General features: G+C 32.2%; 1 protein-coding gene across 3 annotated transcripts; it reads left to right on the top strand.

Moving 5' to 3' along the window:
• Positions 1-43,103: 43,103 nt before the first annotated feature.
• Positions 43,104-66,841, top strand: LOC124359079 (protein TFG-like). 3 transcript variants are annotated; one of them, XM_046811503.1, is made up of 8 exons: positions 43,105-43,348; positions 48,775-48,888; positions 51,714-51,855; positions 53,317-53,550; positions 56,395-56,496; positions 56,614-56,706; positions 60,084-60,412; positions 65,141-66,841. In XM_046811503.1, the coding sequence occupies exons 2-8, from the start codon at positions 48,790-48,792 to the stop codon at positions 65,252-65,254; spliced, it is 1,113 nt and encodes a 370-aa protein (XP_046667459.1). In that variant the 5' UTR covers positions 43,105-43,348; positions 48,775-48,789; the 3' UTR covers positions 65,255-66,841. The 3 variants fall into 3 exon arrangements, with proteins under 3 accessions (XP_046667461.1, XP_046667459.1, XP_046667460.1); XM_046811504.1 differs by lacking the exon at positions 56,395-56,496; XM_046811505.1 differs by lacking the exons at positions 56,395-56,496; positions 56,614-56,706 and having other exon boundaries at positions 43,104-43,348.
• Positions 66,842-72,089: the final 5,248 nt, after the last annotated feature.

Raw genomic sequence — 72,089 nt, 5'->3', positions numbered from 1 at the left:
TTATTTTTCAGAGTATTATTATCATGCTATAAGAGTTCTACTCAAAGAGATACGTTGCTTTTATAGAAACTGAACTATAGTAAATTTATTATTCCTTTAACACATAAGAAACACTTATTTAAAACCCTATTAAAGAAATAAAAAAAACTAGTGCGATAGGATGAACAGAAAGGCCCTTTTAAATTATATGTAGTTAACTAAGAATTTTAGCACAGTTTGTAGCATTAGACATTGTTTGTCAACCTGTTTCTAACAATATAGCACCAGTAGTGTTTGCGAGTGTCTCTAAATTGACGTCAAGTGAGGGTAAAATTGATTTATACCAGTCATAAAACGTGTAAGGATTATCACCTTTTCAGGAGCACCTCGTGGAAGGAAGCTTCACTTTTATAGGAGCCAGATTTGGCCTCTTATTCATGAGGCTTAGTTGGAGCAGACATTTACAAATGAATACTTTGCATTCTTGAATTAGGTTATTTGTAATTCGTAAGTATTTTGCGTAAAATCTCGACTTTCCTTACCTTTTTTTTAATTCCATCAAATGTATATTCTTGTAATACTATCGTTTAACAAAAGTAGACTGCCATTATTATATGATGCAAAAATAGAGCACTAAGTTTCAGGGAATAGACTCTATCCTTTTCCTACCATACTTAAATAGATTTATGTAAGAAGAAATACGTTTTGAGAAATGAGTTCCCGTCTGAGGTGGTCGGAAGCGATCAGTAAACAAATTTAAGAGTACTAAGCCAGTTTAATCCTTTCTCTGGAAGCCTCGTAAATTAAAATACCACAACAGCTGCTACCGGTACTACTACATTGTCTGTAGGAAGATTTAATCAGAGGAATAAGGTTACTATTTATTTGTATTATATGACAGGTAACAGTTTTAAATTTTATTTCTCACCTGCATATATGGCTTTAGAAGATGGATTAAGTAGAGTTTTACCAGTGTGTATGAATTGCATTTTCACGATATTGTTTACAATCACAATAATTTTAAGCTTCAACAAATTAAACGATGTTGGTTCAGTATATTATAAAATTTTACATAAATTTGTAAGCGATTGCTTTATATTATTTTCTGTTTGTCAACAATATTATGAGAACGCTGTACACTTTCTAAAACCTTACATGTATTCACTTTAATCTAAAGTTTTATTTCAATGAATAAAAAAAGTAATCATATTAAACCAAAGAACTTATTGTACAGGTATAATAATAGTTTATTACGTGATTAGGAAATTACAGTAATAACAATGAAAAAAGTAATCATATTAAACCAAAGAACTTATTGTACAGGTATAATAATAGTTTATTACGTGATTAGGAAATTACAATAATAACAATGAAAAAGTAATCATATTAAACCAAAGAACTTATTGTACAGGTATAATAATAGTTTATTACGTGATTAGGAAATTACAATAATAACAATGAAAAAGTAATCATATTAAACCAAAGAACTTATTGTACAGGTATAATAATAGTTTATTACGTGATTAGGAAATTACAGTAATAACAATGAAAAAGTAATCATATTAAACCAAAGAACTTATTGTACAGGTATAATAATAGTTTATTACGTGATTAGGAAATTACAATAATAACAATGAAAAAGTAATCATATTAAACCAAAGAACTTATTGTACAGGTATAATAATAGTTTATTACGTGATTAGGAAATTACAATAATAACAATGAAAAAGTAATCATATTAAACCAAAGAACTTATTGTACAGGTATAATAATAGTTTATTACGTGATTAGGAAATTACAGTAATAACAATGAAAAAGTAATGCGCTAATTTAAACATTGATATACAGTGATTTAAGCTTTTAAAGTAATCAAAACACTACACGAGTAAATAGCCTAATGCGGATTTATAGACAAACATATTGCCTATGTACCACTGAGTACGTGGTAATTATTGCGTAGATTGAACAATTTGCAGGATTCAGATTTCTCTGTTTAGTTCTACTAACAGTAATTGTCAATTCTGAAATGTTCTTGTGATTTACTTGTAACTACTTATTTTGAATGTGCGTTAAAATTTGGTAGGGTAATTCCATACGTACCAAGACTTATACATCACGCTGTTAATGGTAACGTCATAATTAGCAATTGAAATAAATAACTTACAATAATGTGGCAAAGTTAACAGAGAATTTGTTACAGTATATAGAATAATAATAACCTATACAGATGATAACAGATATACAGTGAAGTGAAGATTAAACATTGAAATATTTACATTATGTTGGTGATGGGACCCTACCGCGACAACCGCAGAGCCAGTATAGCTAGCTAGCTGTTATAGCTAGCAGTAACCGAATGCAACAACCGCCTCTATGACATCACTTCCGACTTCCATCAGCCAATTCGACACCTTGTTATAGGCAACTAATTTGCAGTCGCGGAAGTTTTTAAGATATGGAAGAAGACTTCCGAAAATATTTGGTGAAATTTAATGGGAATTTGTAACAGAATCGGTTGTAAAAAATGTATATTATACTCTAATTCTTAAGCTTATTAAAAATGTAATTTGATAATAAAATTATGTTTAAAAGTTAAAAAAATGTCCTCATAACGTTTAAATGTGTAAATTAATAGAGTTTTAACATGCAATAATGAAATTCATTAAACACGAGAATAATTATGTCCTTTACTCAAAGAAGCTTTGATTTTGGTTTTTTAAACACAAATTAATGGCTCCAATTTCAATCAATAACCAAACCCCAAGCGATAATACTTCCCACAAAGAATGACTGGCAACAAGCAAAGTAGTACAGTTTTAACTCAGATAAATTTATAATCTCATGATATCAAAAAACAAAAATATGTTTCCTAATTTTATTTTATTAATTAATCAAAATGTGCTGACCATTTTATACTGCTATTAAAAACGACCACTAAACATTTATCATTCTTTATAAGAGTTATTTTATTGTTGATAAATAAAGTCGTTCTGACCCTCATTTAGTGTTTTATTAAAATTTGTAGCTGTTTGTAATCATATTGGTGGTAAGAAGAATTACGTACAATTAGTGCTATGTTCAACTCTTTAGACGTAACTATTTATATTACCAGATTTTTAGGGTTTTCAGCTGGCGCAAACTCTAGTGCCTGTATTTTGTCCAAAAAGTAAATGTAAAAGTTCTATTTGTTTGTTTGTAATACAAGTAAGTGTCGTTATTTTTTACATTTTACTTTTTTATTTTAGTCCTTTTAGAAAAGTATTACGCTGTGCTGTTTTATTGACCAAACGTAAGCTATAGAAAGATCGAAGACTCTTATTAATTTCACACTCTAACTCCCACGTATCTCAGTTTAAAACTATGGGGTGTTACATTTGCTTTTAAACATTTTTCTTTTATACTTCGTTGTATTGTTTTATGTCAATGTTTTTATTTTTTTCCAAAAATCCTTATAGGGGTCTTATAGGAGCTATGGTCTTTTTTATTTATTTATTTCACTTCCAACGGTAAACACATTATACAATAATAGTAAAAAGATATATTAATATAAAGACATTTAGCATGTATTAATATATAGTTTTATATTTTAAAGCTCATTTAAATTGTAACCTTATAGTGGATTGGATTTCGACATGGTATTTGAAAACATTTTGGGTTCATCAAAACTGAATGATTAGTCATCGTATTGACACTGTTAACAGGAAATCTGAAGAGGAAAGTAAAACTCAATCAACTTTCATATATTTTAACGTTGCTCGCTGAGTTCTCATATCCGGTACTGAGCACACATAAACTGCCCGGTATCATGACGGATGTTCCTCGAGGCATTGTAATCTAGAAACATAGGAGGGGTAGGAGTTGATTCTTGGCAGGCTATTTACTACACAATATTACAGTTTTGTTTGCAAGAGAAAAAAAGTTTACGATTTACAATAAAAAAACAAGGCTCCCGTAAAAATATTAATAAAACTAAAAAATAACAAAAAATATTTATAATGCAACCGACTCAAGTGATTCGTGTGAGTTATGGAAGAAGAGGATGAGCTCTTTCTCGCTCGCAATAGATAGCCGATGCTATGGGATGATGCAATAATTGATATATACATGATACTGGATCACATTTGAAAAAAAAAATCATTCTTTATTCTGTTTCATCTGTCCTTCCGTCATGATTAACATAACGAAACTATTTAAAGGGAGATTAACCTTTTTTCAATATTTATTAACTTTATTTTCTTATGTCTACTTAGTCCACTTTAAACTTACCATGCATTAAAGTTTTGCCTACTATACGTGGTATGATACTATATAAGTAGTATATATAAATCAAACCTAAACTGACAAATATGTTCTGGATTCTGCTGTAATATAAGAGTAAGCTGTAGCCCTCTTGTTTAACCCGGATGTATTAAAAAACGTGTTCATGTCCGTAAGTAATCGTAAATGAAAATTTGAACTCTGAACTCAGGCCTACGGCTGCTTAGATTAAGTGTTGGCCCTTAAAACCTTCGAATTTGGAGCTCTATTACGCACATTAATAGAAATATAGGAAGATTATTGATCCTAACTGCCTGAAAACGCTACATAATACCAATAACATTCTTATTATTAAAGCTGTAAAAAGTTACCAATTTTTGAGACATTCATTACAGATTTCTTAAGATAAAATCATGGATTCGTGTAGAATAATTGTGTAGTAATCAGGTAGGATAATTTAATGTAGTATACGACTATGATCTTAAAATATTTCAAAATGTAAGTAACTTGCTATTTGTTGCTATTTTGCCTCCTATTTACGACAGTCCAGTCAACGAGTGGGTTGAGGATGATCCAACCCAAGTATGTTACCGCTTATTGACTTTCCTCCCAGAATATTTCGTTGAATGGCTAATGGAAGTTTATACTACAAGAATGTGTAAAATGTTAGCATGTTACAAACAATTCTGTCTTGTATTTATTTTAACTTTTGAAACTGCTAAGATGTATCTAAAATTTGGTTCATAAATTATGGTTAATGTTAACTATTTCCTGACATAATAGAGCATCAACTATACCAAAGTTGTGGTGCGGATGTAGTAACAAATTAATTAAAACATAGTGGGTACATTCACACTTATATTTCCCATTAGTAGTACACAAAAAGTGTAAATTTTCTTCGAGCAATCGTCTCTTCTACCTGTTTCAAAATATTCATATTCTAAACAAGTAAAATTTAGTAAATTTAAGAGACCTACCATTATACAAAATTCGAATGGTTTATCTCTGTGTGTTTTGTGTATGTATATACACAATAACGTAAACAATACTGGACCGATTGTACTGAAATATTACATTCCTAGGGTCCAGGTTAATGTATAGACCTATTTCTATTTATAAATTCCCCGGACTACGACTAAACTGGTCTTCAAAGTTCCCGTATCACTCCATTATTCATTATACTTATTGACTTGGCTTGATCAGCGGATAGTAAATGTGTTTTTAATTAGTTCTCATAGTCAAAAATAATAAGTACAGTAATTTATATACATTTAAACGGGTGATAGTAAATGATTGCTGTTATTTATCTGTCAAAGGCAGTTAAACTTTACAAATAACACGAAGGAAATAAACATGACAAACAAACAAACGCAATGATGCTTTTTTGTCATCATTTATTACATCATAAGTACGTTAATTGAGAAGCTAAGGATTTTGGCTTTAGTCTCCCTTTACACAGAATTTTCTACGCTGTTCTAAAATAGTCCAACTGCTACTGAAATCATTGGAGCTACCCAATAAAATATTTGGAGTCTTTAAACGAAAATATAAAATGGATCAAGAGACAGTTTATCTATAGTTTTTCTCATGGTTGTTTGAATGCCGTTTAAAAATAATATGCTCATGTTGTCCCTGTTTTTCGAAATGAAATTGTGTGCGAAGCCGCTGCTAACTCCTAGTTCTCAATATGAAACGTGTTATAAAATATGTAAAACCACTAATTTAATTTAAGGACAGCACCTATGATTTAGAACTTGCCAATTGGGTCGATAAGGAAGTGAATAATTACCATGCACTTCTCTCCTGCACATAATTCTATTAAATCTGACATCTGTGGTAAAATCAGATTTTGTCTTTAATTTTACCCTTCTATCTGATCAATTATGATTTAAATAAATTGCAGTAATTTTGTTTTATATTTTTAAATATTATGCAATAGTTCACTAATGTTTGAATTTTTGTAAATATTCTACAGATTATATTTTATATTTGTTTATTGATGCATAAAAGCTAAAGTAATATCTAATGTCTAGTTTATTGAAAAGTGTTATAGCGTGCATTTTAATATTAGAAAATAAAATAAATAATGGATTTCAATTTCTGTATATTTGTGGTACAGATTGACCTGACTTATTAAAGGATCTCTAGGTAAGTTGTCATATTGAATACATTATATGACACTGTTCGATAACATGTAAATTTTTGCTAGTATATTTTCGTCCAATTGATCTTTCACACATTTACATAAAATTTAAGCATACGATCAAAATTCACAGTTATCTGTTACAAACTAATTTCTCATTGAGACCATGTCTTAAGCCTCGCGATGATGCAATTCAGATTTCACTTAATGGTTTTGAAAACGAAGATATCTTTAGTCAGAAATTTCAAGATCGTGTGATTAACAATATGCAATCGAGATATATTACAGACTTGTATGCAAAAACTGAAAGTTAAATTAAAGTGTAATGTCCAACTTCATTTATCCAAGCGGTAATACTATCTATCACCGTGTACATCAAACTACTCAATTCGCATGTGGAAGTTTATGCTAAATATGGAGCCTTAGTTAATTACAATACTTAACTATTGACGAACTGCAGAATGAGGTAGTCCACAAGCCTTTCCCAGATCAACTCTGTCGGCTCTGTATAATATATTGCAAGACTCGTCGTACAACATTTGTACAATAAATTTCCATATTTGCCTTTTTCTTATAGTACCATTATAAAAAACGCACGATATAATGAAATAGATATTGGGTACAACAACACGACGTGTATTCATAATAATTGTTATTCTGTTAAATGAGAAAAGTAAAGGCATAAGCTACATGGTTATATCATAATATTTAGGTAATATTAGTGATGATTAAATTGATAAAAATAATAAGAATATTTGACAATCATAAAACCTCTTTAGTTTTTTGAATTTCTAACGAATTGTTGCACCTTTATGTGACATTTACAACTTTAACAACAACCCGGTCAAATTTCATGCAGTTTCTAGACTTATGGATTTTATAGTAATATAAAAATTAGCCTTACATATTTATGTTGGTAATTTTGGTAGTCACTGGGGTTATTTTTAATGAAAACATTTATTGATTTTCTAACAAATTTTTGGTCATTCATACTCACTTTTAAAATACTGCACAAACCTTTATAACTATACAATACAATGATAACTTTTGTTGTAAATTCAATTAAATCTTTCAGCATTATCATTAAAACTACACTCTTAAGATTGGATTTTTTGGAAGCATTTGGAATTTTTGCTTTTGAAGAAACTATGAAAACTCAATCTGAAAAATTACAAAAATTTATATTTACGATAGTACCTTTCCTTCAACGAATTCCTCAGGTTGCAGAATGTGTTAAAGATAATTCAGAAGGAAGGTGCTTGCGAATTTTGAAGAAAACTACTGAAAAACGCAGGGTGTACACTGCCCAAAAATATACTCTGGAACAACATTGTTGGAGTTCTAGTGTTTGCGATCTACATTAGGTTTCTGTACTCCTCGTAATAAGCTAGATTCATTATTTAGACCACATCATCTCCCAGTTCGATTAAAATATTCGTTTGCTTCTTCCGTCTTCTTTTTTTAGTAACTTACTTTTCACAGGTTCTTCTCCTCTGTAAACATATCATCATGGACCATTTACAATGCGTTAAAATATAGGTTACGTCATGTAATATTCCAAAAATATTTCTTGTTCACGTATTTCTCATTATTACCAACAATATTGAAACATTATGATCATAAAACTATTTAAATCTGTCATCGCAACGACGATAAGATTAAAGTTTGAGTTGGTGATGGTTAAAAATATTACAAACATTATCGTCATTCGTTCTCTATAATATTTCACATTACGTATGTTGGTTGAAGCTTCCTGTACCTTTCTGTGACAGTCACAGCTTAACAATATGATGGCCAAATCTAATGCAATACGCATTCAAGGATTTCATAGTAAAATAAAAATAACCATTACATATTTAGGCTGATTGTTTTTTTCAATTAGAACGACACAAACTATTTTAATTAATATTTAAAAAAATGCGATATAAAGGTAAGTTCTAAGCATATACACAAAACCCAAGCAAGTATTTAAAATTAAATATAAAGCATGTTTTTTAAAGAACTTTAAAAAGCGATAACTTACTAAATCCGGTCAACTTTTTATTTTCAAGACAATGTACAACATTATTAACATATTAAACTGATAAATTGCTAAATAAGTAGTATTAATCAATATACTATAATTTATTACAAACGAATCTCTCATAATTTATTTGTATCAGCCATTCGAAGTAAAAGTTCGAAGTTTTCTTTCCTGTGTCAAAAATCACTATCATCCACTATGTATAACTTAAATAACTTTTTGTCGGTATCATGTTCTCATAAGTATAATCAGAGAACTACCGGTACTTACAAACCACTCTGTGGTAGAAAGTATTTCGTAGTAGAAAGTTGGTTTAAGTTGTCGTCAGTCAGAAGCCTTACTTAGTTTCATACATTAAAACATTACCAACAAGATTATTAAAATAATTACGTAGTTATTTATAAAAACGAGGACGTCTTTATGACTAATTAACGTTCTCTCTGTGATATTTTTTACGATATCAGTGTTTATCAGTATTATTATTACCTGCATTGTTAACAATTATGATTCTGTAAACGTAGCAGTAGATCCTGACCATTCCTATTTATCTTATGAGGTTGTTTAAAATAATAAAATACGATCCGATCAAAAGTATGAGTAACAAGAAGAGTAAGCCACAGGTGTCTACAGTTTGAACTTTGTGCCATGAAGGATATGACCGCCATATCTCTAGCAGTACCAGATATATCAGGCTGTCACATTTTGATCCGTGAGGAGGAATCGCCTAGATCATCGAAATAGTTACAGTTTCTGGAAAGTCTAAATGAAAATATATATAAAATGCATGAAAATTGTGATGGATAAGATATTGGACTCTGAGTTATATACGCTACTTTTATTACTAACTAACGCGGTACTATTTATTTACAGGGTATTCTATTTGATTAATTTGAGGATAAAGTTACCTGTAAGGCCTGGACTGGCAGAGGGGTGCCACCAGAAGCGCGGTGAGGCAGACAATAGTGAAATATTTCAAGAACATCACGTCGCGGCGCCCGGTCTACACAACAGAAAACACCGAAAGAAAACAAAAACTCGGGTGCGTGTGTAGCGAGAGCGGGATCGACGGGAGGCGGGCGGCTGGTCTGCGTCAGGACGCCGGGCGCTGAGTGCGTGCTCCGCGGCGGCGTCGCCTTATATACCTGCGCGCCTTATCGCCCAACCGCGTTTATGTCTTTATTGTCTCATATTGCGTCCGTATCACCTGGACAGCACAGGAAACCCATTACAGGCTGCAGCCAATCCCAGCTGTAAATGTGTGGGAGTCTCACCCGGCCGCGGGGATTATTGTAGGGGGGAGGGGGGGGATTATGCCATGAATAGCTTCTGGGAAGGTTTAGTTGCTGAACAACGTTTTATAATAACTTTCCAGTTGTTCACTTGTCTATACATGGTATAAGTCAATTTTGATATTTATATTGCATCTGTTTTAAAGATTTTTTATTATTCCTTAAATAATGTCAAATTAAGTTTAGTTTTTGATTAGAGAGGAAAATATAAAAAGTCGATAAGCTCAGTATTGTATATTAAATAAAGCCACACTGTAGCCTGTTTTAAATGCTTTCAGAATAAAATAAGCATTCCATAAAATAAATATAATTGTATAGAAACGTTCCAAATTAACATTAGGAAAAGCGACAAGACCTGTGATAAAGAAACAAAATACAACCCCCTAAATCACATTTCTATTTAGATTATTTTTACCAAATTAAGGAACAAGGTGTCTCTAAACTGGAGGTCTCAAATTTGAATCTCAAAAGTAAACCTATTATATTTGGCGGATTATTTTAAAATTCAGATAGTCAACAGAAACATTTTGGCGATTTTTGTTTTCAACAATATTGTACTGTTTTAAAATGCAGGAAAACAATATAACAAAATTGGGGATTTACATAAAACCAGGTATTTTATACAAATTAAAAAGAAAAATATTGAAAGCAGAGAATTCTTAATCTGAAGTAAACTCCTTTATAATGATACCTTACTTAGACATACTTATTAAAATTTACCTATCATAAAAATGACAAATATTTTGAAAAAGTTAAAATGAGCATGACTTATAAACGTAAATGGAAGGGTACATCATGTTGTACCTCTGTCTTTAAAAATAAATGAGTTTTAAACCATGTGTCTCAAAAACACAATAACAAAAAACTGTTTTTATTGTAGAGAAAACGTATATAGTATTTTGCTGTATGCCATAATTTCCACAGTAACTAAGTGCCACATGGTACGTATGCTTGACACTATTTTAATAACAAATATTTTTGGGCATTATATTTAATAAATAAAAAATAATTAAAGAATAACAATTTATGAGTAGATTGTTTGAAATGTCTCATCATTTTATAGTTTTACAGTGCCTATATACTAAGAGACGGGTGTTTAAATCTATGCTACAGTTATTGCAGCATTTTTATGTTCAAGTACACTATGTACATTAATAACAATAACAATAGCTTACATTAACTAAGGTGTAGCCTACTATGAATAAGTTGAAGTTTGATTTCAGCTATTCACAATAAAAAATCAACTAAATTACTGATGGATTTATACATTTATTTGCGTTCATTTTTACTTCTGTTTCATGGTTCCATGTTTTAACAAGATCAATAAAAAATTATATTAAATTTTTAATATTTTATTGGAAAAATAAAGATTATAGGATTCATTTATGAACAGTAGGAAATAGCTTTTCACAACCAAATACAAAATCACAACAAGAATACAATACCAACATTACCCGAAAGTCAACATCTTTAAAAACGTGTTGTCGATTGATACTTGCTACTTGTTAATAACAGAATAACATATTTGCAGCTAATTATTATAGTGTAAATAAAAATATTTTTATCAACAGTGCTTTATCTTCCCCCAAGATGAGAGAAGTGCAGACAATTTATAATTACTGTAAAAATATTGCTATTTTTAAATTCCGATTCTTTTCAACCACTCGACGCCAATTGGTGCTTCATTTGTTAGTATTCTCTAGTTATATACAGGCCATAAGAGCAACAAAACTTTAGTTCTGCACCTTTGGGGAGAGAACATAACTGATTTGCTTTGACGACGAATGTCCTGAAAATGTCAGAGTATCAAGCGAAGCGCTAACTTACGTTGCATCTCAAAGTAGTTTGACAGCCTGTGTCATCCTGCTATTTTCCAGCTTTTGGCAAAGAGCCACCAATTAGAGGGCTCTTTGCTTGGGAGAGCCAGTGCCGAGTGGTCTAAGGCGTCATACTTTGGATCTGAGTTACAGAGTCGGTGGCCGGTGCACATTTTCATTACTGCTACCCTGTACTGCACCGACATTCCTTCTTATTCTGTTGGATCCTAACATAGGCCAGTGGCACAATTAGGCTAAAAAATATATTTAGAGAGTAAGTGTCATTTACCTGAGAGCGGATCGATGTTGTTTGAAGTGGTAGAGGGGAGGCAACTTCACTGTGTGGGCTTGATGTAATGCTGGACGATTCGCTGACGTCAAATATCTTTTTCGTTTTGGTGGATATTATTTTCTGAGCCTTACCTCAAGATGGTCTTTTGAGACTAACAACCAGATATTGAATTATTTTTTCATTGTTGATGATATTCTTGAGTATTCAAGGAATTCTTGTTTAAGGAATTGAAGTTGTCTTCAACAATTATTAATGTGGTGTAAGATATTTTTAAAGTGCCGTTTTTCGCTCCAAGAAAGATGCACCTTTCAACTTAGGAGTTGAAAGGTTTCTCTAGATGCCTGTCTGGAGGCGCAATTGAGGCTGTGCATAGAGAATTCCTATTGACGATTGTAAGATTATTGAACTGGTTACACTATATGTTCCTCTTCTTTCTTTCTTTCGTATTGAGGTAGACTCGTTTTCTATTAAAGTTTTATTACAAATTAATTCACCAGTCCCTATTTGCATGTGGTTCTGTAGGTAAATGTACTGGAATCGCGATGTACTGAAGCTGTTAAAATGCTTTAAACAAGAAAAAAACTACATTTACAGGTCATTTACTTTGTTGAAAAAAGCACAGATATTATGTCCAGACAAAGATAAATTGAAAGGAAAATTTTAAATTTTGATTCGGATTTTGTAAAAAGTTAACGCCTGTGATAGATTTAAGATTTGTTCTGACTTCTTCTAGGCCATCCACTGACATGATGAAAAATAACATATTTGCATAAATAAATTGATACTTACATATACTATTGATTTGTAAAGTTTGTAGTTCAATAGTTCAATTCAATAGTTTATTAAATATAAAGCCGTCTCTTATGAACAGCAATGGTGGGTATAGTGGTAATTATTTTGGAATTCCAAAATCATATTTATAATTTCAACTAAAACTTTTGTGAAGTGCGCCATTTAAAATGTTCTGTGAATTTGTAGGATTTTGTGATACCAATGGTGGCACAGATAAAATGAATACCATGTAAAATATTGACCAATATTAATAGTTCTACATGTGAGACTAATTGTTTGGAATATTTAAATAACTCCTCCACTAGTTATAAAGTATAATCAATGTCAGATATAGTATATGAGTTAGATTGTATGCAGATAAAGGATATAAATCTTATTCTTTATTAGGTAATACTAGATTAAAAACACCATTGACTGAGGGCCAGCGTGGGGATCTTCGCGTTCGACTCATCATGGGCGGCGAGCGATTATCAATCAATGGCTGGGTCACTTCATAGGCAAGCATATGTCACGACTCACAATGGACCGAAGTTTACCATTATCAATACCCACGTAAAGGTTTAAGAGGTAAACGATTCTCGCGTAATCTCAACACTTTAGGCCAACTTGTTCGACAGCTAGCGTACAGCGTACAGACATACAGAAATCAGACTACGTTTATCAGCTACTGTCGGAAGAGTCTTCGCTAAAATATCAGCCAGAAATTACTAAATTTTTACCATTATCATTGTTAGATAATAAAGTGCAATAAATTAGAATTGTGTTAGGAGAGACAATAGCTGAATCAAATTAGTAAAAACTTCCATTAAACGAAGTTTCGACGAAATATCACTGCTCTAAATCACTCCTTTATAATATTCTTTAAATAATAGTTAATTCACATAACATTTAATGTGAACTAAAACTATCTTGACACAGGAATCCTATTTACAGGGATCGCTTCAATAATCACAGTATTAAAACAATTATTTACCTAAATGGTTTTAAATTAGCAAGTTGGAACAACTCTTTCTTTTTTTTTTAGTTGTGGCTTAGAGAAAGATTGTTATAGCATTATACCTATCCAACTCAAATTTTCATTCTTGTATATCTGTATAGCTTTTGGAAAACAGCACAGAATAATAATAATCTCACCGATACATTTGTGGTCAAATGTGGAACTATAAAGGTCAAAATTGGTACAAAACTTAGCCGTTAAACGATCCTTTAGGATTTAATTGCGTCGTTCCTGCAAAGCCGTCGCAAGTGACTTGACAGTCTCGTTTTGTCATTCTATGTATTTTATTAAAACTGGCCTCTGATCACTACAATACAGACATCCTTCCATAACATACCCTAAAACTTGTGTTTTCAAGAATTTTCATCTAAAAGATGAGGTGCTCCATAATTATTCATACATACAGATCCAAGATAAGCTAAAGAGAAAAAGGCTGCTGAAAAAAGCTCAAACAACATGCCGACAAGATCTTAATAATGCTTTCTTATTTGGTTAGTCAGTCCTTACTACCCTCAGGATGAGTTATTTGTCCTTTTTCCATTAATTTTCTTATGGTCTTGTAGGAGTCCATTACTGTACCTAGAGTTCGACATGTTTCCAAACATTCTATAGGACGGTGATGATGAAATCATCATTACAATTCACCTTCCTATTAAAATGGGCTCGTAGCTTTCAATAGGTACCCATTCAGGAACTCTTTCCTGGATCGTGAGAATTTGAAAAGTCTCAAATATTCTATAGACAGTGATTAAGAGAAATTCCAATCGTCACACCCCATCACGCACTGTTAAAATTGGGAAACTTTGCCGAAACCACACTGCACAAACGGTTTTGAATGCAAACTGGTCGGCATCAAAATGCTCGGAAACTCTAAATGGTTACTACTTAAGCTTGGCCGTAATGGAGGGCGAGTTAAAAGCGATTCTTGCAATAATAAGGCCCAGCTTTGATGTCCCAGCTGACCAATCATTCGTTCCCTCTTCCATCATTAATTTAATGTTCATAAATTAAATCCATTGACCGACCCTCATCGTAGATCATCGTCTTCATCCTTTGATTTAACTTTGATTTAAAATGAATTGGAACGAAACATAACGGCAGAACATTAGTTTTGCATTATCTAACGTTACACTATGACTAAGCTAAGCTTTTAGGTTCGTGATATTTATATTGTTATGAAGTTTAAGGTTACTAACGTTTAAGTAACAATATTATGGAATGTTAAATATTATTTCTATTATAATTTATAAATAAGTTATACCGATGGCACAAAGTGTCCCATTTCTATTAATATTCATAAATAAGTTACGCCGATGGCACAAAGTGGCCCAATTTTACCCCCTAATAACAGACCGCAACATGCTGATAAACCTGATACGTTTACGGGATGCTGATCAATTATGTGTGGTTTTGCGCCAGTCCAGTAAATCAAGTTATCGGTTATATCTATTACTTTCACAGATGTAGCTTGATTTTCCGAAACAAATCAGTTAGTAAACATATTTTTACATTATATTTATTTCATAAGCTATCGACGTCATAGTGTATATACGAGTTTCCTCTTAGCTTAAAAATTCCTATAAAAGCTATCTTTATCAAATATACTCGTAATGAATATCATTGTAATATTTCATTAGGGAACATAATTTTCGGTATCTTTTGAATCTTTTCTTTGCCCACAGCACGTTCGTTTGTTCATGTTTGTTACCTTTTCTTGCTCTTAAAACTGGTCATATATGCTTGCTAGTGTTTGGAAATTGAAACAGTTATCGTGTTACAAACTTATTCCGATTGCTTACTTCTTTAAACATATTCAGATTCCCATTAGCAACAAGAGGCGGCTGAACTTCTACACAGTAAGGTAGTAGTAACAAAACGGCCTGTCAGTGTTAACCACAAAGGACGCACAAGAGTTACCCAGCGTTCAGGGCTGTGTTAGCACGTCCTAAGGGGGGCTTTATACTCTCAATCGGTCGTTCTATTCAAAAAGACGAATATTGATATAATTTCTCAGAAGTTTGGGTGTCCACACCAACTTTTTCTTCTTTAAATTCAACCTTACCCAATTTCATTCATATCTCCGTAAATAATGACGAGTGTCGTCAAGTTGAATAAAGCAATCAACATCGCGGCATAAGCTATTTGGGTTCAAGATATCTATGGATAAATCCCTGAGCTGAGTTAGCAGAGTTGACTCAATTTAAAAAGTGATCAGTATTGTGGGATCATGGGCCTTTCTAATCATAATTTTCGTATTCTACTTGCACATTTTTCAACATTGGGTGTTATTATCAATTACCAAAGAAGTATTAAAAGTGTATTCAATAAAGAAAGATAAAGAGATCAGTTACAATTTTATACTTTATTGTTTGATTTAAGGTGGTTTGACGTTTGAAAAAATTCAAAAAAGCATGCACAATCCGTAGTCACAAGTTGTTGCGATTATCCCGCTTTGAGTCAATCGATACACTAATCACTCAGGCTTCAATTTCTCTTACTCGCGACAGTGGATGAGCTAGAGCACATGGTTTGAATTTAGGTCAATCCACATGCTCCCAAGTGAATGGAGGAACTAGTTCTACGTATATTTGAATTCTGGCTATGATATTTTTCAATTTATTCGCGTTATGATCAAAAGCCTGCCAGGTTTAAATATAAATAAATCTATTTATATTTGTATCGGTATATGCCATGGAATGTCGCTCATTGGTTTCATGGTAGCCAAAGTAGGTTCTAAAACTAAAACAATGCCATAAATGGCTTTTTATAGAGTAAAAATATTACAGTTTCAAAACAATACTCTCATAAGGAAATGCATATAAATAAAGTATGCCACATGAAGGAGTTTAGTCTCATTTATTTAGAAACTAGGATTTCTCCCACAAAATTCTTTTTGTATATAAAATTTATTTCATTATAAATTTTATAATATTTTCCTAATTTTGAACTTTTAAATTGTTTCACTACATTGCACTGGCAAATTAAATAAAAGCAAATAAAAACATCAGTCGGTGTTTTAAATATGATAAAAGTAGGCATTGACTAATAAAGTTCTTATGAAAATTCTAATAACTACTAGCAAAAGTAGTATTACATGTTTTATAGCTTTAAAAATTGATAGTTAGTAAGCCTTCAACATTTTAATTGAAAAGATTTTTCTTACTAGAGAACCTAATCTTGTTTCTTATGAACCTCGCCTAACTAAGATAGCAGTTAGCTCTCTCTACTGTAATTGATTGTAGACTAATCAACATCTTGTTAACACAGAAGAGACGGTTGGTTCAGACAGTTTATCAAGTTCAATATCATGATTATATTCCTCATCAGAGATGTTTTATTTCGTGTTTCGCGAATAAATCTTAATTTTAAATTTTAGCTATTCAGCTGAAAAAGCAACTTTACAACGTCATTAACTTAAGGAGCGTTTATTAATTTTAATAAAATCCATCGCAATTAACGAATAGAAGTTTTTTGGGTTGGATCAATTTTGATTTATTTAGGTGGGTTTTCCTGTAATACTTAGTCAAGAAGATCTTACAGCTGAACTTTGACGTCATCACGTCTTTCACATAAATTAATATTGGAACCTGCGCGTCATCAGTTATTACAGTATATTTAATCATTATCGATACGTTTCAGCTTCTGGTTTTTGTAATGAAATATTTTAAATCTTAACACTAATGAATTTAATGCTAACCTACCTGACATGTTTAATGCTTACCCAAAGTCAGCATTTTCTTTTATCACTATATCATCATTTCCTGCAACCCAATAAATAGTATCATTATTGAATCATTTATGTTACCTACTATTATAGAATACTAGCAGAATACTATTATAGAATACCAGCAGTTACCGGCTTCGCATGCAATTTTAATAACCCAAAGGGCGTTCCCTTCTTAGCTCTTTTATAGTAGTCAAACAGAATTAAGCATAAATCTGGTACTTATAATTTCATTGTCCATGGTTAAGAGATTCAAAAGTTAAAACACATTTTTACTGGTTAATATTGTAGGTTTGGCGCGTGCAGGGACATACATTACTGGTATGAATCAATTACATTTCTGACGCCACAGTTGAGTTTGCCTGCCAAAATGCTCCAATTAAGAAAATATATCTATTTCTGGTGAATAATTTGAAGATGAAAGATTTTTAACCCGTTCAAGGAAATTTATGCATAAGTTAACTTAGGTTACTAGTTTAGTAAGACTACTTCAGCCAAAAAGCATCTACTTCCCTCGCTTGTCTTCTGCTTCCCGTATAAAAGGGACAGTGGAAAATCCTTTCACCAGAAACGTTTCAAAATAACGAAAAGTTAGATAGAAGTCTTGCTTTTTGGTGTAGAGTCTGGGTTCGAGCTCGTTCAGTCATGTATGTGTTAATCCCTAATCCGCAGTAAAACTCCATGCACAATACCAATGTCAGCCAGTTTCGAGTACCTTTTGTGCAAACATTCAAATCTTTGTTTATTAAAGTCGGTTTTATAAAATCGTCTAAATAGTACTTGTAATGGATTAGGTGGTTTGAATTTGTCACTGATGCATTTGTAGTAAAATTTAGATAGAGATTTCGTCTTATAATCTGCATTACACTACTAATCAAGCACTGTGTGTGTAATACTTTCTCAAATTTAAATGTAAACAAACATTTCTACCTCTTTGGCGATATCAATGGAATGTTTGAACAGTTGTTTACTATAGGTTAATTTAGACTTGAAACATTATGATTATTTCCAAAACTTAGAATATTTCGGGAAACAATTTTTCTATCCATAAAAACCTTCCTATTACTTCAGCGAACACTAAAAGATTCGATTAGTTGAGTTGGTACAGCCGTTCCCTAGATCAGTACTCAGCGGTTTAATGTATTTAAACGAGATTTTATTTGCGAGTAGACCAAATCCGCAAAACTCTTTTTTGTAAAATATTCATATAAATATATTCTTGAAGCTCTTTTCTTATTGGAAATTAGATATTAATTTAAAACAAACTCTCCAATAATATAAGTTTTTTTAATACAATAATATTATATAAAATAATATAAAAACTTATATTATTGAAGAGTTTGTTTTAAATTAATACATTCTTTTAAATTCGAGGAAGGTTTATAAGAAGAGAAAGATTAGAAAGTTACCATTAATATATTGAAAAAATGAAAAATATCTATATTTATGTTTCATAATCAAAATTTATTCGAAATTAAGCAGTTGTTGACATAATGACGTCAAGTTCCGCAAAGATACTGAAATATGTGTTTACATTTAAATGTTATAAGATCAGTAATGTAATGCAGCTAGTAAATATAAATTTACTATCTAACTTTTACTCCATATTGCACAAGTGACGAATGTAAGAAATGGTGCTTTGCAAATATCATTTAAACACTGTTATAAAACTAACTAACGAAAAAATTCAGTGAATGTTTTCATATACGGTACTCCACACTGGTGGTCTTCCTTGCCATTGTGTTATGGTACTTTAAGGATATGTGGATATGTGGTTAAAGGAAAAACAAAGAAATGAAGACTAACACGCTTCAACGATTTATTCTTTCCCCTATAATCCAAGAATTTACCTATCATGCCGGAAGTACATACGAAGTACGCAGGATTCCCCCCGTAACAGGCTTCTCAGTACTATATATGTATTTATATTTTCTTCATCCGGACAACAAGGCAAACTCAACTATGACACTGGAAATACTTAGATAAAAAGTAAATTATAAGAACCGGAAGTGGTCGCTTGCCGAAGTATGTTCCGAAAGGTACATGCATGCATATTTTCTTATCGAGGCAATAACACAAACTCAACCGTGGCACCTTAACAGGATTTAAGCGGTACGAAGTGGTTACTATTTGACTGTAGTAAGCTTTTTAGTCCTAGGTGTGTGTGTATATATTCTGTGCTATGGAATGTTTGCGCGGTGATATTAAGTGGGGTATCAACATATGTTTGAATATCAGTTTTTAACAACACAACTTCCCACTCCGGTTGTTTGCTGTGCGATGAGATGTTTGCGCGGCGACATTAAGCGGGGAAACAACGGGTGGCTTGAACAACATCAAGCCGCAAACACTTTGTCAACAATGCATGCAATTGTGGCAACGGCAGAGATATGTGTATTCTCCTTTCTTCCGCGTTCTTATAATTTCTGTACTATCACTTACCTATTATGACATGAATTGTCTGGATCAAATGCTATTAACAGAAGTGACGAGCAACAGGCTGTATTGGGATATGTTTAAATCGTAAAATATGTTTCAAGAAACTGATTTTCCATAATTTGTTCCTTGCTGCAAATGTTTAAGCCGGGAGTGGTTACCCTTTTTTGTATCTGCAGATCTTCCACGGAGATAGGCTTTTGACTATTATGACGATAGGCCATAGTACTTTTTACCTGAACTTCCAGTTGTTTCCAAATACTCCATGATCAATGATGCTTATCGTAAGAAGTAAATTTCGTGATGGAATATTGTCAATAAATATATAATTAATTTTTAACTCATTATTTTTACATGCAAAGTTAGGACAATTACGTAATTTCTACACTTAACCCAGTATATACAAAGTAATTTAAATAAAAAAATAATAATACAAATTGTAAATACAAAATTAAAGGCGATAAAAAAATTTTCATACATTGGAAAGGATTAAAAACTGATAAAACGTGGTAGTAAAATAACTACATACTTATTATAGCAATAAAATTCAGTATATTGATGATTTTAGGTAAAGCTGGGAAGAAGACGTTTTCTACGGTATGTACAAGTGTAGATTTTTTCTAATGGTGAGTCTTAGTATACACTAATATTAGTGTAGACTAATAATAGAGATGTGTCTCATACTCATAATAGAGATATTATAATTTTATTTGTGTGAAGCTTGATGGTAAAATAAAGTACGTCTATTAACTTGGGTAATTTTATATTTTAAGCAGTGCCAACAAGAAGCATTCAGCTATCTTCATCAATGTAATCTATTTATCGTTTTTTTAATTATAGAAATATACTAAAATTTATAATGAATTAGTCAACTGAAAGTTTAATCCTACAAACTTTATAGCATACATCCTATTAATATTATGTGCAAAAGTTTGTGAAGAATGATGTTTTGATTGAATAGCCTACTTGTATGTTTGCGTGTTACGGGTTTAATACTCAAACCCAAAAATTTGGTATGGACATTGTTTACAAATCAATAATACATAAACATATTTTTACCCCGAAATACTAATCATTATTAAATAATTATTTCAGATCCTGTGTTTTGTAACAACAAACACAAAACCTTTCAGTTTTGTTGTCAAAGTGTTCTACAAATAGTTATGAGTTGTGGCAGCAGTATTATCTGACGTTTACTATTGATAGTACCAAAGAGGATTTCAAACCATTTAATGTGTTTTAAACACTCGAAATTAAAATTGTGAGAAGGTATATTTACAGTGGTTGAAGAATCAGAAAACGGAGGGACTGGACACTAATATTACTCTAACTAACCATTCGCTCTGGGACCAAAATTAGAGGAAACAGACGAGCGTGTAGAGCCCGTGAACATTGCAAATTGAATCACAAAGCAATATAACCGGACACAAAGTGTAGTATTAAATGGCAGATAACATGAGAGGGAGCAGTGTGGTTTATTATGTACTGAAGAGATATTAAATACAACTACAAACCATACTGATTAGGTATATACCAATTTAAATAATTCCTAGACTGAACCAAAAAGAGGAGGATATAACGAACATGCAAGGTACTATATCAAGTTTACTCATGTTCATGCCTTTGAAGAACCAATAAAGTAGGTACAAGGAATTATAGCTAACTTGAGTGCTTCATTTCATTTTAAGGAAATAAATTAATCATGAATATTATTTTAGCCCTTGGGGACGATTGTAAAAGTTCTTGGTGTATGTGTGCGTATGCCTGCTAATTATCTCAAGAGCCATTTACGTGGAGAGATTGTGCACAGTATTGGCCAATCGAGGAGTTGGTACATCCAGTAATTATGTTTTTCACTCTATCCCTTATACTGATGTAGATTACAAGTGGTGGCAGTAGACGCTTTTTGGCAGAAGTAAGCTTTTCGGAGCTTATTATATTTTGTGAACGTCCGCTGGACTGTGCATTTGAACTAATGTACCAATTTCAGCTCTAAACGTTAAAAAATACAAACAATATTTTTAAGTTTATAAAGAAACAAACACGTAAATAGTGCCATTGTTGATTTACTTTTAACTGCACATTTTGGAAATTATTAAGTATTATTAGATATAAAAGACAATGATACTATCTAACTTTTACTATTCATTAAAAGCTGTTATAACAATCCATCTTATTTGTCTTTTGAAAGAAGTAGGCTTCTCTGATCTGTGATGTATATTTTCTCGATCGGAAAAAAAAGCAAAATCATCTATGAAACAAAAAAATACTAAAAGACAATTACAATGGCCATAAATTTAATTTTTGACGTATTTTCTTTATCTTGGCAACAAGGCAAACTCAACATCTGCGTCAGAAATATAATTCACTCGAAACAGGAGTAAAACTTACAAAATTTCGTGCGAAGTCGCCATTTAGCTATGAAATAAAACATTAGTTTATATAATGAAAAGTTTAATGATACCTATCAACTATGAACGATGCTGCTTCTTAGATGGATGACCGTAGTGAGATTTTGTTCTTGCAGAGAGCCATCTTGCACGGCCGTTGGTAGTGGTTAAAATAATATACTGTATGAGCCTTCAGCCCCTAAGTTGAGTTACAGAATGGCTTACTATATTGTACATTATAATGTGGTAGAAGTTTGAAATGAGATGTTTAGCGTGTAAGAGAGGTCGCCGGAACCCGGCTCCATCAGGGATCTTCTTTATAAAAACAAATAATATATGTAATTTATCCTAGCAAAAAAAAATTATGGTTGCCTGTAAAGTCGGTTTTACGGGCGAAGATTTTACGTGACAACGTCTTTTTCTCGGTAGAATATTTATTGATATGAATATTATTAAATTGCACAATAGGAACAAGGAATTGAATGAAAATAAGAATTGCACAAATTTTAACTATAGAAATATATTTTGTTTACTAAAACATTGTACATAATTTGAAATTAATTAAAATTTGTTATTGTAAATGGTAAAGTTGAAAAAAACATTTACTAAAATTGGAATTTGAAATTCTTGCTAAACACAGTTAAATTCTAACTCCGCGCGTGGTGATTGGTCGGTTTAGTTCGTTTGTTTGGTCGCACTGTTATGGCAGGTTAGAGGTTATAATTTGTTATTTTAAATGTTTGACTAGCAATACGCGCTGTTTCTTCTCAATCGACTGAATTACGATTGATTGCAGAGTGATTTAAACTAATAATTTACTTAACACTATCAACATTTGTCAATAGTATGACATAACCTATAAACTCAGTTTCTCAACTTTTGTGTCAATCTAACAATTAATCAATCAATCATAGTTTACGATAATGAAATATCAGTGTACAATTATTTACCTTTATTGTTGTAGTTGTTGTAAATGACGAATCTAAGCACTCCACATTTTCACGAATAAACATAGTTATCTGCTTTATCCCGTGCGGCGGACCCACAGTTATCTGCTTTATCCCGTGCGGATCCCGTGCGGCGGACCCACTGGACGGGCATCGTAACGTTACCGGGCGTTACACTTTTTCATGAGTGACTCCGAGCCGCAACCTAATTTAAGACGTTGTCACGTCAAAAAGTATTTTAACCTTCTTGAATTCGTTTCTGTTAACTGCTATAAAGTATTTGCTATCTAACTAATTATAGACAACTGGTTTTGTTAGTAACTTGATTAATGTAAGGGTATTTACTTTTAGTTAATAGTCAACAATGATCAATCATGATCATGACATAATCATGAACATAACGTACTCAGGTTGCTTGCTTAAACGATGTATAAAATGTCAATTTTATGTATTTAAAATACTATGTTCATTTTATCTATACAGCATTAATATTCTCTAATCCAGTTATTAGAAAAACATTTTCTTCTACATTACAAAACATGTTGTGCCTATAACGAACTTTAACAATAATATTGTCTGTGTTCTATGTGTTTAAAATGTCTATCTCTTGCTTTATTTGTTGGCGTTCATCCATTTTATTATTTAACGTGTTATTTATTTACTGTATTGTAATAAACATTGTGATTCTTTCATCAAACTGACCATCAAGCTTGATAAAATGCCTTCTTTACTCTCCTTCTTTCCATATTTTACAAATGGATATTAGTTATCTTTATTAGTTTTTTACGCTTTGAATATTTTTACGGGCAGTTTAATTTTCCTCGGTGGAGATCCACTTCATAATAGAATCCATACATCTTATACAACTACACATTAGTCAATCTTGTCTATTACGATCAAGTGACTCTGATTTTATTTGTCTTCCCAACTACTTGTCAGCAGTTTCTTTTACACGAATCTAGTACATTTTACTGGTGTACAACGAGTAGTTTTAATCTATTCTTAAATGTATTGATTCAATAATTAAACTGCCTGTATCCACTGTTTCATTGTATCTGTAAACTTGTTATAACATACCATTTGTTACTTGCTGAGTAGCATAATTGAAGGATATGATAAATTTCAACGTATATAATATATTATATTTTATAAATATAATGAATTGAAAATATTAAGTGCTTGTGGTGTAATGGTAGCATACTCGCCCGGCAATTGACAGATCCGGGTTCGTGTCCCACCGGTGCAAGTATTTATTGCGATTCAATCTTTATTGAAATTAAATTTGGCTATTGTTGTTTATATGAACGTAATGCATGTTAAATGAATGTTTACAGTATTTGGTCTTCCAATTATATATTAATTTGGTTAAATGTAACAGGAACTGAAGGCTAACTATATATTACAAATCTTGTCACGGTCAGCAAATAAAAGCGTAGATACATGGACATTAATAAAAGAAATACACAACAAAAGTAATGTCCATAATATTATTTCTTTAGATATAGATTGTAAAAAAGTAAAGAATATGATGATCAATTCTTAGAATTTTGATGTACATTGTACGAAATAAAAAATATATCAAGTGTTAAAAAGGTTTATTATTATATATCTGTAAAGAATACATAGCATGCTTATCAAAATTACAAGAAAGATATAGCTTTCAAATTAAATTTATAAATATCCCCTACAGTTTGTGTGCTACAGTCATTTGATGATTTTTTAAATAGAATTTTTTTCATTAAAAAATAGGTAACGAAGTATGTATAGACATTTGTTTAACATGTTCTGAAAGTTTCTAAATACATTAGAATTGTTTGATTTTATAATGTTTATAGTTTATTTGAATAGGGAAAATTTGTAAGTTTTAAAAAAAGTAAGTATTGTTTTACTATAGAATTTTGTAATATATATCAAGATTCGAAGGAGTTTTGTTGAGTTAATTGAGAATAATTTAACATCGACTTTTTGAAAATTGACTTTTAAAATTTCGTGAAATTTCGTAACTCATTAGTAATTTTCCATTCTTTAATTTAAAGAAGAAAATTAAGAAGAGATTTTCTGTTGTACTCCAACGATAAATTTTATAGATTTTGGAATGGTCCTGAAACGTTTTTGTTTAGTTTTTAATATTCACTTTTTAGTAGATTTATATATAGATTTTTCATAAGTTTTATGCCTCCTAAAAGTCGTAGGAACATTTACTGTATGATTTTATAGATCTGTTCATGGTGTTTTAGAAAGTATTAACGTTTAAATTTGGAATGCTCGAAATTGAACTAGGAGTTCACTATATATATATAGGTGTGTGTGTGTGTGCGTCGGTGGCTGTCTGCCAGTCTGTTCAGACAACTTTTGATAGAAATGTCTTATAGATTTTAAAACTGGTACATACTTAGTATATTCCACTTTCTACAAGGAAGTACTTTTTTATTTTGGGGTCAAAAGGTCAAAGAACAACTAAAAAAAACTAAAGTGCTAATAGATCTGTAAGGAACTGTGCAATGAAATATTTTCGATAGCTATGAGGTCTTCGATACGCTGCTGTGTCGATTTGCTTGGTTTGTGAATTTCAGGTAACCTTATTTCTTGTAATTTGCAGATTAAAATTTCATCTCTTAGATTTTGGAAGCCATATGCTGATTAAATGCATTAACATCTCCTAAATGTGGCCTTTTAATGGCTAATTCTAACTGAGCAAGGGGTTTTAAAACGGTTCGTAAGTACGTTTTAAATTATTATTTGACAATAATACTATTTATACAGGGTGTCCAAAAAGTCCCGGGTCGGTTAAATATTTTTCAAAATATTTAAAATAGATCTACAAAACCTTACACAAAGTTACTGGATACAAAAAATCTATTCTATCACATATTCAGTGATCCGCGACTTCCTCAGGGGGACGGCCCGCTAGGAGTCAGAAAAAATCTTAAATGTAAGCATAGGTTGGTATGCATATCAAATAGAAGGTCTTTATTAGTAGAGTACAGAGCCGTAAACCCGACCTCAAACGGATAACCGAGTCAAAAATGACAGCCGTTCAAAGATGGCTTGAGTTTCCAACTTAGGTTAATGTAAAAAATAAACAGATGAGCTTTTTGATTTTAACTTTACTAACCCAAAACTCCGATCCCTCTCAGAAATAACGAAACTTATTATTCTACAACAACAATTAATTGTAAACAGTTTTGGGTTAGTTAAGTTAAAATCAAAAAGCTCATCAGTTTATTTTTACATTAACCTAAGTTGGAAACTCAAGCCATCTTTGAACGGCTGTCATTTTTGACTCGGTTATCCGTTTGAGGTCGGGTTTACGGCTCTATACTCTACTAATAAAGACCTTCTATTTGATATGCATATCAACCTATGCTTACATTTAGGATTTTCTTCTGACCCCTAGCGGGCCACCCTCCTGAGGAAGTAGCGGATCACTGAATATGTGATAAAATAGATTTTTATGTCTAGTAACTTTGTGCAAGGTTTTGTAGATCTATTTTAAATATTTTGAAAAATATTTTAAATGACCCGGAACTTTTTGGACACCGTGTATATATATAGGAAGTCTTGCGGCTCTAATGAGAGTGATAATCTGTCGTATTATCTGGCCGCTGGTCATTTATTACAGTTTGGCGTGTGTTACGTCACAGGGTATTACGCTCCAGAACCAATCACCACTTTGTTTGATGGATTAGGAGGGATAGATGAAGTTCCTTAACCGGTGGAGCTTATTCTAAATTTATTACGATGCTAGAAATTCTATTGCTATTATTTGCACCTTAGGTGAAATAATTAAAATTTTAACTTTACTCCGTTGCCAATGTTTTACTACAGTAAAATACATAACTGTTCTGTTTGATTTTATGGCACTTTTAGAGTAGGTTGTTCTTCTAGGGTTAGGTTAGCAATAGCTTAGTTAACTTAAGAACTTAAAATGAATGTTCTTGGATGTACTATTACAATAGATTAATGTACTTTCATGAATATACTGTTCATAGAGTAACGTTACCGTTTTTATTAATTAAATACACTTTCACTAAGTTATTAGCGCATTTTAATGAAGGTAATAACTAAGTAGCGTAGCAGGCCTACTATAACATTACCGAATATTACAGACATGGAGCTAAACTCTTTTGCATTACAGAAACCCTTTTATTTATTAATTTAAGAAACCTACATAAAGCACGGCATGACTTTCCATCGTAATAAGCAAAACAAGGATTTTGGTACTAGTCCCCAAAATATCCGACCGATTCACATTTGTCCTAAAACTTATGTACTTAAATAACAGAACAAATACGGGGAGAATCGAATACATCTGCAAGGTTCGGAATCAAACGCACGGACAGAGATGGTACCTTTGACAAGAGGTTATATGGTACGTGACAATTGTACATGAGCAACTCCTGTCTGCACAAGAGGCAGGCTACAACCCTATACTTTCACTATTGATTTATGTATGTGATAACCAAACTTTACTGTATACACTACAGAAGTCCTCTCAGCAAGAACCACGTATTTGTTTGTTTGACTAATTGCTTTAAAGTAGCACATGCATTTCAAAGACTTACTCCTTATATAAATGGTTGTGTGTCACAGCTTTTCCATGTTCACAATGGATGAACTCTAGGTTGCAGTATTTTGTAAACTTTTGGAGTAAATCTTGCATTTTCGATCCAACCTACTTTACTGTCATGAAACCTGAATTAAAAGAACATTGTTATTTGAAATTTTAGTGTTTATATTACCATTTCAGTTTTCTCTAATTAGATTATCCATATTATTTTCACACAATAAAAATGGTTTAATGTGAATTTTTAATAACATACTGGGTTTTTTGTTTAAGGGGTATAAAAAGTGCAGTTTTATTTTATTTAGTTTAAAGAGGCCCGTTTCACCAATCAAGTTTGTTATAGACACCGTCAATATTGAGCTTATTGGCGCTCTCATTTCCAGGCCGCTGGCTCTACAACTCGCTCTTCAGGAATAATTGTTAACTAATCGACGCTTTATTGCAACCTCACGCTTATCAAGTTTAAACTTTCCGCTCTTCTGTTCTTCTTCTTAGCTCAAGGTAACTTCTTCTTTTATAAAACTTTATTTGAATGCGTAGGTAAATCTGTAATTTATAAAGTCCTCTTTGAAATTAAAGTTTTTATATATTTTACTGGTAGGCTGCATGGGCCTCTTTTACAGTTGAGCTTCTGAATTAAATACTCGTGTTTAGTCTGTCCTCAGTTAGGTTCAAATAATATCTCAAAATATACATTCTGTTAGCAAATATATGCCTTTTAATAACCGGACAATCATGACGTCGGTCGCATAAGCACCGGAACTAAGATAAAAAAAATAATTAGGAAAACATACCACTGTATTGAAATGAAGCATACCTTCACATTTAAGTTCCAGTTTCGAAGGTGAGACGCGGCCCGTTTCATCGGTACGGTGGCTTGCTCCGAGGTGAGTTAATGAGTTAATGCTGTTTAAAGGGTTGCGATAAGTAGTCTATAAGAGAACACGTATTAATCCTAAGTATAACAAAGATAAAAATTAAACTAAATCTATAATTAATTACAGCATCGATCAATTGTAGTACCGGTATCAACATAAATATACGCTACCAGCAGAATTATAAATTGAAATTATATTTCATACAGATAAAATATATCTTTGATTAAAATAATCATTAATCCCTAATAATCTATTTGAGAATACCCATTCTTTAATCTGACAAAGTGCACAAACTGGCATCCGCCAGTGCCACACTTGATAAGTTTAAAACTTTTGAATATGCTTAACCTTATGCCTTAATATTTATGCATTAATAGTATAAATTCCATTCCCTGAAACGTACTATTCATTGCTTTAACATATAACAATGGAAAATGGCCAAATATCTGATATCCTTTCAAACTATCCCTCGCCAATAATATATTCTGTATAATATTAACGTTCTAACTTGTAATATATAAATGTTGTACTTCTGTGTCATAACTATAAACTAAATCATCTGTACGAAAACCTGTTATCCTATAAATAATTCATTAATAATCAACTTTAAAAACAGTTTTATACGATTTAGTAATACCACGGAGTGACGTGTTTCTCTCGCCTCACATGTCAAACGATAACTTCGCAACAATGAATAATTTAGAGTCCTTTGAAGCTTCTCACTACGTAACACTGCCATATCACTGGGAAGATTGAGTTCTATTTTACTCAACTGATAAACGACTTATGTAGCCAACAAACAGGTAGCTAGAGTGTAAATCGTTGTAATGGATTGCATGAACATATGAGCAATTTTGATACATGTTTTCATAACTAATTTATTTTAAATTAAGGCGGGTTTGCGGAAAAATTAAGATCTTTCCTATTTTTTTTAGGCTTAGCTTTAGCAAATAGGACAGACAATGGAGTTTTGGTTAGCTTTAGTTTTAGACCAACAGTGTGTCATCTTCTTATAAATAAAAATGAATCGCAAAATGTGTTGGTAAGCGCAAATCTCTAGAACGCCTGGACCACTTCAGTCAATTATTTTTGTAAAATGTCCATTGAAATCCAAGGAAGGTTTTTATGAAGAAAAAGTTAAGAAAAGATACCTGGAATATTTTGGAATTAAAAAAAAATTGTAGTTTTTACGTTTCATAATTCAAATTAAACTGGTACTAAACAGCAGTTGACAACTATAGTTCGACAAACTTTCTGAAACATCTGTTTACATTTAAATTTTATCAATAATAAGTAAACAGTTCTTGATCGGGAGTGTAATGCAGATAGTAAATAAAACATTTATATATAAATTTTACTCCAGATTGCGCCAGTGACAAATTAAAATCATCTAACGCATTAAATACTGTTATAAAACTAACCATAATGAACAAAGTTATGAATGTTTTCACATAAGTTACTTTTAACTGGTGGGCTTCCTTGACATTATGATATTACATTTTAACAATGGCTTATGGAAAACAGAGAAATGAATACTAACATGCCTCAACGATTCATTCTTTCTCTGGCTACAGTCCAAAAGTCCAAAAAACAAGTGTAACGCAAAACTTTAATTAAGATTATTTTGGAATGTTGTATAACCTTAATAAGGATTTTTCTCTTATACCGAAAGTTCGTAAGAAGTAGGTAGGACTTCCCCATAAGGTCGTAATAGGCTTTTCTATCCTACTTATGTGTGTATTTTCTTCATCAGGACAAGGCAAACTCAACTATGTTAACACGATTTTGACCAAAATAGATTTCCGAGAACTAGCTAATCGAATGTATATAGTATTTTGATCGAGGCAATATGGCAAGCTAAACTGTGACATAGTAGGTAAGTGAATTTAAACGGTCTTAAGTAGGCACTTTTTACCCGATGTAGGCACCTCGGTCCTACGTAAGTATTTTTTTTCATCGTCAGAACAACAAGGCAAACTCTATTATGGTACTGGAAATATCTTAGACCTGAAATATATGACAAGGACTGGGAAATATACGCTTTTTGACCTAAGTAAGTTTCCGAGACCTGTGTGATCCGACATTTGTGTTTTCTAAATCGGGATGACAAGGCAGATTCAGCTGTGACGTTATGTATATAATTAATTAGAACCAGAAATGCTCCTACACGTGCCAAACATGATAGAATAATTAAGTTAAACTCTGATACTATTTACCATGAAGTTAAATAATATCTACCTGATGTATGCCTACTTACGTTTTAAAATATGTAGGACTTCCATTATATTACATCATAATTGCTTTTACCAAGTAATATAAGGACTTCGGTTTAAAAGACTGCTTGCACAGCCGCGGGTAACATCTAGTAATAGTATAGTAATAAAAATCAAAGCTGGCCGTTAATAGTGGAATGTCGTCTGGGCGATCGGTACTTGGATGAAAGCAGACAATCTGGGCATCAGCTTAGCACACTCATGAGACCATCGTACGTACGTATCAACATCATAATTAATCGTAACAATACAGTTACTAATGAAACAATGAAAACAGTCTACTTCGAAGAGTGTGGAACTTGCAGATCAAATTAGGTATGTTTATACGCAATGTTCTAGTACCTAGTCATTCTAGTATAGCAAGCAATGACTAGACGCTGTGGCATCTCGCAAGTAACATTTAAGTTCGTAGCACACGTCACGTATGTGAAAGATAACGTCTTATCTGATTAATTAATAGCTGTCTGCACTGGTGCAAAATTTACTATTTCCCCCATAATATCAAAGCCGATTAACTTCTTTATGTTTGGTCATAGAATATATTAAATTATGTAATCCATATCAAAGATATAATTTACACTCTTTAGTTTCTCAGATGTAATAAATGGGTTTGCAGTAAAATATTGACTGATTTTTTTACCAAAATGCTCAGTTATTTGAAAACACAGGCTAGGTTAGCTAAGAAAATCACTCAAAACTAAGAGGTACTTGCGTATCTTCTAGTTAAACACAGCTAATTGGTTCATTACTAAAATTGGATGCAATAAAATAAAAATTAAGTTTGCCAATGATAATTTATCAAGAATAAATAAAAATTTCGAAAATCGAAAACATGGTAATTTTAGCTAGCACTAGTCTCTGCTTTACGATTTCAAAAGCTTTCGAATTCAAAGATAGTGAGATAGTCTTAGTATGTATACACCCAACTGCATGTCCTAATACATCAATTATCTGTGTCCGTGCATTCCATTTAGGTAATATAGCCAAGCAACAACCAGTTCAATAACAACTTAAAATTAAAGTACCGGTATTTAACGTTCCACAATCTGAATATAAACCTGGTTCAGTTTAAAAAGGATAGAAAAGAGAAGACTTCCGTAGTAACAAAACGAAAGTAGTTATCAGAAAACAGTGTTAGAGTGTATATGGAGACTATAGTATACAAAAGCACTGCTATAGTTATGAGCAATATTGTCAACATGTAACCAATCTCTATCGATTAAGGAAAAATAAATTAAAAATATTCTCATGTGTAATCAAGATTTTAAAATTATGAATTACTTATCCACTTGATATTGGTGAACATAAATTAATTATAGGACGTGATACACGTGTTTAACTCTTTCAGGGAGTAATTGACTGGTTACAAAATGTCATCCCGCATCGAGATTTAATTCAAAATATTCCTTACATTTTTTAAGAGACGGCTATAGGGAAACAAGCCTGGGTTCCCCCTTAAGAACAATCTTAAACCTCATGGACTTTTAGACCTTTATCACAGCGTTATGGGTGTCTCATTAATGATAAAAATAATACACATTCTCTCGCTTATTATTTTTTTGAAAGTATAATATCTATTTAAATTCAATCGACGAAGTACAAAAATGTTTTTTGTGAATAATTTATAAAAATTACTAGCGGGCCCGGCGCGCTTTGCTGCGCATTTCAATAATTTTTTGCAAAAGTTGCCCGCGGCTTCGCACGCAATTTCCCGTTGAAAACAGTACACTATATTCACTTATTCTTTTTCTATCACATTCTAAACATTGCTGAGATAATTGATAGTCGTTCCATCGTGAGCCTCTTGGGCGTATTATGAAGGTATGTACCATATTCCTGCCTCTATCTAGCTGTTACCCACGGTTTCGCACGCAAATCTTAAGAACCGAAGTCCTTATATTACTTAGTAAATTTTTTTTTTTACTATAATAAATTTTAGATTAAATTAGTTATATCTCCGATGCCACGATTGAGCTTGCTTTGTTGTCTCGATCGAGAGAATATGTACACACGGAGTTTTGAGAACCATACTTCTGTCAAAAAAAACAACTAAGGTTGATTTTATAACATTATTTATATTTGTAGCCAACGTAAGATAGTAATTATGATATCTGCATTGCTCTTCTGATCAATCATGAGCATGGTTTATATTAAATAAATATTGCAGTTAAAGGTGAATTTTTACGTCAAATTTGAATTGTATTATCTGGATAGTAAAGTCTATGTTTAACAGTGATTGCAGAAACAGTTTAAACAAAATTTGTCGTTTCTCTTAAGCTTACTCTATGCTTTAAAACTATAAGTGTAATATATGTTTACAAAGAACAGCTGATTAAAAATTTGAAAAGACGTTAACATATGTTTGCTGCAATGCATTTCTTATGGGTATTTCTGTAACCAGTGGGGCGGAATCCTGAATCGGGAAAGGGATGGGCATAGCTTATAAACCTTCTCCGTGGAAAAATACATATACGTACAAATTTTCATCATGATCGGTCCAATAGTTCACGATTCCATAAAGGACAAACATACAAACATTCATTTTTATATATATAGATAAACAATTTTAAAGAGTTTAGTTAAGATTGATTACATCTTTAAATGAGACAGTTCCCATAATTTTTATGACTAGACAGGTCATAAAAGTTCTGAAGGGACGAAGGAACTACAATCAATATGGCTGCCAGTACATGCGTCTCCTAACTAGTGTTATCCACTCCCAAAACTATTACGAGTATTACTAAATCTGAAATTAAGCAGAAGATTTTTAACCTTGTTTCTAATTTAATTATATTGGACAATGTGCATTGCCTCGGTATAGTGTACGAGTATTGTCTCTTCTGTGTATATCATCAAGATGGACCATCAGGCTGAGAATATCATTTGTAATACACATCAGTGGGCGTCTCTTATCTGTACGCTTTACCACTTATTGAGACATGGGACATGTATGGCATAACCACTTAACATGGATTTATTAATAGCATCTACCATAACATAATATAAGTTAACTTTATTTATTTATTCTTTTTCCATGGGACAGTTAGAGTATTATAAAACAGCTTCTTGTGTTTTTAAAGTTTATTTAAACCTCATAGAACACGAACGTCAAAACACTATCATACACGTATAAATAAACACAATTAAAAATATGATACAGATTATAAGTTTCCATAAAATATTATATCACTAATAACAAAATACGAACATCCAGTACTATAGTAGTTCACATTTTGCTAAAAATAGAGGTATATTACTCATTCAAGCTTTACAAAAACGATTCAACATACTAATTAAATGTTCAGTAATGTTGAATAATCAATTAATGTTTAATATGATAAGAGGTGCTGATTTAACAGTGGGTGTTTTGCTGAATTCTATCACACGTGGGACGTTGCAGAGTGAAGTTCTTGTTATCGAATTCTCAAACAGAAAATGTTCCAATATAAACCCATGAATATAATATATGTGTGCGTGTGTTTTACTAAATAAAATATAATGTACAAAATATTTAATTATAATTAGCAGACAAATTTTTAAACTGTTTATGGATTTATTGGAAAAAGCGGTTTACGACAGTTTATATAGATGATTATGTACGAGTGTAACAAACTTTGTTCTGTAGCCTTAAAGAAGAAACATTTGTATTTGTATTTGTACTTACATTATTCCTTTAGTTAAGTTCAGCTTTACTACTTCCTATGAAAATTAAAATCGAATGTTATACTGAATTAAATGGGTTATTACATAAATTCCGATATATCAGAAGTTCTCCACCAAAGGGTTTAAAGTTCATTATTTTATTCTTATAGGTAAATCAACTATGCAGCACGTTTTAATAAGCATATAATTTTTAATGCTTCTTACACAATTTTGGTTACAACAATATCGGAGAATATTGTCACAGTAACAACGAGTAAATTTTATAACTTTTAGGAAGTAAAGTATTTCTAAATAGTAAAATCAGCAAACTAGAGGTTTTGTAGCCTACAATAGTTGATAATACAATAATTTTATTTTCTTTACTATTACTATTATTGGTATTCATGGTTCGGTAGGCGTTCATGACCATTACTCGCTGTATCTCTTGGCCAAAGGGCAAGAAGTTTGGAAGCGACAGGGACTATATAATATTCGTCAGCCCCAACGAGTTACAGACGGAATCGTCATTCCGAAAAATTGCAAATCATGAGTTATAGGTTTTGCTACATGTCAGTTGTTATAGTTATAATATAAACATAAAACTAAACTTGATACCCGTAGATTATTCGACAATGATTATACTTTCGGTTTGACGCAAGTTAAAATTAACTTGAATATTTATATCAATGGGGGGAGGAGGTTTACATTGGCGGTTGTAATTTATTTTAATATCCAATGCCTTTTTTACTCTATAGTTTATCTATGAGTATATTAATTTTCGAAAGTAAATGATAGAAAATAATTTCAATAAGAGTTATGGTTGCCATGTAAGTATGGTAGTCAGCACTATAGTAAAAAAATTAAAAGTTAGTTATAAAATCGACTCCGTCGCTCGTGCTGGGACTGTTGAAATCCACTTGGATTATTTCATGTTCCCAATCAACACTCCTTTTTAATCACTGACAGTACTTTTATATAAATTACAACTCAATCATGTTATGTTAATTCAGTTAAGAGCCGGTAAACACGGTTTAATCTATTTAGTAATCACTTTGATCCATCACTAGTCACATTTCGTGATTCCATTAAAAAATGCAAATATTAATAGTCTCATGATTGTTGACACTTTGTTTCATTCTGTATGCCGTGGTATTGACATTCATCGTTCTTCCTTAGTTGTAAATGCAGAAATTTTAAATGAAGTATGGTATTAACGTAACTAGAACGGATGAAAAAAGAGAGCGCAGCCATAGAGGAAATCTTAACGAGAAATCTTATGTAACAGTCTCACTTTTTAAACAGTAGGGTCTCATTAAAGATTTCATAAATAACTTTCTAATACTTTTATTTTCTTGTTTTTTATGCCATTTCTTCCTTTAATGTGTTTCAATATTAGGAGGAAATTCTATAAAAGTGTCAACTTATAAGCAATTTCATTTAAAATATTATTATAGCGTGTTCAAAAAATCACCTGTGTACTTATTTTAAAAAGCAATATTACATTCATTTCTAAGCAAATTAGAAAATTGACTATTCAAAAACGTATGAGTTTACCATTACAACGTAATAAAAATAAAGTCACAGCTTTGTTGAATTTTCGCCAAGGTAAAGAGGGTGGTTACCCACGAAGGCCTAAAACTTGTTTCGTAGGCATATGCAACCGGTTTTAAGACTAAATCTCTTTAGCTGTTCACACAACAAAATATGTTTAACACAATTTAAATATTAAAATGTTTTGTCCTCGCTGTTGAGAACCATTTTCAGTGATAAGATATTTAACCAAAATTGCCGGTAATTCATCCGCTTACACAAGTAAGTGGAGGGGAAGAATCTGTACCATGATTTGCTGAAACTAACTTTTTAGGTACAAATGTTAAAAACTTCAGACTGACGAATACATTAGTTATGCTATCTTCATATGAAATGAATATATATGGAGTACAGACAAGAAAGAGTTAGATATATTAGAGGAATGTAGATGACCTACATTACATCTCATATCTATAAGACTTTGGAAACAAATTTTGAAGGTGGGTATCAAAATGTGCCATAACTAGATTATAAAAACCATGAGCGTATTCTTTTTAAATGGTATTCCAATGGATCCTTAGATAACTGATAGTCCCTGAAAGATATTCCCATCTCTTGATCCATTTTAGTTTTGAGGGGTATTCTTACGAGGTGGGGAAGGGAAGGGTTAAGGTAATTTTTAAATGTAAAGGTGGGGCGGGTGGCATCTTAATTGAAAGGCTTCTTGCAGATCATTGCAAAAATATGTCTCAAATTTATCTCAATTACAACATTAAAAAGTTATTTATATTTTTAAATGTTAAAATGTTTGTAACTATAAATAATGCAACTGTATCGTTTGCACTACACCAAATAAAGGCAGTAAGAAAACTAAATTCTTTTGTACATAAACTTTAGCTTTATCTCAAGCGGTTTTGACTCTGCATGCAAAAAAAATTTATATTTATTTATTCCAATTTGTTTTCAAGCAATCTTATCCGAACGATCAACACTCTCTAAGCAATGTCCTTATAATACTCATGCAATTGTTTCATGTCCTCAAACTCTTTATCATCCTGTAATACGAAGTCCACTTGCTCAATTTGAACGTCTGTCTAAGATAATGCAAGGCAATTTGCCATAACTTCATGTTCTTATGATTTTAGCTTCTCTGGAATTTGACAGTCAACCTTTGGCATTTGATAAGGTGTACATTGTTCTTCTGGTAAACAATAACAATAACGCAGGTTTTGTCTTTGTTATAAAACTTAACCTGGTGTACTAATTTTGAAACAGCCAATTCAGAACGAACAAGCAAATGATAGATACGAAGCATTATTTTGATGTTTGTTACTCTTGCAACAGTTTAAATTCTCAGCTTCTGAAATTTAATCACCGTAAATTTACAAAAATTGTATTTAGTTTGTAATTTTATTTATTTAAATTTAAAAATGGATTAAATCAGTGCAGATGGGTTTGATATGTTGATGTTTTTGGGTGAGCGTTATGAAAACTTCACTGCAACAGTTGTGAACCAAAGTTTAAATAATTTTTTTGCCTTTTTTACTACTTTTAATATGGTGTAATGCAAACCATTTATACGTTTGTATTTAGTATATTTTTAGTTATAAATATTAAATGTCGAAATTCTTTTAGAAGTGAACTTCTTAAGTTTTTTTTCAAGGGAAGGTCCTCAACTATTTTTGGTAAAGTTTGGAGTTTCATAAATTGTTTGAAAAAGTTACAATAACAAACCTGTTTTATGATTTTAATAGGTTGTAAATTTACAGCAAAATAAAGTGAACAATTTCTTTTGTGATCTGTGTCAAGAAGTATTTAGAATAATGTATCACGCGTCCTGCATTTACTTTTAATAACTTGTCATAAACAACCTACACTTCCTGAAAATATTCCTTACAGATTTTTTGGGGGTTCAAAATAATTTTATCGAATTCTTTGGACACAAGATAAGAGGGAGGGTACAGCTGAATCGTAGTTTCTATCTTCACTTGTTATACTGCTACAATCAGTAGCCCAGGTGGTATGTTTCATCCTGTATACATCCAAGTGAAACAACCCGCTCGACATATTGCGATTAAGTAATTAATTGACTGATGAACTGAATTGAATTGGTGGTTGACTCTACGACGTTTCAAGTGATTAAACAACCTGACTACAGTATTATTACGCGAAATCTGTTCAGGTAAAAACTCTCCTAATCTCCATAAAAGGACGCTACATTAATAATATTGTCATGATTCTTGTGTACTTTATGCAAGTAAATAAACACACATAACACATACACACATACATACATACATACATACATACTATGCATTACATTCAATTAAAGGCGAGTATACAGTTTGAATAAAGTGGAATACTTGAATAATCGTAATTTTGGTTCCAAAATAGTAGTAAGATCTCGTATTACAAAATGTTGCTCGAAATATCATCTGGCATTGGTACAAGGATTAAGCGAAGTTACAAAAAGGATAATACTGCAAAATGTAAAAATTAAGGGGCGAAGAATGTGGGAAATATTGATAAAAATGAATTAGAACTTAATTAGTGTTTTAAGTACCTTGGTCAAGCAACTGGCTATGGAACAAAAAATACATTTATTATTTAAAAATCTACTAATAATGACACCAATGAAATTTGGTAAGCTGTGATGAAAGAGAATCTATGTTAAGGGAATAATATATATCATTTCTCAACAATATGATGCATATAATGAACACATGAATTGTATGCCTTCAAGCACATTCTGATTTGATATCTTTGCAGTGTTATGTGATTTCAGGTATATTCTGTGATCTTAGTCATTGGGCATTTTTACACCGTTATTCACGGTTTCACCTTTATTGTGGTTTCTTCATAAGCTGGAGGCTTAAGGTATCGGAGGTGGACTCAGGACCTGTTTTTGGCCGAACAGAATTGTGTTCAACTTATGAAATCATCTTGAATAGTCCTCTATCCATTTTTGTCAGTCAATCAACTCCTTCCTCCAGAGTTTTATAATAGTCTCAATGTAAATAAGCCCCATAATTTATTTACGGAATACATTGCCAGGACGCTGACGTCACAAGTGTTGCTATAAATGCAAACATAGAACTTTCCAAAAGTTCTCGACCTAAGAGAATATTTCCGTAACCGGTTACTATGTTCGCGGAAGTGGCTTTGTTTCAATTTTAATTGTTTTCAATATCTGTGGTGCTCAGTACGACTTTATAAATTACCAGAGGCATGAAGCTGAAAAGAATACTGTGTTGGTAAAAAGGGTAACAGTAGCAATGTGGCTGCTGGTAATTTGGTAGCTAGATAACAAATGTGACGCAAGGAGAGGGGGTAATGAGTACTATTAAGGTTTGGGAGTAATACAGACAAACACACGTCTCTGTGTTTGGTCTTCTTTCTTGTTTGTCATATTATTGAAAGAACTTCCCAGCTTCTTCAATATCATAGTCAACAGATACACATTCTCTGTTTCGTTATTTGCAGATTATGACTACCTTACTTTCCATCTCAGTAAATACCATATTCTCATTAACATTTCTGAGCATACTACTATTCAACTCACCCATTGGTTTTTCTGCTAGCAAACTTGTAACCTATACGAAGCTAATTTCTAGGAATCTCAGTTAACTCCAAAATACCATAAAATTTTTAATTTACAAGATTCTGTCTTGACCACATCCCAATGTGCTAAATTCCTTGGAGTCCATCTGAAAACTGCTTTCCGTGGAATATTTTTACTGAGGAGTGCCTACACTTTAAATTCAGCTACTTTTGCTTTGAAGGTCCTCACTCATTTTTTCAGAAAACGCTTTTAACATTGCCTTTTTTGGCCTCTTTGATTCAAAACTAAAACATGGGATATTTTCTGGGGCTTCTATGATGTTTTTCTTTTCGAGGGAGTCGTCATAGATTAAAAGAGAGTTCTCAAGATAGCCTGAGGACTTCAAGAACGGGCCGGTTGTAGAGAACGGTTCGGTTCAAGTGGGATTCTAACATTGTATGGTCTTATAACATTATCCTTACTTCTGAGAATGTTTCATACGTTAAAAAAAGAAAGTGCCTTTTCAGTATTAAAATATAAATACAACAGTAGAAAGTAAAACAATTCAATATCTAACAGATCCAAATTTACTTTATTTTAAAAAGTTGTCATTGGGCCATAAAGTTTCAAGAGGCCACTTGGCCCGGGGAGTTTACTATAGTTAAATGGGGCTCTTGAGCAGCCCCAAGGATGACTGAATATAGCCTGTAAGAGAGCGAATGGCTATCCTTTCATGGTAATAATAATAATAATTTTATGATGTGCATATAACATCATCATGTTTTAATATTTAAAATTTTTCATGATATATATCTATTTTGAACCAACATGATAATATATAATAGATTGACTCACAAGTAAAACTTTGATTGTCATTTATGGAAATAAACTACTATTTCGACTAAAAGAGAACGCGATTTACGGGTAGGGATAGAATTAAGATGAAAGGTATTACATCTGCTAGTCCTATATGTCAGTTTGGTTACAGCAACCTATGATATTCAAAGACATTTCCCATTAGGAATCTCCTTAGTGATATTTGAATTTGATTGTAAGCAGAACTTATTCTGTTATTTGTAGTAATAAATTCTTGTTTATCAAAAAAATCATTACCATCATAGAGGTTTTCTATATTATCAGTTGTTTTAAACTTTTTCACTTGCAGGTGCTAAGACGGTACTTGTGGACTGAGTGGAACTATAAAAAATTGATTCAAAATTTAATCTGATCCAAAATAGCAATCAGCGTTGTTACGATCATACATACTGGTTTTACAAGTACATACCACCAACAGTTCCGGAAAACCTCCAAGGCCATAAATTTAATTTTCCATTTCCTGTAGAGCCTTTCTGTGAGGACCTTTTACTGATTCTTTAGAGTTGATCAAACAGCACTGGAGATAGAAAGACACAATACTTCAATTTATCTCTACCATAAACACACTCGAGGCTATTCACTCTTTCATAGACGATCGAAATGGCCGAAATAAGCTTTGACACCGATAATTTTGGACATACGAGTGCTTTAGTACTACAATTGTTTTTCAACCAGACTCAGATTGAAAGCTCTTCACTTTTACGAACTTTGGTTGACGTTATATTTCGGTTGAAAATACTAACCACTCTTGCGTTGTTGAATCATAAACGCTATCTTCAAAATGTTCATATTTGACAATATTGTAAATATGTGACATTTAAAATGCGCATGATCGTTACAAGAACCATAGATAAGGAGCTTTTTTTAATTCGGAGGCACGAAGCAAAAATAACTCAGGAGTCAGAGTTTAAAATCCATGAGTTGGAAGAAACAATACAAAACAGTTATTGGGGAGAACCGATAACCTCATGGTCTAAGAAATCAGAATGTAAATCTGAGTTAAAGATAAGCGCAAGTTAAAATCTTATCTGAGATCATTGCACTCTTTATCAGAAAAATTAAGCTTGTAATGTATAACCTCCCCAACTTTCCTCTTTTTAGTTTGATAAGATCCTCGCATAATTCCATTTTCGAGGGAAAGGGTGCAGAATAAAAGGGTTATAAAGATTAACCTCTCCAAAACAATTGAGCACATTTAGACTTGTTATTGAAAAGTTTGTCCAGTTTTGCCCCATTTAAAATTTAATTTACCTTCTATAGTACATTATGTTATGCGCAAAAGAAGTATTTTACAGTTAATACAGTCATTTTTGTAACGATCTGAATCATTTTTACTGATATAATGTTCCATAAGATCACAAAGGTATATTATTCCGACATGTCGTGTATACATTAAAGAAAATTTTCTTCTGGCACATGTTTTGCCCATTCAACTTTTATATAAATGACATTTTGACGTGACAACGTCTTAAATTAGGTTGCGGCTCGGAGTCACTCATGAAAAAGTGTAACACCCGGTAACGTTACGATGCCCGTCCAGTGGGTCCGCCGCACGGGATCCGCACGGGATAAAGCTGATAACTGTGGGCCCGCCGCACGGGATAAAGCAGATAACTATGTTTATTCGTGAAAATGTGGAGTGCTTAGATTCGTCATTTACAACAACTACAACAATAAAGGTAAATAATTGTACACTGATATTTCATTATCGTAAACTATGATTGATTGATTAATTGTTAGATTGACACAAAAGTTGAGAAACTGAGTTTATAGGTTATGTCATACTATTGACAAATGTTGATAGTGTTAAGTAAATTATTAGTTTAAATCACTCTGCAATCAATCGTAATTCAGTCGATTGAGAAGAAACAGCGCGTATTGCTAGTCAAACATTTAAAATAACAAATTATAACCTCTAACCTGTCATAACAGTGCGACCAAACAAACGAACTAAACCGACCAATCACCACGCGCGGAGTTAGAATTTAACTGTGTTTAGCAAGAATTTCAAATTCCAATTTTAGTAAATGTTTTATTCAACTTTACCATTTACAATAACAAATTTTAATTAATTTCAAATTATGTACAATGTTTTAGTAAACAAAATATATTTCTATAGTTAAAATTTGTGCAATTCTTATTTTCATTTAATTCCTTGTTCCTATTGTGCAATTTAATAATATTCACATCAATAAATATTCTACCGAGAAAAAGACGTTGTCACGTAAAATCTTCGCCCGTAAAACCGACTTTACAGGCAACCATAATTTTTTTTTATTTATTATGATTTTAATTCGTTTTTACTAAAAAGAACGTAATCACTAGTTGCGAAGTGAAGATAATACTTTTATTCATAGTCTTGAGAGAGGCCATTGTCAATTTGAACTAAGGGCATAAATACATGTCAAACATAAACACACGGGTTATGGATGAATTGTGTATTTCTTGCAAATACATCACCTGCTCTGCCATTACATGTTGTTCAGACATTTAATATATTTAAATGTATGTAAATAGTTCTTAAGTTGAGACAAATGAGATCTTAAAAGCATTTTAATATTTAATTTGGAAACATTAATTAATTTTCATAAAAAAGTAATAATTCGGTAAATAGTTATTCGGCTTCTTGGGCCCTAAGAGCCTTCATTGGATGTAATAAGTTTTTTCGGGCATCAATGACAAGTTACAAGTAGATATGTAGCTTAGTCTCAGACTGTGGTGTTCCGTGACTTTCTGTTCCTTCCGAGATTTTACAATTTCCAATCTAGGTTTACGTTGATCTTAGTTTGTTATGTTGGAGGAGAAAATGAAGTCTAGGGTTAATTAATTAATACGTTGTAGTTGCTTATCAAGCTTACTCGTGGAAATAATAAATGTAAATACAATATATTTCGAAGTTTAAAATCATTGTTAGGTTTAGGTTTATTTTACCCTTTACACTAAGAAACTGAATTGGTAAGTACTTAGGCTATGCCTCTGGCTATGCCTCTTTTGAAGTATCTAAATCTGTAACCTTAAGTGTTTATTACGTTATGCTTATACTAGTTTTGTTTACTTTAGTTCATTATATTCAGCTATTGAGAAGAAATATGTATGTCTAATAAATTGATCTTAGGTAAAATATCATGATCTGATTGTAAGTTAAACCTTTATAATACACTAGATCTAGGTCTGTATTGGGTTTATTACCTTCAGATTATATTGAATAAAGCATTTTATCACAATGTCTAGAGGATCCAGGAGAGAAGGGGAAGACTAATGGCCTACACTCATTATTCAGTTGTTTTTACGGAATAGTTCGATAAATGATCCAACTTTGATATTTAAATTTTGTACGCAATGAGTTGTAATAAATTACTGTGACAATAAGAATCTCCTACAATTTTAAAAACAAAAATGGGTAATTATCATATTAACGGCTGTAGCGGAAAAATATGAGTTTTGCGTTATTAACTTATTGGAATCGTCCTATAGAACAAAAGGTAATTCTAAGCAATATATGGGTCAACCTCGATTTTTCTCATATTACAATATATTGTTCCAATAGTCAATTAGAGAAGGAAATGACTAGAATTTCTTGCCGGAAAGCAGTTATAGGGAGCAGGCAACTGCCAGACAGTCATATATTGCTTAGAGTTACCTATTAGTGATCAGGGGCACTGACGTGATCTGAGCTTCAAATTTGGAACTACTCGAGTTAATTTTTTTTTCTAAAAGAGCAAGCAGCGCGAAGCGCTGCGCAGCGGGCAGGCATCGTGCGTGATCCTTTTTTTTATTAAAAATTTTTGATAAATTGTTATTACATATTACAATATAATGTAGGTAATGTATGTAAAACAATTTTAAACACATAATTACATGCTGGAAAGCAAAGTAAACCAATATAATCCGCCCAATACAAAATCTCCGTAAAAATCTGGTAAAGTAATCTGTGTCATTCCTTTGGCCTGAATCAATTCAGTATAGACGAATATCACGCACGATGCTTGCCCGCTGCGCAGCGCTTTGCGCTGCTTGCTCTTTTAGAAAAAAATTAACTCGAGTAGTTCCAAATTTGAAGCCCAGATCACGTCAGTGCCCCTGATCACTAATAGGTAATTCTCGCGGTTGCCTGCTCCCTATAACTGCTTTCCAGCAAGAAATTCTAGTCATTTCCTTTTCTAATTGACTATTGGAACATTATAATGTAATATGAGTTGCCTGCTCCCTATAACTGCTTTCCGGCAAGAAATTCTAGTCATTTCCTTTTCTAATTGACTATTGGAACATTATATTTTAATATGAGAAAAATCGAGGTTGACCCATATATTGCTTAGAATTACCGAACAAAAAAAATATAAGGTTTGATGGGGTGGAAATGAGAAATAACAAAGTTCTAGAACATAAAAAAATTGTTCACTTTCTTTATTATTATTGAACGATTCTATATATTATCCAACTTCAATGTTATTTAATACTTTGTACACTATATGAATTAAGTTATAATAACCCAGGGTTTAAGCTGCAATAACATTTTTCCCATTTTGCGAAACGTGCAGAGAAAATGCGATGCTGTTGAGAAAAGTTCTTGCAAAATTGTGACGAAAGCGAGAAGAACTACTAACCATGAAAAGTATAATATATAATTTTGAAAATCAGTTTCCGGCGATACAAATATTTTTTTTCAATGCTACTAAGATCATATATTTTCTAATCATATTTAATTTCATATATAGGCTATATAATATTAGATAGGCATTGTTGTCGCCGGTCAACAAACTGTCTGGTTGGAAAACAACTGCCTAGGCCTACTCGGATCAAAAAGAATATATACCCGAGTTTGAAAATTAACCACCAAGTAACTAATAGAGTTAAAATTATGGGAGTTACATTAAACTGAAGCTTTTTTATTTCTGCGTCCAGTCGTATAAAGCAAATTATTATAAACAATAACCACAATAACAATAAACAATAAGTTTTGTGTCAATAATAATTAAAGAAGGTAGGCCTGCCTGTTTTGGCGATTTACTGCTAATCTGCAATTTTGAAAGTTAAATTATTCATTGTTAAACCTGCCATTGGAGGCCCAAGATGAGGGACTTCAGGAGGTCAGTAACAGCCAAATCCCTTTGTAGTTAAACGACTACCAAGAGAAAAGATGTATAAGTGTTATGTGTGCTTAGTGACAAAATCACTAAACACTCACATTTTTGTGTGTAAGTTAATTTGTGAGAAGGTCTGCATTCTTAATGTCTGACATAGCACAATTGCAAATAAGCTTTCCCTAAGTTGAAGAAAAAAGAGAGTTTATTATTGTAAAATGTAAGTGATTTTGTTTTTTTTTATCAAAACCACATTGTGAACTTGGCCATACAACTAAATTGCCTGAAATAGGTAAGATTGTGTTTATAGTTAAATTGTATTAGTAAGTAATGTTTTATTGCACATAATTTAAATTAAATTGTAGTTAAATTCTTTTAAATCCTCCGTTTGAATAAAAAAATACCGTTGGCCCCTGACTAATTTTGTTACAATTTTCTTTAACGTATAATATTAGTTACACATGAGTTTAGATTATTTTTGATTGCTCTTTATCATGAAAGCATTAAAACTTAAAAGACATTTTCTTATACAGTTATTTGACTTCAAACTGGATTTTGGTTTCCATATAAATGTCCGTCTAAAGTGATTTTTAAATTTAAAAATTAAAATAATGTCTGACTGTTATCTATATATTTTCTTATGTACAGTTTATGTATCATTACTAACATTAAACAGTTTTACTTTTTATGATGAAAAATATATTTTAGGTAATTTTTTCTAAAACTGTCCATGTTTACAAAAAGAAAAACAAATAAAAAACACCTCTAGCACTTACTATTTTTTTAATGTTGTTGAATTTTGTATAACATTCGATTGTTACACTTGATTTTAGATTTAAAAATGCTTCTTATCATAAAAGTATTAAAGTTATTTTACCTCAAACCTTTTTTTTTGTTTTCATGCAAACATTACTGTGTGAAGTAATTTTAAAAAATTAATAAAATATCAGGACTTTACATAATTGTGTGATGTAAGATTTATTTACCTTCATAAAAATCATAAATCAGCTTCTTGTAATCAAAAATAAATTATGTGTTGTTTATGGTCAAGCTAGACTTCTGGTCTTGGTAAGAAAGTAATATAGGCATTTGCCAAAATTTGTAAGAGAAACACCCTGGCTAGTTTGGAGTAGGTTATTGTACTATTTGGCCGAATTTAATATGAAAACAACATGCTAGGCTTTGTATATTCTGAACAAAAAATTACTAGTTTTTTTAAGCAAACACGATTCTAAATTAGATTTATATATTAAAAAGTATGTAGGCTAACCACATGTGGCAAACAAATAACTTTTTAAGGTCAGCCATATGGCGACCATAAGGATGGGCAGGAACTTGGGTTTGTCCCACAAAGGCCTTGGTAGCCAACAATACTAACTAATAGAAAACCTGGAAATCTAAGGTCGGGAGCTGAAGCCATCGGTGGGGGCTTCAGTCTCATCTGGAGTACATAGGCTCCGGACAGCTCTCTCACCATCTCTTCAGACTTTTGTAGGGTACTCTACATATGTCTTTTGTTATCACTCGATGTTTAGGAGACAATTAATTGTTCTGTTTTTCCATAATGTTAGGCATCACAGTACTGAGCCTGCTGGGCGGTAAGTCATATCTGTTGATTGACATATAATTCACTTATCTCATTTCACCTTTAAAAAGTAATGCAAAATATTAAAGTAAAGTAAAGTTAAAGGTGTTTGATTTGTGTTTGTAATTTGATAACGAGTAAAAATAAAGTATCATAGCTACCAAGGAGCTTGCTCACTTTATTTGCCATCCTGACATGGAAAGAATAGTAAGTTAAGTTTCTTGGCTTTTCAGGCAACCCCCCTTCATATATAACATGTAGGTGTATATTTTTCCAAAACATTGCGTTTTCGTCCAAAAACCTCTGGCACTGTTCACAGTCATAAAAACAATAAGCCTGCCCGTTTTCAACATGGATTTTTTTCATCTCTGGCACCAAAATGGTTAATGTATTATAACTCTTTTGTGTATGATTAATATATAATATTGAAGTTAGGTAAAGCATTTGATAATAACAATCGAACTAAGGTTGTAGGCTTTAATAAGTAGCTTCCTATGAATCAATGTCGTAGGGTGTTTGTCATCACCGTCATCAGCTGTTGCGCGATCTTTTCTCAAAAGAACAACATTATTGTTTATTACAATGACCCTGTAGGGATACATGTTTATTTCGGACTGACACATGTGCCTCTGACCTTTACTACTTGTTAGAAAGCACAACTTGATGTAGCAAACGAATATTGAAAATTCACCTTAGAAGCATGACTTCCTAACTATCTTTCAAGAACAGTTTTTCACCTTTAATGTTCCACAACTTTGATATTTGGCATGTTCACCCCCTTAAATCTTATTTTCTTAAATTGAGGAGGATGATTGTGGACTGTCATTAATTTATGAGAAAAGTTGATGTAACTATGACTTTCTAATTTCAGATATGACTTCCAAAACCTAATGGGTTTTCTAGCGGGATAATTCTATTAGTTTCCTGAATTGAAAACAACACATAATTACATGACAAACTTAACACTATCCTCTAACAACTTAGGATAACTGGTGTTTTATTTCTGGTCATTGGTGCAGACGTTGTGACTTGTAGGCTAATTTTTAGTTCAGTTTTAATTCTTAATCTTGGTTTTTTAAGTGCATGATTTAGAAATAATATGTATGGAGTTGGCACTCAAGTTTTGTGATTCCTTACATGAGTTTCACAATGCTCTGTTATGATTTATTTATTTTAACAAATTGTAGTTAGACTATATGTAAGGTGTCCATCTGAGGAAGAGATCAAATTGTACATCTCAAAACATGTGTTACTTATTTCTTGAATCTTCGAACAATGGTACATTTCATTGTGAAAAAAACCTTTGATCAAAGAATATGACACATTCCTACCATATTTAGATTACCACCCCATTAATCAGATTATTTAGCTTAATCTTTTGTATAGCCTAACATGTATCCGTTTAATTACATTATCATGACTGTGTCTACACTCCTTAGAGTGTCAGTTATACACTGCCAATGTATTTATTCATACAGCAATACACCATTTCACATATGCGTCTTGTAGTAATCCAGTTAATAAGAAGGCAATTAAAAAACTAAGAATGGTGTGTAGCTAGTTAAAGAGTTAATATAAGTTACTTTACATTTTATTTTCTAATTTCCTGATTTAGAGTTCGGTCTAAGTAATCTACTACTACCATTAGTATCAGTTTTACATCAGATTACCATTATTGTGTCAGACCATCTCCACATATTATTTTGTTTTTCAGGGAAAAGCAATTGAAAATGAACAACTCGGTTACAAGCTATGGTGCAAACACATTCCCAAAAATAAACGAACAAGCATTTCAACAGCTTGATTTGTCTGGAAAATTAATAATCAAGGTAAGTGTAATATTTAACTAATAATTAGTTTGCAAGAGATATTTCTAAATGTTGGCCATCTATTCTTTATTATTGATTTGGTAGATGACTTTATTAAAAATTATAACTGGAAATTATAATACATTTACTAGAAGAATATATAGTTAATGTGTTTTGTTCTTATTGCATTATAGTAGTCCCTATTGCATTATTATTTAGTCATCTATTTGATTAAAAATAAAAGTTTGATATGACCAGCCAAAGCAAATAAAAGACTTACCTCAAAGTTTTTGTGAGATTGAACCTTAGAGCACAGGTCCGTTTCTGTTCTTACATGATAAATGAAGCAGACATAGCATCTGGTTCCCCTATTTTCACAGTTCATGACAGTGTTGAGTTTATATGAACTATATTAACAACAGAATTTTATCTGGGTAATAAAATTACGATTCTGGATGAGATAAACAATAAGATTTCTGTCCAGAAAGGTCAAAGGTGAGTATAAGAGGATTATATTTGATTGTGATAGGTGATTGCTGCTCAGAAATATATTATTAAGTTTTATATCAGTTAAGTTGTCATTGTTCTTGGCCATTCTCTTGATGTAATTAGGAATATCTCTTGTATTACTCAGTATAAAGCTCTTGTAGAGGCAGCAGCGGCTGCAGGTACAAAGCATCTGCCATCCTACTCATTATCCAAAAGATTTCAGAGTATCTTGCTACAATATCTCCAATATACTCTATCCTCAGTATATACTCATCTTCTATATACAAGTTAAATGTTATTTCCAACAATATTGGAGTGGAGGTCATGTACAAACATACTCAGTCTACTATTTGTTGTATTAGTTCAAGTTGTCTGTGATTGGCTTACAATTAAATATCAACTATGGTGTCCAAAGATTTTGTTGTAACTTTTCATGCTAGGTTACAGTGTGTTTACTCTGTATTAGACACCCCTCTCTCTTTCACAAGGTAGCTGTAACAAATCTATAACTAATAATATCAGGTCATTATAGTAGATTTTTTTCTCAGGTATTTTTCTCAGCTGGATTCAGTTAAATAACCAATCAGACACATGAATAATACTTATATCATTGACACTTAATAGATAAAAAGAAACTCACCTTTTCCAAATTGAGTTTTGGTTGGGTGACGCTGGTTTAACTTTTTTTAATATTTAACTTCAAAAATTTGTCTGTAAAAAAACTTATTGTTTGATATTTTTAACCTTTTTGATATCTTATGTTGCAAATTGGCTCTTAGTTCGTAGACTAAGTTTTATGAGTTTCGACCTTATGGCTGATTCGGTGATACACCATCTGCTCTCTGCGACTCATATTAATATACGAGGTGTGATCAAAAAGTTCCAGGACTTTTTATATACTATGGGAATGCAATGTCTCACAGCGATGCGGTTGACAGCATTGTATTCCCTGACTCAACAGTAACACAGCTGTGTTTGCAGATCAATCATAACATCACTGAAAGTAACATTAGCACAGTTTGTTTGAGATTAGTTTTATAGAGTTAGGCTATTTTTTTGTTTAATGAAAATGAATATGAAAGAAGAGCAACGTGTTTGTGTGAAGTTTTGTGTCAAACTGAACAAAACGTTTTCTGAAACCTTTTTGATGTTACAAGAGGATTTTGGTGAAGAATGTCTAAGCCGATCATGCTGCCATCAGTGGTTCAAGAGGTTTAAAGATGGCCGAACATCCACAGACGACGATGATCGTTCCAGACGCCCTTTAACGTCAATCAATGATGACAATGTTGCTAAAGTGAACGCTCTCGTACGATCAGACCGTCGACTAACAATCCGTGAAATGGCAGAAGAGTGTAACATTTCATTTGGGTCATGTCAGGAAATGTTAACTGAAAAACTTCAAATGCGTCGTGTTGCAGCAAAGTTTGTGCTAAAACTGTTGACTGAAGACGAAAAACAACACTGAATTCATGTTTCTGAGGAACTTCTTCAAAAGGCAAATGACGACGAAAGCTTCTTGGATCATGTCATTACGGGAGACGAGACATGGATTTTTGGTTACGATGTGGGAACAAAAGCCCAATCATCACAATGGACATCAAAAGGCTCTCCATGACCCAAGAAAGCACGTCAAGTCAAATCAAATGTGAAGGTCATGCTTACGGTTTTCTTTGACTGTAAAGATGTCATCTACTATGAATTCCTTCCACAAGGTCAAACAATTAATCGTTTTGTTTATCTTGAAACCCTCAGAAAATTGTGTAATGCTGTGAGAAGAAAGAGACCTGAGCTGTGGCAATGTAGTGATTGGGTCCTTCACCATGACAATGCTCCTGTTCACTCTGCATTAGTTATCCGTGACTTTTGTGTAAAAAACACAATGACTGTCATTCCTCAGCCCCCCTACTCACTTGACCTGGCTCCAGCAGACTTTTTTCTCTTCCCGAAGCTCAAGAGACCCCTGAAAGGATGAAGATTTCAAACAGTTGACAAAATTAAAGAAAAAACGACGGAGCTGCTAAAACACCTTTACAAAAGAAGAGTTTTCTGGGGCCTTTGATCAGTGGAAACACCGGTGGGAAAAGTGTGTAGCTTCCCAAGGGGAGTACTTTGAAGGAGACAAATTCGAATAACCTGTATGTTGTATGAATAAATGTATAAAAATTCATTCTTGGAACTTTTTGATCACACCTTGTATCTACATAGAAGACTAAGACTAGTACAGTTGCAGAAGCTTTACAATGTAGCAATTTTAAACTTTATAAAACCGTAAACATATGTACTTATAAAGTTTAAATTAAATTTAGAAAATTTTTTGAAATTGTTTGCTTAAACTTATTTCATGTTTAATGCAGGTTCAACTAGGAGATGATGTACGACGAATACCCATTCATAATGAGTCAATTACTTATGATGAGTTGGTATTGATGATGCAAAGAGTGTTTAGAGGGAAACTATCCAGTACTGATGACATCACTATTAAATATAAAGATGAAGGTATGTATACTCTGTAGTGTAACATAAGTAGTACTGTATTACGGATATAAAATTATTGTTTAAGTCCCACATCACTTGCCTAACCCAAAGGTAGTTTTAATTGCAGTGGGGGTGGCATTGAGGGAAATTTTAACAGTTTTAATGTTGTAAAATGTTATTTCAGATAAAGATTATGGATTAAAAACCTGATTGTTTTTAGCTCTAGAGCTGGCTACTAAGTAATTTTGGATGCATTAATTGATACTAAATTGTTATTAAACAACATCTTAACCCTTGTAACTTGATAAGGACATATAAGTGCGGGAGCTTACAGCTCTAAACGTGGTAAGTGTGTATACGTGCAAAACAGTTTTATGCCTTGTTTGGTGATGGAAGTTCTGAGTTGGTCCACTAGAGTGTGCGAGTAGTATGTTTCAGTAGTTAAGAGATGTGTTGCATATCACATGATCGCCTCTGTGCTTTTCGATAGATGCTAGACTGGTTTTTCTTTCACAGACGGTAGTAGTTTGTCTCAATGCTACAAACGTGTATATTCGTACGGTACTGCTGGACCGGGAATTGAAGATCTGTGGACAAATAAGTGAATAACAAGTGTTTTACATACTACTACTACTACTACTACTACTGCCGGGGCGTAACAAATCTCAGTCGATTCTTTGCCTCGTCTATGAGCCTCTTCCACGCCACCCTGTCTTCCGCCAGATCCACAGACCCTCCACACCGGGTCACATCTTTGACCACTTGATCGCACCATCTTATCTTTGGCCTACCCAAAGGGCGCCTTCCTGTCGGTACAAGTGTTTTACATTGAAAAAGAAAATGTAAGTGTTGAGAAAATGTAGTTTAAATTTTTTGATAATTAATGAACGCTAATTGAAAGTTAGGCAGCAACTATATGGCGCTTTAAAGGTTTAGATTGTTAAAATATATAATGTTATAGAATATCATAGAAACAAGTTTTATGTCAAACTTCAAATTGTCTAATAATATTTAAGCATGTTTAATAATGATTACACTGAAAGCCTGATAGGTTTATTTTGAGTTAACTATTTCATGAATACTTCAATTATTTTTAAATTGAATTTATTGATTTTTTATTTAGACTTACATTTTTTATACTTGACGATATGTTGCTCCAGTCATACATTCAGATGGTAGATTTGTATTGGCTTTAAAAATAAATTTTTTGTCGAAACATAATTGTTTTAAGTTTGTACTTAGGGGGATAAAAATAGTCTTATATTCCTCAATTGGCTAAATAGTTTTCCTACTAATTGTAATAGTTGTTTATGTTTTACTTGTAGCACTCAAGTCCTTAGGCTAAATTATCTGTATTACAAAAAAATCTATTTACCAGGGACAATGAAATTATAAAGTAATATTACTTATCTACTTTTAACTTTATGATTTCAAAACTACTAAGTAAAATAAAAAAATGACATGAAATGGTTGGTGTTTCAGACGGAGATCTCATTACAATATTTGATAGTTCAGACCTCTCGTATGCGGTGCAATATAGTCGTGTACTCAAGCTGACATTGTTCATCAACAATCCGGAGAATGTTAGTCGCCTGTATCAGGCGTTAGAGGTACGACAAGTGCAGAAAGAGCTGAGGAGGATCCGGGATCAAGTGAACCACCTGCTGGACCTCATTGACTCCCGGGACCCAGAAGTCTCCAGCTCTACTGCTGACAGTGAGTCTAGCTAGACCAATTACACATGTTGAAGTAAATTTTTTATCTATAGTGAATAAAGTTCATGGATTTCATTCAGTTTATACAATCAATGCTAACGCAATTAGACTTCTTATAAAGAGAACAGAAAAAAAACGTGAAATATTTTCTACTTTTGAGTGGGATATGGAAAGGGACAACTCGGAAAACTATCTTGCAAAATAAGAGGGATTTAATAAGGTATAATTTATAGATGCGCATTTATTAAGTCATATTGAGATAAAACATTTCTTATTTAAATATTAATAAGAAATATTTCTTCTTCTCTCATACTCTTTAGTTAATTTTAAGAATTAATTTGGTTAATTATTTAGTTATGTGGCATATAAAGTAATGATTCTGTAAAGTACAAGATAGGTATTTGCAACACCATGTGTAGTGTAACAGGATTTGCTTCAGTTCAATGAAAAATTTCAAGTCTATAGCTAATTTTATTGCTGACAGATAACCGCAGACAATTACATAGCAAAGAAATGTTTACATCCCAAGAGAAAAAAAGATAAATTTGGTCAGCCTACTGACTGACAGGCTTCAACGACCCTCAGCCAAAATCCATGGCTGGGGATGCAACATCATAGAACTCATTCTTGTCTATGTAAAAATTAAGTTTGTTGCAAAATTTAAAGTCATCAGATCAAATCTTTCTCGAGATATCTTGCCTTTTAAAACATTCACATTTTTGTTCATTAAATTGCGTTCTATATCAGTGATTAAGTAATAAAAGTCTATACACCAATTTACCACAAATTGATATTAGATGTGATGGAATAATCAGACTACATGTGTTACTCAATGAATAAATCACATGTTAAAATCTCTTATAAGTATACTGATATATACGTATACGGAATGATATATACCATAATCAAAGTCAGAGTTTCTCTTATAGAAATGAAGCTCCATGCATAATTCGGGTCAGTTCGTTTTTTAAATATTATGTGGGTAGACGGACAGAAATTAAATTTTTCCAGTCTCACAAGTGATAGGCTAAAGTTCAATAATAAAAAATTAGTAGTTTTTATACAAAAAGTTGTAATGAGACCGATTACTAAAAGGAGAATCAGAAAATTATACATTACCATGAATTCTGAAATCATCACAACTATAAAATTCATAAGTTTATCAGTATTCAATGTAGTCATCACTAGTCTAATCATTGTTCCTGCTGATTCCTTAAACATGGTACTGTACAGGATAATAATTGGCATTAAATACAAAATACTAGGGTTTGAGACTCACAATAATTATACATTAACATTGTTAAAGAATTTATATTTAGAATTTACAGTTTTAATATAAATGATAAAATTCTTATAATTTTCATGAACATTCTGTAAATAATATTCTCATAGTAATTATGTTGAGATATTACAAAATATACAAACAAAGCAATGTTTAATGTTGTTATTTACTAAATATTTAAATTTGAAGAAAATAGTAGTTTTCTATTTATCACTTAGTTAACTATATGCAATCTCTAAAAGTCAGTGGTGACATAGGTGAAAACTAATGATAGTAGATGTGATAAATGATATGAGCAGTACTGATTTCGTTTCTGAGTATTGCTGGTCACACTGGTAGCCTGTAGATAAAACAAGAATATGTTCTGTGATATATCAGTTTCTTAATTCGTAGTATGGCTGGAGTTTGTAAATTGAAACAAACACAAATATGACATGAAATGAGTGTTTTATAAAGGAAAAAATTCAGTATAAACTTGGATTTATGAAAATCACTGTGCTAACAAAAGCATTAGTGATGGTGACTTTCTAAAACTAATGAATGGTAAAACATAACACAGATCAGGTTTGATTGCCAAAATGGCTCCAAAGGTTATGATTTATTTATGAAAGTATCATTGTTAACCCCTTAATGGGTTAAAATGACAAAAATTAACAATAATGTACTTTAATTTATTGTTAAGTTTTAACTAAAAAAAAAATAATTTTTTTACATACATTTTGCAAAAAATAAACACTTTTTGATTGTTTTTGTTTGAATTTGACATAATTTTTTTTTAATTAATGAAAATTAATATACAACCATTTTCCACACATAAACACAATTGTTTGTGAATAATGGTTTTAGTAGTTTTTTCAGTATAGGAAACCTTGAAGCAAGGAGCTGTGTACAAGCCTCATTGCAATTACTGCACTGTTGATGCAGTGCTCGCCACATGTTATGTTTACAGCAAACTACACATCTGAATGTAAGCCAATCAGTTGCCTACACCATCTAGTGGCAAAATAGTGAACTGAGGTTTGTTAATTATTTTGTTGTTTTCCCGCTAGTTGAATCCTTGAAAACAAACGGGTTATTGATGCACTAAGGATTAACTAACTAGTCAGCGAGTCTTTTTTAGTCATAAGTTAGCGACGAATAAACTCTGCTAAAGCTGTTAAGTGGTTAATGGTAGCAATGTCTATGTTTTGATTCTCATGTATTTTCAGATCAGGAAAGTGTACTGTGTTAACAATTATAAGCAGTCTTTTTACTATAAAAGGCATGATAGATAAGGTGCTGATAGTTAGATCCTAGATTTAATATACTTCGGACTTAAAATCGATGTGCGGATAATCGACTTATTTCGTGGTATTGACATAATCGGATTGCCAGGTTAATGAGTGAAAACAACTGCTGCACACGTGTCTGTCTGTTCTAACCCCCTCTCCTGCGGTCTAAACTTTACTATTTCACTTTATGACATATTCTGTCATTTTGGAAAACAAAAAAAGAGCATACTACATTAAATTATGCACTCAGTGTATAGTTCAGCGATAACTTAAAGGTTTCTTTTGTTCTCAGAAAGAGGGCGTGATGATCGCGACCGCGATTATGACCGGGAGAGGGGGAGGAGCAGTTCCAAGAGACATAAGTGGAACTCGAACCGCCCCCCTTGGCAGAGAGGTTAGTCAGTTCCTGTAGGATATCAGTGGTAACCGCTTCTGATCTGATAAGATTATAAAATAAATCATCTTTAAAATAAGGCCACAATTTATTTTTGCTAAAAATTGTTATTTTTAGGGAATGAGCGGGACAAGGATGGACGACACAGTTCTAAAGAGTTTGACCCATTACAGAAAGATGAAAAGAAAGAGATGTGTGAAGAAGAAAAAGGTATTGATGCATATGACATTTTATGTATACATGTATGCAATTCTTATCATACCTGGTTCAAAATAAACACAAAATGTAATTGGTTACAAGCATTATTTTATCTACGCTGTAAAACTTGGTTCATTCCAAAGTCATTTAACTCTGAATTACAATTAATACTGGGTAATTAAAGAGGATATGACCACAAATAATCCACAATTTTAGGAAATGATGTGAAACTGGATACATGTAACTGCAACATAAATCTTTGGATTAAAAATCGACAATTAGGTTAATTAAAGTTAGAGCTGGTTTGTCGTATGGCAGTATGTTCAAACATTACTTTATTAAATCGTATTTACCAAATAATTAGTTGTAGCTAACTATAAAACATACCAACCATTATGCAAAAGGTTTTTTGATGGTCATTAAGCCGATTCCTAAATCTCAAATGCATCGAATTTTCGACAGAGATTCGGATTCGAGAATCGATCAATGGGATTCAGAATTCGAATCTGCGCAGATCCACTGTATCATAATTATTAGTTAATTGACAGTATACATATTACCCATCGCTAAAACATGCATTTGCCTTTCTTTACATTTTCAACACCTTCATTAAATAATAAATTATTGTACTTTGGTAAATTTATGTTTGCGCAGTGCTGTTAATCTTCTGTGTTTATTGGCGGACAATCTGCATTACGTCGTCCATTGTGTTCGTTTTTAACATTTTAAAATTTATATTTTGTTTTATTTTGAGTTCAGTATGCATTTGAAAGGATAGCAGTATTGTTAGCCATAGACTGGGATTACGTTATATTAGCATCTTGTTACATAGACAATGAAATGAATGGTGAAGTGAATGAAAATTAGTACTTCCTTGATTACATTGATTTTGAAGCAATTACTTCATTTTCAGTGAATAATAATTTGTATTAATATTGTAGTCTAACGAAAAAATACTACTTCACATTTCTAAGCCCCTGTAGTGTTTGCTTCAAATTCATGTGAATAAAACTTAACAATTACTACCTTTCTGTTTTAACAGTTTTGTATTTGTGAAGCCTAGGGTAGATCAGACTATGTTTCAGTTCAGTCTGCATCAGGGCAATGTTCATGCATTTGTAAGTTGTATCATGAGTTTCGTCTTGTCAGTGATAAACAATTTTTACGCTTTGAGGAATTACTTATTTAGTGGCTAAAGATTTAGGAGTACAAGATTTCTTAAAAAACTGTTACTCGTGAAATTTTTATTTTGACTTTAAAGATACTTATACTTTTTAAAATGAGTTTCATTGACTATGTGTTCTGTAGACCAATAAACAGTGTTATGTTCCCACAACTCTTGAGCATTTTTTCTCATTAGGCAATATAAAATGTGTAAAGCTTGCTTATCTAATCGCACAGCTTGGGGAAAGAGTCCACAGTCTCCAATAAAGAATGTCGGGATTTTAAATGAACGTTAGTTAAAAACTATTCAAGATAACTTATAAACTATTTAAACGACAAATTAAAGTTGAAATAACTAAGTTTTGTTTTCCTTGTAGCATGGGAACAAAGAACAGCTGTGCAGTGGCAGTCCGCTATTGTAACTTACACGCATGGGTGGCATCAGTCACGAGTATTATGTTTATGGTGCAATAGAAGATACAGTGATTTCTGTGATTGAAATTGATTGATAGTATGCAGCATCAGTATCGAGTTACATATTGAGGTCAAAATGTGCTAGATGATAAAGCAATTTATCGCTGGTTTAACCAGTTTAACAGTTAACATTCTTGCCAAAAACATTTGATGTCAAAATGGAAGACATTAAAAAATCTAGCATCAGAGGTCCAATAAAAATCTATTGTCTGAGGAAGTCTTCAGTTAAACACACCCAAATCGACAGTCCACAGTGTTATTCATAAAATCTTGAGACTTAATGCATATGAAAATGCCAGTTAAATATGTCCTTTCAACACACTACCTGTGTCAGAAAGCTGGTTAAATCAACGACAAATTGCTTTATCATATTGTGAATTTTAACCTCGAAACCGACGCTGCACACTAACAATCGATTTCAATTCTATGTACCACAGACCACACTGTGCCTTCTGTTGTGCTGTTAACATTGTACTAGCAACTGCCACCATGCAGCTGTTCTGCACATGTCCAAGTCAACATTTCTTCCCATGCTTCACAGAAAACAAAAATTAGTTATTTCAACTTCAATTTGATGTTTAAATCATTTAGTTATATTGAATAGTTTTTAAGTAAAAGCCTTTCAAAATCCTGGTATTTTTTTGTAGAGGAACCCTGTATTTAAATTTTACCGGAGGTATCAGGTTTTTGCTTGAATCATCACACTACTCTTAGGTAATATAGAAACACCACACACCATATTATAATTGCAGCTTTAAATAAGACAAATTATGTAAGACTTAAGAATATAAACAATCCAACCAAAATCTATAAGGACTAAAATTTAGTGTGTCATTTGAGCTTGCAGGAGATTTGATTTTATCCACGTAGTCTGTATAGCAGGCCAATTGAGATTTTGTTGTTGAATGATGTATTTCAACAGTTAAGCTGGTAAACTGCACCAATTCTCATGATCGTAACATACTAAAAATGTTTTCATTATAATTATACATAAGTACATAACTATTAGAAATGTATCAAATATGAAATAGCAAATTAAGTTATATTTTAATTAGTGTATCGTTATTATCACCAACCCTGTTAGTGTTACGGCTTTGCAGTGAGCAACACCGTGATTTAGTCTTATATTACAGCGATCACTGGACAGTTCTTTGCTTTTTTTAAGTATGCTGTATTTGTAGCACAGGCTGCTAAAAGCATTTTCTTTGTTTAAAGTTTGTTATTAACGATGGTAGGTTTGAAAGGATAACAGGATTTTGGAAATTTGCCATCTTAGTATGTTACACAAGGTATAACAAAACGTGTCGACGATTGGAATCTATCCTCTTCATCAGGTGGGGGAAGTATTAATACACACAGAAATAAAGAACAGGAAGTTGAAAAGATGGAAAAAAAGGGTTTAAACATGTTGAAATAGATTATGAGAGAATAACCTTATTATAAGAATAAACTTATTCATTGTTGGATGGATACTAATATAATTAGTGAATCAAGAACTATAAAATATTTCTTAATATGTTAGGAAAAATAAACTTAGTTTTGTATGGTTTGTGTTCTATTATATTTGATCTAATATTAATCCCTTGTTCAAAAATTAAATATCATTATTACTTATTATAAATTTCAACTGAATTGAAAATCCGCTTTAAAATTTGTTATGTATCATTACAATTTTAAACTTTATATACTTATCACATTTACCAACTGAATATTTAATGTATTTCTTCATATGTTCTGTATATTATTCATAGAAAAAAATGAGACTGAGATGAAGGAGAAGGATACTAAGGAGAACCTAAACAAGGCCGATCAGCAGGTGCTGCAGGCGCAAACAGAAGCTCAGCGTGCACTGATAGCTCAGCAGCAGGCGATGGCGGCAGCACAACAGCATGCTGCAGCACAGCAGGCAGCGGCTGCTCAGCAACACCAGGCCATGACTCTGGCTGCAGCACAGATGGGTCTGCCTCCTCAACAGCAGGTGGCCGGGTTTTGTGACACCACAGCAGTATGGTGTGGCTGCACAGCAGATGATGGGTGTGCCACAGCAAGGCTACGTGTATCCACAGTTCACTCCTGCAGGGTGAGTTTATTCTGTGTGTTTATTACTGTTAATAGTTAATTCTCTTTTGTGAAGGTTGTTCGAGAAGTAAGTTGCAGAAGTATCTGATTACTGAACGGATGGGAGTAGCGGTGCGATATGAGTTATGCTGTGTAGCCGTGTTCAGTATGCATCTGGGATTGCCGTAGTGAATGTTGCTATGCCATTCAAAGCCCTCTGAATTAGTGTTCCAAATGGCCGCCGCTTTCAAATCTCCTGCCAATTGTTTAATACATAACGTCATTAGATTTCCTTTGATAAACGTAATGCAATCTGTAGAAATTCATCTTGAATTTGTGTTCTGTGTATGGAAAAAACATTATACAGTTTCAAATGTGCTTATTATTTCATGTAGAACAAACTAATGTTCTCAGTAATAAGTAAAGTTTGGAGAAAAATGATCCTATTTGTAATGAATATGAAGTATTAAGTATTCAAACTAAATCATCTGTGATTTAGTTTGAAAAAATCTTGGACCAAATTTATGATTCTGGATCGGAGGGTGAGTTTCTCAACGACAATGATCCTGACCCAGATTTTGAGGTTAGGCCTAATGATGAAGCCGTGAGTAATGCTGAGTATGATTATGATAGGCCTTCTATTAGTACCAACATGAATAATTTCTTTCTTTTATGCTAGTTTTATATCAAAAACACATTTATATAACATTAGATGGTTGTAAAATAAAATGTTTATACAATGTTACAATTTTTCATATTTAATTTTTTTCCATAATTTTGTTTACCTCATAATTTTTTTCAAATAATTATTTTGTCATAAACAGGCATATTTTCTAAAAGTGAATGTTCTCCTCTTTAACTTGATATATAATATTTTATGTTTAAAAAATGTCTTCATAATTTTCAACATTTTTAAAAATCATATAAAACGGCCAGTACACTGAGTAAATCCATTGTTATAGGCCTAGGGTTCAATGTGTTAAGAAAAATCAAAGGTTCACATTCACAAATGTAGTGAATGAAATTTTGAATCAAAAACTTTAATATTGTAAATTTTGAGCCCGATAGTTACCTAGAGTCTTAATTGATGAACTCAAAACGAGAATGGGACAAGTAAAGTTTCTTATCTGGTACCATGAAGATAATGAAGAATTTTTTAATACCACATTGTCACTGGTGATGGAACATGGATTTCTTGTGTCAATATCAAACAAATAAGACAATGGAGTGGTGTCACACCTTACCCTTGGAAACTGCCACAATCCGTTACGTGGATAGGTGGTAGAAATTTTATTCAATTGGTATTGGTAAGCTTCTATCTAGATACTGTATTTTAATACCTTTGTGTATGTTTATATCATATTTGTTTGTCGTATCGTAACTCCTTTATTATAGGTTTATATTTTCATGTTATTTGCCTTTAAAGTATTATAATTTTTAATTTTAAATTAGTTTCTCTACATCCTTACTATTTCTTGTTGTTTTATATATGTTTTAATTTGAGTTTCTAAATATATGCTTCCAAATAAACAAATCCAAACAAATTTAGTGTGTGCTCTGAAATACATTCCTATAATACAAGATATAGATATGATTTAACATAAAAAGCTCAGGCTTTCTTTTTTCAGTAAAAAAATAAACAATGTATGGGAACAAAGTTTTGGAAAATACTACCTATAACGATTAAAATGAACCGGACCAGAATAAATTTTAAAAGACACTGAAATCTTTTCTGTTAAATAACCCTTATTACTTTTTTCATGAGTTTTTGAGTAATTTTAAGTGGACTATAACAATTATGATTGTTTACATGCAATTATTTGTATTTAATATTTTACACTATTTATGAATATTGTTTGTGCTGAGTAAATAAAGACATTTTTACTTGACAATAAAATTGGTGTTATAGACTAGCTTTTAGTTATATAATACATTTTCACTAAAATACTATATAGTCAATGTGTGATGGTTGATATGGTCCTAACTTATTGAACAGTAGATATGTAACATCAAGTAATAAAACAAAATATTTGGAAAAGATTTGACTATGAAACTCTGACTCCAATTCACATTTCAATCACTGTATTGAAGTTATCAATACTTCTTTTAACTAACAGTTTTTTCCAAATAAACCCTTTCACAAGTCTAAACGTACCCAGTATGCTCAGAGACACTCGATTGAAACAAGTACATTTTCTAAGTAATTGCCAGTAGGCTATTAATAATTTGAATCGCATATGTCCATTATTTAGGATTAATTGAGCTATCGATTTCTAGCACTGGAACAATACTAAAGCAAAATCTGTATATATCATAAAAACCTACGTGATGCCTCAGCTTAGTCGCAATCCAGGTGAGAGCAGATGACGCTGTCTTGTTAGTCAACTGGCCAGGTATTCAATTGTTCCGGTCATATTTGGATCGATTGCTTCGATTTTAGTTTGTTTTTATGTTATGATAAATATGTGGTGATTAGTGTTAGATGCAGAGTTAAGAGTGTGAGTGGTTAATCATCTACAGTGAGTGCACAACATACACAGACGTGTTATGCTTGTTTGTTTGTTTATCTGAATTAGGCTAAACAAAATTATTTTATGTTCTACAGTTATGGCTGAAACAAGTATTTTAGAGACAGTGAAATTGTCAGAAGATTCTGATAGTGACTTTTAAATATGCCACAAAAAATGAAGACAGCCAAAGTTATTCCTCTTCATAAGTCAGGAAGCACATATGAACTGGGAAACTATAGACCCATTTCATTGGTGTCTACATTTTCAAAGTTAATGGAGAGGGTGGTCTTGTACAGGATAAACGATCACCTGGATAGAAATGGCATTACCATCGAGGAACAACATGGTTTTACTGGGAAAAAATCTACCTCCACAGCGATCGTCTCTGTTTTTGAGTATCTGCTAGACAGACTTGAAGAAGGGAAAACAGTCATGGGCATATTCCTGGATCTGAGCAAGGCCTTCGATTGCCTCAGTCACGGCCTAATACTAACAAAAACTCAGTGCTCTTGGTTTTGAAGGTATTGCGCTCTCTTGGTTTGACAGTTACTTGAGTGGACGAGATCAAATGGTCGACATCACGCAGACCGTCAACGGGAAATCTGTTACCACTAGATCTGACAAACTGTCAATGAATAGAGGTGTCCCTCAGGGATCGGTTTTGGGCCGGTGCTGTTTGTTCTCTTCACAGCTGATTTCCCTGCGTACACGGGGCCTTCCTGCAACACGATAATGTATGCAGACGACACGGTCCTTATAACAGCCAGTAGAGACACAGAAGATCTGGAGGTCCAATCCTACATTGCGCTAAACTTGGCTGTGGAGTACTGTTGCATGAACGACCTGGTCTTCAACGAATCTAAGACCAAACAACTCAATTTTGGAGCAAGGAGAGAGGAGGTGTCAGAATTTCCCAATATTGAGTGCGTTGAGGCCGCTAAACATTTGGGGGTGGTTATTGACACCATATTGTCCTGGGTGGAACATCTGGATGCCCTGTGCAAGAAACTAAGCAGTGCAATATATGCTATCAGGAGAGTGATGCACATCAGCACCTCTGATGCTGTCAGAACCACTTACAGTTCCATTTTTGAGAGCCACCTGCGCTATGGAATTGTGCTTTGGGGAGCTGCCGCACATACCAACCTCATGCGAGTTATCACAATTCAGAAGAAGGCAGTTAGAATAATGGCCGATATTGGATGGAGAGAGAGCTGCAGAAAACCCTTCAGAGATCTGAAAATCTTGACAGTAGTCAACATCTACCTGCTGGAGGTTATTTCCCTGGCTGTCTCCGCGAAGCTGCAGCGGAATGTGGACACCCACTCCTACAATACGAGGAACGCTCAGGACTTCAATCTTCCCCGTTCACCGTACCACCAGATTCCAGCGGAAGCCCACCTATGCCGGATCCAGACTCTTCAACTTGCTGCCGGAGGAGGTCAAGAGGACCAGCCCTAAGTTGTTTAAAAGGAAGCTGTGTGAGTGGCTGCTGCTCCGCCCTTTCTACAGCGTTGAGGAGTTTATGGACTGGCCAAATTTCCGATTGTGACTTGATATTTTGTTACCGTTTTTCTTTTTCTTTTTTCTTTTAACATGCTCTTTTTGCTTTGACGCCATGTTCAATCTTGATGATTGTATAATAAAGATTATCTCTCTCTCTCTCTCTAAATGGACTTTATTCAAAAAGAGTTCCAACATTTATGATTACATGAAATTGAAGCTGCTGTTCCTGAATCAGGAGATAAGGACAGCAATGAATATAGGCGTAAATGATGATTCTTAGGAATAGAAACAGGCCTAAGTCTTTTTATGGTATTATGTATTAAGTGAGAAATATATTTAATAATAATAAACGTATTAACTCTTATAGATAAAAATTGGTGTCTATCTAGTTGAGAACTTTACGGTGGTCACACTCACACTCGTGTACTTTTGTTAGATAGGTTTATGTTGTTTGAAGAGGTTAAACCTTTAGATCTAGTTCAGAGATGGTGGAAAACATCTGTAGAGACCTGAAAACCCGAAATGTGGTATTTAATATTTCAAGGTTTTTGTATCGTGTGTGAAGTAAGAGGTGTTGGAGGTGATTGCTAAAATCTGTTGTGAAAAAAGGCAAATAAAACTTTTCAAATGTAAATTTGTATTTAGTGCGAAGCCTTTCCAAATGAACGATTTCATCTTCAGGCAACACAAAATCAGTAATACTCACATAATACTAATTGTTTCTTTGCTTGCAGATATCAAGCCTCACAACAAGCAGCCGCTGCCGCCGCCATGGGTTCTCGCTTCTCTGCCCAACCCTCCCCTACCCCCACCAACCCTTACAGCAAGTCTGGAGGCTCAAACTTTAGATCTTAGTGGATCTTCATTCCAAGAGAGAGTGTTTAATTCCATCAGATTTGAAGTATCAGTTGAGTATTTTAAGGCGAAAGATTTCAAGGGAAGACGATATTTTTAGTTATTCATTATGATGTGAGCACTTACATGTTATGAATAGAACTCTACTTAACTCTCACACTGGCAGTCTTTTTAATTTCTACTGGTATTCCTTTCTTACCACTTCCATATATTTTGTAGAGTTGTTATGTACAACAAAACACTTAATATTAAATTAAACAACCAGTAATTACCAATGACTGATTGTATAAAAGTACAGTGGTTATAGCCAAATGATCAGGGTTTTCTAGATAATCCTTTGGTGTTGTCACTACTTTTAAGTATTTTTCCCCCTATTGCATCCATTTTAGCCATAACTCGTTTGTGAAAATAAGTCTTGCGTTAAAATCATAGCTTTGAATACAATTTTAAAAATACATTAAACTATAACAAAATTTAAAAAGATAGTATAATTTATTTAATAAACAAATTATTAAAAATTAATAACTAATTTACAATTATGCTTTATGTACTAGAATGTTATCTGATGACTTGAAAGGAGATCATGCTGTGGACTGTGTAGACATTAAATTGTTTTGCTTCAGACTTTAATTTAATCAATGAGATCTTTTTTTGAATTTCAAGTGTCTGCAATGAGAAGTAATGGATGGCGTTGCCAGTATGGAAGCAATATTGAGACCTGATATACTCTGAGTGCCAGCTTGAGATTTCAAATAGTAGTTCAATAATCAGTTTAGTATTTCTTAAAAAATGAATTCACAGATTAGGTTAATTAGTTAATCAAAATAAAATTGATCACTATATTATAAAATAAATACAAGAAATTGTTTGATGAATCAACTTTGTATTATGTAATAACAAACTCAATATTATTTATTATACTTTAGATAAATGTAACAAATTAGTTCATGTTATATAAGCAGGATAGAGGGTGAAATTTAGTGATCAGGTTATTGTATGAAAAATTTATTAAAGTTGCAACTTATGTTAAATTAATTTTTGCCTTGAATTAGAAGTATTGTTATGTTATTGTATACATAAAGTAAAGATTTCTAATAACAAATTATGATCAATATATTGAGATAGTGGGATGGATAATTACTCAATTGTATCTTTATTTACTTTAATACCTTATTTAAAATTAAGTAAAGAAAAAGTCAATGTTATAAAATTTTAGCTTAGAGTATACAACATTCAGGTTTGTTGACATGTAAAGAATAATTTTGAACATCAATAAATTGTAAAAATATTATTAATGTGCAGTATAAGCTATTCTGTATATACGTTACTTTACTAGGGCAGTTTTCATGATTTTAGTATTAAAAATGCATAAAAATTAGAAAACTGTTCAACAATCACAGGTCTTTATTGAACATTTTTTTATACTAAAAACCTCTTCTTGCCTTGAAAAGTGCACAATGTATATTTTATGTGATGGATCTTGAGTGTGTCTCTTGAGTTTTGATGGATACAACTAAATTTAAACTATGTATTTTCTCATGTTCCAATAAGTATTGTAATAAAATAGTATCCAATTGAAACTTGTATGTTGTTTTATATTAACCTCCCACCTGTGGTTCACTGTACAACTGCTTATGTTTCAGCCAGTTTTAAGAAATTTACTAATTATAAAAAAAATTAACTATATTGTTGTCATAGCTGTTATGGATTATAACTTTGTTGCTTGATGAAGGGACGAATACACTTTTCCTACTGGTACCAAATAGAACTATCTAAAATACATCAACTATGATCATCATGACCTGTAGGATGAAAATGACAGTAAAAAGGAGATTAATACTGGCATTGCTTGACATGGAGAGACTACATCTATCACCTACTTATTACTGACAAATACCTCATCCATTTACTGTGCCTTAACTAACTTAAAAAGGTATGATCTCAAAGTAGAAATTACGCACACTGGGATGCGTAGCCATAATGCCCAAATATTCAAGCTACCAGAAGTGGCACATCACAAATATCAAGATATTGGGGTAAAAGGGTTGATCGATAGGTCAATTTACTAGAGAGGATACCTGTTGGTGTGGAGTGGTGGGTCAGAGCTACCATGGGGCAGTGGCACGGTTATGGTTACATGATAAGTCTTATAGACATCCCAGCCTACTCATTGTTTAGTAGAGGCGTGAAACAAAAGAAATTAACGTTTCTGTAACGTTTCTTAGGTGTTGTGTGTGGCTATGATAATCATGTTCAAGGAATTTACATATATAGGGCAGTTTCCTCCACAAGTACTAGGATAATTAATTATATGACCAATATGAATAGTACCTATCTTGTATACAATTGTGTTCTCTTTCATGTAATATTGAGTGGTTTTTGTGTTAAATTGTTTTTGAGATATTTGTGAAAAAAATCAGTATAACTGGTTTTCATCTCAATCTTAATTATAAAATACACGGGTCTTTCATAATTTTACAGTTATAAAATATTCATGGTCGATTGTTTTTATAAACATTACAAATAATATTAGAAAAAAGATAGTGTGTATTTTACATGGAGTGGCCGATTTCAGTGTTTACCATCAATACGCGCAACGAGCGTGTGCAGTAGTCTTGGACTCAGGGTCTTTTTGCGTCTGTTGCCGGTTCCCGCGTCTCAATTCCGCTTGAATACAGGTGTGCTTGTTTCTCAGACACGGTGGAATGGAAGATATTAAAAAGTTTTCCCTATAAATTATGATGTAAACGATTCGTGCAGAAATGGACGGATGCATCTGAAAATAATCGCCACCACTACTAAATGCAGCTTTCAGAGGTGACGTAGTACATACTGTACATAGCTCACGAGTGGAGTAGCGGGAGGAATGCTCCCTGTCAATAACTTTTCATGCATTTCTAAAAACATTGTGCATGCTAGACTATGAATAATATACTTGTTTTGAATAAAATAACATTATGTATTTAATTTGTAATTACAATAAATAGTTATAATTAGACTATCTTTTCTCTAATTGGAACAATTTGTTTGCTTATTGTTATTAATCCTACTGTTTTGTTCTTGTTTTATTTTGGTCTAATAGACTATTTTGATTAGTTAATAAATCTAATGTTTGTAATATTTTAATACGATTGTTACTTTGTTTAGTATTATTAATTAATTGTATTTCTAATTTTGCAGTTATCAATGTATTTCATATGTTACTATTAAGACTACTATCCAAAATATAAATACAAAAGAGTCGGCCGCCTTGAAATGTTATCATAAATTAGGGAACTTACTGAAATAATAAGAATATATTTAAAAAAGCACTGTACATATGTTAAATGTACGAGAATTATCAATAAATTTTGATTATGTCTAAATTACGAATATTGGAACATGAATGCCAGTGGTTCGACGTTCAACTGTTTGTAGAAGACATTATGAACAGTCCAGCAATTATCTAGGACATCATAATTAATAATATTTCATAGCAATGCATATTGGTACTTTGGTATTATATGGAGGCCACTCTGTCTTATCTACTACTGATTATTACGCGATATAAGTAGGTAGGTAATACCGTATTATAAATATAAAAAGTTAAAGTTAACCTTTACGAGTGCACACATGGTTTGAGCTTCAATTTGGATACTATCTCGATGAATGTTATTCTTTTTTTGCCAGAAATGCGAGATGGTCACCAAAGCCGGCACTGATGGTCAGGTGCATTTCTAATCCGCACTTTACCGGCCTTGATCACATTTCAAATCGTCCAACGTGACCTGACGTTGGAAAAAAATAACTAACATTGATACTTCTAGTAACATATTTATGAAAACCTAACCTAAATCTACTTATCTAGTTTAGTAATATGCAGTAAATAGGTACAGAGTGGCCTCCCTATAGTACCAAAGTACCTATGTATTATTAGGTGCATTAACTTTTTGCTAAAATGAGTAATGTATTAGTTTTTATATTATTTTTACATAGGTATACAATGCTACACGTCAAAACTGGTAACTCAACATTAAAACGTAGAACATGGCTAAATAAAAATGAACATGTTTTTTAAAACTGAAAATAGTAAATTTATTACTCATATATTCAAGCAGATCGTAATCCCATTATAATTAATTGTACTAAGATGTATAAGAGTGAATGTTAGTATATAACAAATATTTATATAAAACAAAAACCAAAATGGGCTGTATGATTAATTATTCATATATACATTATTTCTTGCGTTCCATGTATTTTAATATTAATAACGTTTATTTTCCAAATATTTAGTAGATACAATTTAATTGGGATTATGAATCGGATTGAATGTAAGAAAAAAATAATTTACGCTTTATATTCAATTTTAATATATGCTCCTTTTAGTAAATCATTATTAAATTCACTTCTCTTATCATGGAAAACTACTAGTTCTGGCGAGAAAATACTTATAAAATACGCCTTCTATAGTTGTAAAATAAATAACGATGAAAATTGTCAGGTAAAATATTCATAAATATACCATATATGAATACCATGAATATACCATACTATATAGTTATATTTTTTAAGTGACTATCTGATTAGGTTACAAAAACAAACAAATGACAATAAATCAAGGATTTTATTTAGTAATACACAGATATATGAAATATTAAAATAAAAATTACCATCTTATCGGACAAAACGTAATGTTTATACGTTATTGAGGTATGAACACAACCACGGACCCCTCTCTAGCCTATTTCACCAACATCTGTATTTCGAGAAAGATGGCGCACCCATGAGTTTCGACTGCGACAATTGGTAGTTAGTGTAAATTGTCCAATAGGGTGGAACGAAAAAGGTTTTTTTTTTCAATATATAATAGTGATAAAAAGATGCCTTTTGCCATTATTTAATCAGTTTTAAAGTTTACACATGATTGGAGTAAGGTAAGAGGGTTAGAAATTGTGATTTTTTGTGAAATTTATCAAATTTCAATACATTTGTATCTGTAAAAAATATTGTTGTATTTTTCCATTTACGCTTAAAAAGGCAGTTATAGGTGACTAAGATGGAGTAGAATCAGACAATTTGATTGGAATTTATGTACTTCAACCTGAAGATTATGATATAGAAGATGATGTTTAGCAGCATCAACTGACGTTGAAAATCCTTCCACCTCTTCTCAGGCCCTAACAAAAAATATGGTACAACTACCAAAAGTAGCTTCTATCTGTGACAGAACTGGGGTTCCAGACAGGGTTGCAGCAGCTATAGCAAGTGCGGTTCTTATATGTTATTTCTGAGGAGAACAAAAGTAATGTCATTGAAAGGATGAAAATTCGAAGAGCTAGAGCCAGTAATCGAAAAAAAGGCAGTGGCAACAATAAAGTTAAAGAGAAAAAGGGTTTTTGATGGCAGAAAGAATAAGACAATTGTTTAAGAGAAAAAGGGGAACAAATTTACAGAAAGACTATCGTTGAAGAACACGTTCTTTAGTTGATTCTGGTTCTTTATTCAAATTCAAAACTTCTTTATTCATAAGACAGTACAGGTATTGTACATAGAATAGTGTCAACATTATTGTGTCACATAATGTACAAATTTATAGAATAATACAAAATATAGTGTCAGTTATCTAATATAAAAGTAGTCTTAATCTATGGTAATAATGTATTAACAGTAGATAATGCATTTTTTAATTGTTAGTTAGCTTTTTATTTAGTTAATATTGTCTTATTTATATGTTAAGTGTATCAATATATATCAAAGTTGTTTATTTTTTGCTTATGTAACTATATTAAATGTGACTAATTAAGTTAAAGAAATTTAAGTAAATATTATACACAGCTCAAAAAACTCTTCCAGGCTATAGAGGGCTCTTTTTATTACATACTGCCTCAGAAGGACTTTAAATTTATTTAAATATGGCTCTGATTGAATACTAGAAAGCAGATTATTATAACATTTTGCACCCATGTATGAGGATTTTTGCAATAAAATTATAAATTATGTTTTTCTAAGCACAACTTGTTTTTGTTTCGTGTTGAATATTGATGATGATGGTGTCCTAGTTTAAAATGGTTATGAAATGTTTCTTTTATGCTTACAACAGTTTCAAAAACATAAAGAGTATACACAGTTAGTATTCCTAATGTAGAAAAATGCTGTTTAACTGAATAACTATGACCCAATCTTAAAATGATTCTTATGGCCTGTTTTTGAGTCTTTAAAATAGAGCCCATATTTTTATTTGTAGTCCCACCATAAAGGCTTATGCCAAATGAGATTATTGAATGTATGTATGCAAAATAAATTATTTTCAGTGTTTCTGAGCTGCATATCAAAGACATTTTGCGAAGGGCATACAAACCAGATGATATTCTTGGCAATATCATTGTTACATGATTTGTCCAACTTAGGTGTTGGTCTATTACCAGACCTAAAAATGTTGAGCTACTGACCTGTGATATGGTTTGGTCATCTAATTTTATTATTGGGTTATATGATTTTCTTTGTTGAGTAGAGAAAGTGATAAAATTAGTTTTATTTGGGTTAATATGAAGATTGTTCTTTTTAAAGTAACTATTCGCGATGGAAATATTTAAACTAGATAGAATTTCAATTTCTTCTTTGGAGCTGACTGATATTTTTAAATTTGCGTCATCTGCATAGAAAACCACTTGACTGTTTCCCTCTAGTTGTGGTACACCTTTAAGGTAACAGATGAAAAGAATTGGACCCAAGATTGAGCCCTGGGGCACACCAAATTTAGTAGTCTTGACTGTTGAATTATGTATACTTTTGAAGTTTTTTTTTATTTAAATGTGTAATCTGAACAAATTGTTTCCTATTTAGCAG

This window comes from Homalodisca vitripennis, chromosome 4, assembly GCF_021130785.1.
Source record: "Homalodisca vitripennis isolate AUS2020 chromosome 4, UT_GWSS_2.1, whole genome shotgun sequence".
Taxonomy (NCBI): Eukaryota; Metazoa; Arthropoda; class Insecta; order Hemiptera; family Cicadellidae; genus Homalodisca; species Homalodisca vitripennis.
Note: the sequence above shows the minus strand (reverse complement) of the source record. Positions and strands in the feature narration are given on the sequence as shown.

Coding starts and splice junctions, on each gene's coding strand:
- LOC124359079 (XM_046811503.1), top strand. CDS start 48,790: ATGAACAACTCGGTTACAAGCTATGGTGCAAACACATTCCCAAAAATA. Junction 48,889..51,713: donor CTGGAAAATTAATAATCAAG/GTAAGTGTAATA, acceptor TGTTTAATGCAG/GTTCAACTAGGAGATGATGT. Junction 53,551..56,394: donor CTCCAGCTCTACTGCTGACA/GTGAGTCTAGCT, acceptor TTTTGTTCTCAG/AAAGAGGGCGTGATGATCGC.